Here is a 72,089-nt window from a genome sequence, read left to right on the forward strand (position 1 = left end):
TTGTTCGTGCCTTTCATGTGGCTCATCCTGGTCGGCCTGGGGGTTCTGGTGAGGGTTCGGTGACCCCTCCTCAAGGGGGGGGTACTGTTGTGAATTCTGTGGCTGAATTCACTCCTGTGGTCACAAGTGGTATTGCAGCCTCTGGGCTTCCTCCCTCAGGTGTTTTGGTGAGCTCGTTGGCTGCCTTGCTATTTAACTCCACCTGAGTCTGTCTTCTTTGCTCCTTGTCAATGTTCCAGTGTTGGATCTGAGCTACTGCATCTTTCCTGTGGCCTGCTGCTCTGCTAGATAAGTGTTACTTTGTTTTTGTTTCCGTTTTTTCTGTCCAGCTTTGCTATTCTCTTTTGCTGGAAGCTCTGAGACACAAAGGGTGCACCGCCGTGCCGTTAGTTCGGCACGGTGGGTCTTTTTGCCTCCCTTTGCGTGGTTTTGCTTTAGGGTTTTTTGTAGACTGCATAGTTCTCTTTGCTATCCTCGCTCTGTCTAGAATATCGGGCCTCACTTTGCTGAATCTATTTCATTCCTACGTTTTGTCTTTTCATCTTGCTAACAGTCATTATATGTGGGGGGCTGCCTATTCCTTTGGGGTATTTCTCTGAGGCAAGTCAGGCTTGTATTTCTATCTTCAGGCTAGTCAGCTCCTCAGGCAGTGCCGAGTTGCATAGGTAGTGTTAGGCGCAATCCACTGCTGCTTTTAGTTGTGTGAGGATAGGTTCAGGTATTGCAGTCTGCAGAGATTCCACGTCTCAGAGCTTGTTCTATTGTTTTTGGGTTATTGCCAGATCTCTGTATGTGCGCTGATTACTACACACTTTGTTACCTGATAGCACAGCATAACATAGATCCTGTTTGTGATGCCAAAAGATGGATCGCCCCCAAGGGCCAGGGGAACTCGGTATCAGGTCCTTCGGTTCTCAAGGGGATGTCACGAAGGCTGACCCAGTCTGTGGCCCTCGGGAGGTCCATTGAAAAGGGGAAAGGTCTTTAACCCCTTAGTGACGGAGCCAAATTTTTGAAATCTGACCAGTGTCACTTTATGTTGTAATAACTCTGCAACGCTTCAACAAATCCCAGTGATTTTGAGATTGTTTTTTCGTGACACATTATACTTTCTGATAATGGTAAAGTTGGGTCAATATGTTTTGTGTTTATTTATAAAAAATATCAAAAATTTGAGAAAAATGTTAAAAAATTAGCAATTTTCAAACTTTGAATGATTATCCCTTCAATCCAGATGGTCATACCACAGCAAACCATTAATAAATAACATTTCCCACATGTCGGCTTTACATCAGCACCATTTGTAAAATGTTATTTTATTTTGTTAGCATTTTAGGAGGATTAAAAATGTAGCAGCAATTTTTCATTTTTTCAAGGAAATTTACTACATTTATTTTTTTAGGGACTTATCCATGTTTGAAGTGACTTTAGGGGTGTTCTGTTTGATGAATCCTGTCACACTCTGTGAGTATCTCCAGGCTCTTTATTCACATCATGTGTCAACCTCCATTACATGAATTCCGAGTACAACAACATCCAACAAGTTCCAAACAAAGAATATAGAACACACATAAAAGTAGTGAGACCTCTAGAGGCCACATGAACATATAACATATTGCTACATCCTTTCTCTTTTAACTAGAGGAACAATAAAAGATACTAAACTAATGTATACTATGACAAAGTTAGAAATTAACCTAGTACGTCCAGTTAGATATAATCTTTGAGGTGCGCCGGCTTTTTGCTAATTCTGCCAGCTCTGGTAATATAAGATGTGTCACTTTCTACATCTGGTACATCTGGTAGTTCTTCTGATATTGTCTGTCTCTGGCCAGAGTCCTCACCCTGATGGTCAGCTGTCACTGTTGGTGCCTGACTTGTACTTGCTGCCTCGTTGTCTTGGGTGTCTGGATACTGTTCAAAAGGCCATGAATCATCTCTTTCTTGCGTTTTCCTCAAATATCTTCGATTCCTCCTTAGTCTTCTTCCGTCGTCTGTTAAAATTTCGTAAGACCGAGGTCCCTGTTTCTGGACAACCTTTGCCTTTTGCCAGTGTTTGTCAAATGTGGTGCTTGGCTGCAGCCGAATGTTGTCATTTCTCCGGAGCTCAGGCAGATCCTTTGCAGATTTATTGTAATAGAAAGCTTGCCTAGCTTGATTCTTCTGTAATTTAGCTTCGATGTTTCCCAGCAGCTTTGGCTCTAACAGATGACACGCAGTTGGTACTAGTGTCTTTGTACGCCTACTCATGAGCCTCTGTGCCGGACTGCTGTCTAGGCCTTGGGTGGGTGTGTTTCTATGATCCAGTATAGACAGATATACATCAGCACCCGCCTGGTTTGCTTTCTGCATGAGTCTTTTGGCCGTTTTTACTGCTGACTCTGCTTTCCCATTACTCTGAGGATATCTTGGAGAAGACGTCTGGTGTTCAAATTCCCATTTCTTACTGAAAGTTTTGAATTCTTCCGACGTAAACTGTGCCGCATTGTCAGAGAAAACTATATCTGGAATGCCATACCTGGCAAAATGGGCCTTGAGTTTTTTAATCACTGTTCTCGCCCTTGTGTCCTGCACCAAATCAACCTCCCAGAAGTTAGAGAAATAGTCCACTGTAATCAGGTATTCTTTGTCATTCCATGTGAACAAGTCTGTTCCTATTTTTGACCAAGGCCTATATGGAATTTCATGAGGTTGCAATGTCTCCTTTGGTTGCTTATCATTGCAGGATGCACATATTTCACATTGTGCTATGTAATTTTTTATGTGGTCATTCATTCCTGGCCAATAAACTGATTCTCGTGCAGGACGTAGGCATCCTTCCATGCCTAAGTGAGAAGAGTGCAATGTCTTCAATATGCCTCTTCTGAGAACTTCAGGTATAACAGCCCTGTCTCCTTTAAAGATAATTCCTTGCTGCACTGACAATTCATCTCTTATGTGGAAGAATGGTGAGTCTTCCCTCGGAGCATGCTGCTTGTATTTTGGCCAGCCCTGCAAGATGACAGTCTTTAAACTCTGGAGACTTTTATCCTTCTCTGTAAAAGATTGGATTTGCTTGACCTTTTCTTTTGACACTGCAAGGTAGTTACACATATTGATGGTTTCAATGTCTTTCTCCTCATCATTTGTGATAGGAAGGTAAGCTCTGCTTAGCGTATCTGCAATCAGTAAGTCTCTTCCTGGACAGTACCCGATGTCAACATCATATTTCTGAAGTCGCAACAGCATGCGCTGTAGTCTCTTTGGGGCATTTAGTAATGGTTTCTTTGTAATGCTCTCCAATGGTTTGTGATCCGACTGCCCTGTTACCCGTCGGCCATAGGTGTACTGGTGAAACTTCTCCATCCCAAATACCACAGCCAGTAGTTCCTTCTCAATCTGCGCATATCCCTGCTCTGTTATTGTAAGGGCTCTGCTTGCAAATTTAATTGGCTGTTTGTTCTGCATTAATGTGGCTCCAAGGCCTTTTTCCGAAGCATCACATTGTACCACCACTTCTCGATCTGGATCGAAATACTTTAGGGTTGCTGTATCTGCAATGGCATTCTTTACTGCTCGGAAAGCAGTCTCCTGGCCTTCTGTCCATTCCCAGCGCACATCTTTGTGGGTTAGCTGTCTCAGTGGCTCACACATGTCTGACAGATGGCTGCAAAATTTTGAGAGATTATTCACCATGCCCAAAAATCGTTGTACTCCAGAAACATCAGTAGGGGTAGGCAAATCTTGTATTGCTCTCACCTTTTCAGGATCCACTTTGACCCCAGTTGAAGTCAGTCGATGACCAATATAGGCCACTTCTGTCATTTTCAATTTGAATTTGTCCAAATTCAGCTTTATGTTTTTTTCTCTGCATCTGTCCAAAAATTGTATCATCTTCTGATCGTGATCCTTGATTGCAGATTCCATATTTTCACCTTCTCCCACTACTAGGATATCATCCCCTATTGTCTTCACTCCAGTAAGTCCTTCCAAAGCCTGCATCAATTTCTGCTGGAATATCTCTGGAGCAGGTTTTAGTCCCATGGGCATTTTCAGCCATTTAAAGCGTCCAAATGGTGAAGAAAATGTTGTCAATAAACTTGAATCTTCAGTCAGGGCCACATGCCAGAATCCATTTTTTACATCACATACAGAAAATATTTTAGCCTTTGATAAATCTGGTAGAACATCATCTAATGTTGGCATTGGGTAATGATTTCGTTTCAGCGCCTTGTTGAGTGGCTTAGGATCAATACATATTCTTAACTTGCCCGATGGTTTCTGCACTATGACCAAACTGCTGATCCAATCTGTGCTCTTATGGACTGGTGCTATCATGCCTCTTCTCTGTAGATCTTGCAGTTCTACTTTCAGCGGTTGCATTAACGCTACAGGCACTCTTCTTGTAGGTAATCTGGTGGGCTGCACTGTGTTGTCAATTTCTAGCCTATATTTACCTTCAAAGCATCCATCACCTTCAAATACATCAGCATACTCTGCTTTTATTTTCTGCATGTCCAAGTTGTGCTCTGCATTTAGTTTTGGATTTTGTATATCCTGGCCAACTTCAACAGACATAATGTTCTGAGACTGTACTTTTATTAAGTCCATTGCCTGAACTGCTTTTACTCCCAGTAATGGTACATGGTTACCACCCCGTAACACAGTAAATTCAACTCTATAACTCTTTCTGTTACATGGGTTTCGTATTTTTAGCTTACATGTCCCCATTGGTTTCAGAACACTTTTGTTGTACATCACCAGTACCTTGTCAGTTGGCTCAATAGAAACCTGTTTGTTTAGCAGATCAAATGAAATTACATTGCAGCTTGCTCCACAATCCAGCTGAAATCTAATGGGCTTCTCATCCAACAAGAATGTTGCATAAAGCTGCTTGGCATCCTTCACTACTGACTGCCCGACTACATTGACTTTCTCTGTTGTAGACTGCATTTGTAGCCATGTAATGTCCTCTGCACTGTCAGTGTCTGGTGTCACAGTGTGGAGCTGTCTGTACTGTTTGCCTCTTCCTTGCCTGCAGACAGCAGATGAATGATTCTTCTTGCCACATGACCTGCAGGTTTCCCCATATGCTGGACACTTGATTTTGTCTCCCTCATGTCTTTTCCCACAATACTTGCAGTGGACAGTGTTTATAGGGTAGTCTGGTCTTGTCTTTCCTTTCATAGATACTGCATGTACCTTGTCATCCTCATTCTCACTGGTGCCTGCCATCATCTTCAGGCTGTGCTTTGTGAGCTCAGCAGCCCTGCAGATTTGCATTCATTTCTCTAAAGTCATGCCTTCCTCTCTCAGTAATCTTTCTTTGAGATGACTGTCCTTTATGCCACACACCATTCTGTCCTTGATTAGACTGTCCCTGATCTCTCCAAAGCCACATGTTTCTGCAAGTCTCCTCGGCTCTGTCAGATATCTGTCCACATTTTCACCATCCTCCTGATGTCTTGTGAAAAACTTATGTCTTTCCACTGTCTCATTCTTCTTTGGGTCACATGAACATATAACATATTGCTACAAGGGGTCTCATATATTGGGAAACCCCCAAACGTGATACCATTTTAAAAACAGCACCCCCAGATATATTGAAAACTGCAGTCAGGAAGTTTATTAACTCTTCAGGTGCTTTACAGGAATTAATGCAAAGTGGCATGATAGGAATGAAAATGTGCATTTTTACCACCTAAATGTCTCTAACTTCTGAACAGATTACTACAGCAATCAGACTCTAAGGCCGCTATTTGGCCGTGAATTGCCATGGCAAACATCAGGACCACACAATCAAGATCTGAGGGCACCAATTTGGTTAAATAGGAAGCCCCCACACTCTGTTAACCATTTATAATGATGTAGTCACTATTGACAGCAGCATCTAAGGGGTTAAACAGAGTTGGACGGTGCAAACATTGATCGTGGCTGATGCAGCAAGTTGTCAGCTATAGTGTACAGCCGACAGCTACTGGATTGTCACCTGTATGGGGAGGCTAGTCTCTTATATCTCAGGTCAGTTAAAAGACGTATTGGCTGTCATTAAGGGGTTAAAGGGATAATGTTCATAATGCCACCTGTGGTATTCGGTCTGGGTGACCGACGCTGCTTAGGGGTCCGCTGGGGGTGATGTTATGGTAGCTAGATGGTATACCTTCCCACAGGTGAAGTGTGTCCCTAGGGCTTCCCAGAGTGTAGATGGTGGATGGTGTGAGGCGCAGTGAAGAACGAGGACACAAGGTTGCAGTCTCTTTACCTTTTTACTGTAGACTTCAGCATCCACAGTCCAGAGCACCAGATCACAGGGCAGGTAGAGTCCAGCCAGTTTGGAGGCAAATCCAGAGTCCCCTTATCCAGGTGGAAGTCAATAGCCTTCCTCTGGTGCCTGGGTGTTGTAGTACCTTACACCTGAGGCTCTCATAAGGTCCTCAAAACTGTTGTAGATGTTCTAGATGTTATGTCTCTCTCTGTCCCCCAGATGGATAAGACAACCCGTATGACCGGTGACCTGAGACTTTTTTCAGGGACTCTAGCACGCCCCGGCCTCTCATGGGTGCCACTTTGCCTCCTGGGTATGGGACGGATCAGTAACTTGCAATTAGTTGTCCTGCCGGTCTCTGGAGCAAGGCATAAAGGACTGTTGCTCCCTCGGTGTTCCGGCTACCGGATCCTGCGCCTCAGAAGGAGGCAGCCTGTGCAGGGCAGAACTCCTTCTGGTTTCCACTCCTTTTTCTATGACTTCTTCTCACTCTCTACAATACAGTTCTTGATTTGTGTCCTTCCTTAGGAACTGCCACACGTGGGGCAGGCGTAGCTCCGTGACCTTCTGTCAAGGCCTCTGACAGGATCCCACCCCTGTCAGTGACCAACTACCTGAGCCAAAGCTCAGCCAGCAACTGCCTAGCTTCCTCTCCAGGCAACCAGCTTTACCTAATTGTGAAGAGTGCCCTCTGTCTTCCTGGATTATCTGCTTGTTTTAAGAAGGGTTCTTATCTTCTCTGCTCTTAATAGTACACATATGCTAGCCCAGATATGTTACCTTTCAGTTTCTTTGGAGATCAGCTGTGTACATACCTCTGTTCCAGGATATCTCTGTTCCTTCTACCCCCATGGCCTCTTCCGGCATCAAAAGAAAAAGATGCAGCTATTGCCCTTCTACTTGTGACAACAAGACGAGTATAACATGTTCTGGCTGTAAAACATTTCTATGCAAAAATCATGTGTATTGTTTTTCATGCAAGAATCCGTAAATTTATATGATCATGTAAATATATTCACATTGTAATGTTTATTATCTTTAATTTTTTTATCACAAAATGTTTGATTTGATTGTTTTTTTTTTTTTTACAAAATATGTGTAGTTTTCTATTTTCGTTTTGCTCATTGATCTGTTTTTTCAGAATAAAAACAAAAAAAAGATTTCTAGTTCATTTTTCTTTTTTTTTACTACCAAACATGTTCACAAACAGTCTAGTAAGCAAAAAGTATACATAAAAATGGAGTTAGAGTGTCTAAAATCAAGGTTTAATAAGCCGGGTCATAGTGACCCGGAACACTACAAGTGTATAGTAAATGCGAACAAAACAGCAGGGTTAAGTTTGATTTACATTGATCATTTTTATGTTTTATTGTTCTCAACACATTCCACTATGTAATGAATAAAGAATTGCAGCTGAAACATTACATTCTGTGATGTCTAGGATGTGGCATTTTAGTGTTCCCTTTATTTTTTTTTGCAGTGTATACATGTATATATATATATATATATAGATACAGTATATATACATATATATATATATATATATATACATATTAAACATTTTTATTTAGAAATAACAATCACAGTTAGGTGAGTATAACAACCCATTCCATTGGAAACCATCATCAGCTGTAAAAAAGCAAAAAAAAACACCATATATCTGACTAGGGTTGAGCGACTTTTAGTCTTTTAGGGTTGAGTCGGGTTTCACGAAACCCGACTTTCTCAAAAGTCGGGTCAAGTGAAATCGGCCGATCCTATTGAAAAGTCGGGGTCGGGGATCGGCCGAAACTCAAAACCCAATGAAAGTCTATGGTTTTTTGTTTTTTTTTACATTTCCTTCAGGGCGATATAGCTTTAAAGCCGGTAATTCAATTACCGGCTTTTCATTTCTCCTGCCAAAACCCGACATGATATGAGACATGGTTTACATACAGTAAACCATGTCATATCCCCATTTTTTTGCATATTCCACACTACTAATGTTAGTAGTGTGTATATGCAAAATTTTGGCGCTCTAGCTCTTAAATTTAAGGGTTAAATCACGGAAAAAATTGGCGTGGGCTCAAGCGCAATTTTCTCCGCCAGAGTAGTAAAGCCAGTGACTGAGGGCAGATATTAATAGCCTAGAGAGGGTCCATGGTTTTTAGCCCCCCCCTGGCTAAAAAATCTGCCCCCAGCCACCCCAGAAAAGGCACATCTGGAAGATGCGCCTATTCTGGCACTTGGCCACTCCCTTCCCACTCCCGTGTAGCGGTGGGATATGGGGTAATGAAGGGTTAATGTCACCTTGCTATTGCAAGGTGACATTAAGCAAGACTAATAATGGAGAGGTGTCAATTCTGACACCTATCCATTATTAATCCATTTGCATTAAATGGTTAAAAAAACACACACACATTAATAAAAAGTATTTTAATGAAATAAAGACACAGGTTGTTTTAATATTTTATTGTACTGCCAATCCACCTGAAGACCCTCGCTCTGTAAAAAATTAAAAATAATAAACCAACAATATCCCATACCTTCCAATGATCTGTCATGTCCCACGATGTAAATCCATCTGAAGGTGTTAAATTATTTTACAGGCAGGAGCTCTGCTAATGCAGCTGTGCTCATGCCAGTAAAACCCCAGCAAATGAATGGAAAGTAGGTCAATGACCTGTAGTTACCTTCATTCGTGGTGATGCGCCCTCTGCTGGATGTCCTCATATGACCTCAAGGCTGGGAAAATATTCAGAAAAGTTCCCACGCTCGAGGTCATATGAGGACATCCAGCAGAGGGCGCATCACCACGACTGAAGGTAACTACAGGTCATTGACCTACATTATCTTCATTCCCCGGGGTTTTACAGGCACGAGCAGAGCTGCATTATAGCAGAGCTCCTGCCTGTAAAATAATTTAACCCCTTCAGATGGATTTACATTGTGGGAGAGATCGACGGAAGGTATGAGATATTGTTGGTTTATTATTTTTACTTTGTTACAGGTCGAGGGTCTTCAGGTGGATTGAGAGTGGAATAAAATATTACAACAACCTGTGTGTTTATTTCATTAAAATACTTTGCAATATTGTGTGTGTGTTTTTTTAACCATTTCATACTATTGGATTAATAATTGCCAGGTGTCATAATTGACGCCTCTCCATTATTAATCTGGCTTAATGTCACCTTACAATAGCAAGGTGACATTAACCCTTCATTACCCCATATCCCACCGCTACACTGGAGTGGGAAGAGAGTGGCCAAGTGCCAGAATAGGCGCATCTTCCAGATGTGCCTTTTCTGGGGTGGCTTGGGGCAGATGTTTTTAGCCAGGGGGAGGCCAATAACCGTGGACCCTCTCTAGGCTATTAATATCTGCCCTCAGTCACTGGCTTTACCACTCTGGCGGAGAAAATTGCGCCGGAGCCCACGCCAATTTTTTCCGCGATTTAACCCTTAAATTTAATAGCTACAGCGCCCAAATTTTGCACATACACACTACTAACATTAGTAGTGTGTAAGATGCAAAAAAATATGGGAATATGACATGGTTTACTGTATGTAAACCATGTCTCATATCATGTCGGATTTAGGAAGGAGAAATGAAAATCCGGCAATTGAATTACCGGCTTTTCTGCTATATTGCGCTGAAGTAAATATATATATATATATATATATATATATATATATATATATATATATATATTTGTCTCAATGATATATATATATATATATATATATATATACAGTACAGACCAAAAGTTTGGACACACCTTCTCATTTAAAGATTTTTCTGTATTTGTACTTTCACACTGAAGGCATCAAAACTATGAATTAACACATGTGGAATTATATACTTAACAAAAAAGTGTGAAACAACTGAAAATATGTCTTATATTCTAAGTTCTTTAAAGTAGCCACATTTTGCTTTGATGACTGCTTTGCATACTCTTGGCATTCTCTTGATGAGCTTCAAGAGGTAGTCACCAGGAATGGTCTTCCAACAATCTTGAAGGAGTTCCCAGAGATGCTTAGCACTTGTTGGTCCTTTTGCCTTCACCCTGCGGTCCAGCTTACCCCAAAACATCTCGATTGGGTTCAGGTCTGGCCAGGTCATCTGGCGTAGCACCCCATTACTCTCCTTCTTGGTCAAATAGCCCTTACACAGCCTGGAAGTGTGTTTGGGGTCATTGTCCTGTTGAAAAATAAATGATGGTCCAACTAAACGCAAACGGGATGGAATAGCATGCCGCTGCAAGATGCTTTGGTAGCCATTCTGGTTCAGTAGGCCTACAATTTTAAATAAATCCCCAACAGCAAAGCACCCCACACCATCACACCTCCTCCTCCATGCTTCACGGTAGGAACCAGGCATGTAGAGTCCATCCGTTCACCTTTTCTGTGTCGCACACGACATGGTGGTTGGAGCCAAAGATCTCAAATTTGGACTCATCAGACCAAAGCACAGATTTCCACTGGTCTAATGTCCATTCCTTGTATTCTTTAGCCCAAACATGTCTCTTTTGTTTGTTGCCTGTCCTTAGCAGTGGTTTCCTCACAGCTATTTTTACCATGAAGGCTGTTATGTTTGCTAATGACAGGTGTTATGAAGGCAATCCAGAAACACAGTGTGCTTAGCGATCAGAGCGCACACAGTGATCTGACAAATACCCAAAAATACAAGAACGAGCTCTGAGACGTGGAAACTCTGTAGACTGCACACCTGATCCTATCATAAACACAACTAAAAGCGGCTGTGGATTGCGCCTAACAACTACCTAGGCAACTCGGCACAGCCTAAGAAACTAGCTAGCCTGAAGATAGAAAAATAGGCCTGACTTGCCTCAGAGAAATTCCCCAAAGGAAAAGGCAGCCCCCCACATATAATGACTGTGAGTAAGATGAAAAGACAAAATGTAGGGATGAAATAGATTCAGCAAAGTGGGGCCCGATATTCTAGGACAGAGCGAGGACAGTAAAGCGAACTTTGCAGTCTACAAAATACCCTAAAGCAAAACCACGCAAAGGGGGCAAAAAAAACCACCGTGCCGAACTAACGGCACGGCGGTACACCCTTTGCGTCTCAGAGCTTCCAGCAAAACAAAAGACAAGCTGGACAGAAAAAAAGCAACAAAAAAGCAAAAAGCACTTAGCTATACAGAGCAGCAGGTCACAGGAACAATCAGGAGAAGCTCAGATCCAACACTGAAACATTGACAAGGAGCAAGAATAGCAGCATCAGGCGGAGTTAAGTAATGAAGCAGTTAACGAGCTCACCAGAACACCTGAGGGAGGAAGCTCAGAAGCTGCAGTACCACTTGTGACCACAGGAGTGAATTCAGCCACAGAATTCACAACAGTACCCCCCCCTTGAGGAGGGGTCACCGAACCCTCACCAGAGCCCCCAGGCCGACCAGGATGAGCCGCATGAAAGGCACGAACAAGATCGGAAGCATGAACATCAGAGGCAAAAACCCAGGAATTATCTTCCTGAGCATAACCCTTCCATTTAACCAGATACTGGAGATTCCGTCTAGAATCACGAGAATCCAAAATCTTCTCCACAATATACTCCAATTCCCCCTCCACCAAAACCGGGGCAGGAGGCTCAACAGATGGAACCATAGGTGCCACGTATCTCCGCAACAACGACCTATGGAATACATTATGTATGGAAAAGGAGTCTGGGAGGGTCAAACGAAAAGACACAGGATTGAGAACCTCAGAAATCCTATACGGACCAATAAAACGAGGTTTAAATTTAGGAGAGGAAACCTTCATAGGAATATGACGAGAAGATAACCAAACCAGATCCCCAACACGAAGTCGGGGACCCACACGGCGTCTGCGATTAGCGAAAAGTTGAGCTTTCTCCTGGGACAAGATCAAATTGTCCACTACCTGAGTCCAGATCTGCTGCAACCTATCCACCACAGAATCCACACCAGGACAGTCCGAAGACTCAACCTGTCCTGAAGAGAAACGAGGATGGAACCCAGAGTTGCAAAAAAATGGAGAAACCAAGGTAGCCGAGCTGGCCCGATTATTAAGGGCGAACTCAGCCAACGGCAAAAAGGACACCCAATCATCCTGGTCTGCAGAAACAAAACATCTCAGATATGTTTCCAAGGTCTGTTTGGTTCGTTCGGTCTGGCCATTTGTCTGAGGATGGAAAGCCGAGGAAAAGGATAGGTCAATGCCCATCCTACCACAAAAGGCTCGCCAAAACCTTGAAACAAACTGGGAACCTCTGTCAGAAACAATATTCTCAGGAATGCCATGCAACCGAACCACATGCTGAAAGAACAAAGGTACCAAATCAGAGGAGGAAGGCAATTTAGCCAAGGGCACCAGATGGACCATTTTAGAAAAGCGATCACAGACCACCCAAATGACTGACATCTTTTGAGAAACGGGAAGGTCAGAAATGAAATCCATCGAAATATGTGTCCAAGGCCTCTTTGGGACCGGCAAGGGCAAAAGCAACCCACTGGCACGAGAACAGCAGGGCTTAGCCCTAGCACAAATCCCACAGGACTGCACAAAAGTACGTACATCCCGTGACAGAGATGGCCACCAGAAGGATCTAGCCACTAACTCTCTGGTACCAAAGATTCCAGGATGACCAGCCAACACCGAACAATGAAGTTCAGAGATAAGTTTATTAGTCCACCTATCAGGGACGAACAGTTTCTCTGCTGGACAACGATCAGGTTTATTCGCCTGAAATTTTTGCAGCACCCGCCGCAAATCAGGGGAGATGGCAGACACAATGACTCCTTCCTTGAGGATACCCGCTGGCTCAGATAAACCCGGAGAGTCGGGCACAAAACTCCTAGACAGAGCATCCACCTTCACATTTTTAGAGCCCGGAAGGTACGAAATCACAAAGTCGAAGCGGGCAAAAAATAACGACCAACGGGCCTGTCTAGGATTCAAGCGCTTGGCAGACTCGAGATAAGTCAAGTTCTTATGATCAGTCAATACCACCACGCGATGCTTAGCTCCTTCAAGCCAATGACGCCACTCCTCGAATGCCCACTTCATGGCCAGCAACTCTCGATTGCCCACATCATAATTACGCTCAGCGGGCGAAAACTTCCTGGAAAAGAAAGCACATGGTTTCATCACTGAGCAATCAGAACCTCTCTGTGACAAAACCGCCCCTGCTCCAATCTCAGAAGCATCAACCTCGACCTGGAACGGAAGAGAAACATCTGGCTGACACAACACAGGGGCAGAACAAAAACGACGCTTCAACTCCTGAAAAGCTTCCACAGCAGCAGAAGACCAATTAACAAAATCAGCACCCTTCTTGGTCAAATCGGTCAATGGTTTGGCAATGCTAGAAAAATTACAGATGAAGCAACGATAAAAATTAGCAAAGCCCAGGAACTTTTGCAGACTTTTCAGAGATGTCGGCTGAATCCAATCCTGGATGGCTTGGACCTTAACTGGATCCATCTCGATAGTAGAAGGGGTAAAGATGAACCCCAAAAATGAAACTTTCTGCACACCGAAGAGACACTTTGATCCCTTCACAAACAAAGAGTTAGCACGCAGGACCTGAAAAACCATTCTGACCTGCTTCACATGAGACTCCCAATCATCTGAGAAGATCAAAATGTCATCCAAGTAAACAATCAGGAATTTATCCAGATACTCACGGAAGATGTCATGCATAAAAGACTGAAACACAGATGGAGCATTGGCAAGTCCGAACGGCATCACTAGATACTCAAAATGACCCTCGGGCGTATTGAATGCAGTTTTCCATTCATCTCCTTGCCTGATTCTCACCAGATTATACGCACCACGAAGATCTATCTTAGTGAACCAACTAGCTCCCTTAATCCGAGCAAACAAGTCAGATAACAATGGCAAGGGATACTGAAATTTAACAGTGATCTTATTAAGAAGGCGGTAATCAATACACGGTCTCAGCGAACCATCCTTCTTGGCTACAAAGAAGAACCCTGCTCCCAGTGGTGATGACGATGGGCGAATATGTCCCTTCTCCAGGGATTCCTTCACATAACTGCGCATAGCGGCGTGTTTGGGCACGGATAAATTAAATAATCGACCTTTAGGGAATTTACTACCAGGAATCAAATTGATAGCACAATCACAATCCCTATGCGGAGGTAGAGAGTCGGACTTGGGCTCTTCAAATACTTCCTGATAATCAGACAAGAACTCTGGGACCTCAGAAGGGGTGGATGACGAAATCGACAAAAATGGAACATCACCATGTACCCCTTGACAACCCCAGCTGGATACCGACATGGAATTCCAATCCAATACTGGATTATGGGTTTGTAGCCATGGCAACCCCAACACGACCACATCATGCAGATTATGCAACACCAGAAAGCGAATAACTTCCTGATGTGCAGGAGCCATGCACATGGTCAGCTGGGCCCAGTATTGAGGTTTATTCTTGGCCAAAGGTGTAGCATCAATTCCTCTCAATGGAATAGGACACCGCAAAGGCTCCAAGAAAAACCCACAACGTTTAGCATAATCCAAATCCATCAGATTCAGGGCAGCGCCCGAATCCACAAACGCCATGACAGAATACGATGACAAAGAGCATATCAAGGTAATGGACAGAAGGAATTTGGATTGTACAGTACCAATGACGGCAGACCTAGCGGACCGCTTAGTGCGCTTAGGACAATCAGAAATAGCATGAGTGGAATCACCACAGTAGAAACACAGACCATTCAGACGTCTGTATTCCTGCCGTTCAACTCTAGTCATAGTCCTATCGCACTGCATAGGCTCAGGTTTAACCTCAGGCAGTACCGCCAAATGGTGCACAGATTTACGCTCGCGCAAGCGTCGACCGATCTGAATGGCCAAAGACAAAGACTCATTCAAACCAGCAGGCATAGGAAATCCCACCATGACATCCTTAAGAGCCTCAGAGAGACCCTTTCTGAACAAAGCTGCCAGCGCAGATTCATTCCACTGAGTGAGTACTGACCATTTCCTAAATTTCTGACAATATACTTCTATATCATCCTGACCCTGGCACAAAGCCAGCAAATTTTTCTCAGCCTGATCCACTGAATTAGGCTCATCGTACAGCAATCCGAGCGCCAGGAAAAACGCATCGACACTACTCAATGCAGGGTCTCCTGGCGCAAGAGAAAATGCCCAGTCTTGAGGGTCGCCGCGCAAAAAAGAAATAATTATCAAAACCTGTTGAATAGGATTACCAGAAGAATGAGGTTTCAAGGCCAGAAATAGCTTACAATTATTTTTGAAACTTAGAAACTTAGTTCTATCTCCAAAAAACAAATCAGGAATAGGAATTCTTGGTTCTAACATAGATTTCTGATCAATAGTATCTTGAATTTTTTGTACATTTATAACGAGATTATCCATTGAAGAGCACAGACCCTGAATATCCATGTCCACACCTGTGTCCAGAATCACCCAAATGTCTAGGGGAAAAAAAAAAAAATGAACACAGAGCAGGAAAAAAAAAAAAAAAAAAAATGATGTCAGAACTTTTTCTTTCCCTCTATTGAGAATCATTAGTTTGGCTCCTTGTACTGTTATGTTTGCTAATGACAGGTGTTATGAAGGCAATCCAGAAACACAGTGTGCTTAGCGATCAGAGCGCACACAGTGATCTGACAAATACCCAAAAATACAAGAACGAGCTCTGAGACGTGGAAACTCTGTAGACTGCACACCTGATCCTATCCTAAACACAACTAAAAGCGGCTGTGGATTGCGCCTAACAACTACCTAGGCAACTCGGCACAGCCTAAGAAACTAGCTAGCCTGAAGATAGAAAAATAGGCCTGACTTGCCCCAGAGAAATTCCCCAAAGGAAAAGGCAGCCCCCCACATATAATGACTGTGAGTAAGATGAAAAGACAAAACGTAGGGATGAAATAGATTCAGCAAAGTGGGGCCCGATATTCTAGGATAGAGCGAGGACAGTAAAGCGAACTTTGCAGTCTACAAAAAACCCTAAAGCAAAACCACACAAAGGGGGCAAAAAAACCCACCGTGCCGAACTAACGGCACGGCGGTACACCCTTTGCGTCTCAGAGCTTCCAGCAAAACAAAAGACAAGCTGGACAGAAAAAAAGCAACAAAAAAGCAAAAAGCACTTAGCTATACAGAACAGCAGGTCACAGGAACAATCAGGAGAAGCTCAGATCCAACACTGAAACATTGACAAGGAGCAAGGATAGCAGCATCAGGCGGAGTTAAGTAATGAAGCAGTTAACGAGCTCACCAGAACACCTGAGGGAGGAAGCTCAGAAGCTGCAGTACCACTTGTGACCACAGGAGTGAATTCAGCCACAGAATTCACAACAGAAGGCCTGCTGCACAAAGTCTCCTCTTAACAGTTGTTGTACATATGTGTCTGCTGCTAGAACTCTGTGTGGCATTGACCTGGTCTCTAATCTGAGCTGCTGTTAACCTGCGATTTCTGAGGCTGGTGACTCAGATAAACTTATCCTCAGAAGCAGAGGTGACTCTTGGTCTTCCTTTCCTGGGGCGGTCCTCATTTGAGCCAGTTTCATTGTAGCGCTTGATGTTTTTTGCAACTGCATTTGGGGACACTTTCAAAGTTTTCCCAACTTTTTAGACTGACTGACCTTCATTTAATAAAGTAATGATGGCCACTCGTTTTTCTTAATTTAGCTGCTTTCTTCTAGCCATAATATGTATTCTAACAGTCTATTCAGTAGGACTATCAACTGTGTATCCACCAAACTTATGCTCAACACAACTGATGGTCCCAACCCCATTTATTAGTCAAGAAATCCCACTTATTAAACCTGAGAGGGCACACCTGTGAAGTGAAAACCATTTCCGGTGACTACCTCTTGAAACTCATCAAGAGAATGCCAAGAGTGTGCAAAGCAGTCATCAAAGCAAAAAGTGGCTACTTTGAAGAACCTAGAATGTAAGACATATTTTCAGCTGTTTCACACTTTTTTGCTAAGTATATAATTCCACATGTGTTAATTCATAGTTTTGATGCCTTCAGTGTGAATGTACAATTTTCATAGTCATGAAAATACAGAAAAATCTTTAAATGAGAAGGTGTGTCCAAACTTTTGGTCTGTACTGCATATATATATATATATATATATACAGTGCCTACAAGTAGTATTCAACCCCCTGCAGATTTAGCAGGTTTACACATTTGGAATTAACTTGGCATTGTGACATTTGGACTGTAGATCAGCCTGGAAGTGTGAAATGCACTGCAGCAAAAAAGAATGTTATTTCTTTGTTTATTTTTTTTTTAAATTGTGAAAAGTCTTTTCAGAGGGTCATTTATTATTCAACCCCTCAAACCACCAGAATTCTGTTTGGTTCCCCTAAAGTATTAAGAAGTAGTTCAGGCACAAAGAACAATGAGCTTCACATGTTTGGATTAATTATCTCTTTTTCCAGCCTTTTCTGACTATTTAAGACCCTCCCCAAACTTGTGAACAGCACTCATACATGGTCAACATGGGAAAGACAAAGGAGCATTCCAAGGCCATCAGAGACAAGATCGTGGAGGGTCACAAGGCTGGCAAGGGGTACAAAACCCTTTCCAAGGAGTTGGGACTACCTGTCTCCACTGTTGGAAGCATCATCCGGAAGTGGAAGGCTTATGGAACTACTGTTAGCCTTCCACGGCCTGGACAGCCTTTGAAAGTTTCCTCCCGTGCCGAGGCCAGGCTTGTCTGAAGAGTCAAGGCTAACCCAAGGACAACAAGGAAGGAGCTCCGGGAAGATCTCATGGCAGTGGGGACATTGGTTTCAGTCAATACCATAAGTAACGTACTCCACCGCAATGGTCTCCATTCCAGACGAGCCCGTAAGGTACCTTTACTTTCAAATCGTCATGTCAAGGCTCGTCTACAGTTTGCTCATGATCACTTGGAGGAATCTGAGACTGACTGGTTCAAGGTTCTCTGGTCTGATGAGACCAAGATCGAGATCTTTGGTGCCAACCACACACGTGACGTTTGGAGACTGGATGGCACTGCATACAACCCCAAGAATACCATCCCTACAGTCAAGCATGGTGGTGGCAGCATCATGCTGTGGGGCTGTTTCTCAGCCAAGGGGCCTGGCCATCTGGTCCGCATCCATGGGAAGATGGATAGCACGGCCTACCTGGAGATTTTGGCCAAGAACTCCGCTCCTCCATCAAGGATCTTAAGATGGGTCGTCATTTGATCTTCCAACAAGACAACGACCCAAAGCACACAGCCAAGAAAACCAAGGCCTGGTTCAAGAGGCAAAAAATCAAGGTGTTGCAGTGGCCTAGTCAGTCTCCTGACCTTAACCCAATTGAAAACTTGTGGAAGGAGCTCAAGATTAAAGTCCACATGAGACACCCAAAGAACCTAGATAACTTGGAGAAGATCTGCATGGAGGAGTGGGCCAAGATAACTCCAGAGACCTGTGACGGCCTGATCAGGTCTTATAAAAGACGATTATTAGCTGGAATTGCAAACAAAGGTTATTCCACAAAATATTAAACCTAGGGGTTGAATAATAATTGACCCACACTTTTATGTTTAAAATTTATAAAAATTTAACTGAGCAACAAAATTTTTGGTTTGTAAGATTTATGCATCTGTTAATAGATCCTGCTCTTGTTTGAAGTTTGAAGGCTCTAACTTATTTGCATCTTATTAAACCTGCTAAATCTGCAGGGGGTTGAATACTACTTGTAGGCACTGTATATATATATACACACACATATATATATATATATATATATATATATATATATATATATATATATATATATATACAGTGGGGCAAAAAAGTATTTAGTCAGTCAGCAATAGTGCAAGTTCCACCACTTAAAAAGATGAGAGGCGTCTGTAATTTATATCATAGGTAGACCTCAACTATGGGAGACAAACTGAGAAAAAAAAATCCAGAAAATCACATTGTCTGTTTTTTTAACATTTTATTTGCATATTATGGTGGAAAATAAGTATTTGGTCAGAAACAAAATTTCATCTCCATACTTTGTAATATATCCTTTGTTGGCAATGACAGAGGTCAAACGTTTTCTGTAAGTCTTCACAAGGTTGCCACACACTGTTGTTGGTATGTTGGCCCATTCCTCCATGCAGATCTCCTCTAGAGCAGTGATGTTTTTGGCTTTTCGCTTGGCAACACGGACTTTCAACTCCCTCCAAAGGATTTCTATAGGGTTGAGATCTGGAGACTGGCTAGGCCACTCCAGGACCTTGAAATGCTTCTTACGAAGCCACTCCTTCGTTGCCCTGGCGGTGAGCTTTGGATCATTGTCATGTTGAAAGACCCAGCCACGTTTCATCTTCAATGCCCTTGCTGATGGAAGGAGGTTTGCACTCAAAATCTCACGATACATGGCCCCATTCATTCTTTCATGTACCCGGATCAGTCGTCCTGGCCCCTTTGCAGAGAAACAGCCCCAAAGCATGATGTTTCCACCACCATGCTTTACAGTAGGTATGGTGTTTGATGGATGCAACTCAGTATTCTTTTTCCTCCAAACACGACAAGTTGTGTTTCTACCAAACAGTTCCAGTTTGGTTTCATCAGACCATAGGACATTCTCCCAAAACTCCTCTGGATCATCCAAATGCTCTCTAGCAAACTTCAGACGGGCCCGGACATGTACTGGCTTAAGCAGTGGGACACGTCTGGCACTGCAGGATCTGAGTCCATGGTGGCGTAGTGTGTTACTTATGGTAGGCCTTGTTACATTGGTCCCGGCTCTCTGCAGTTCATTCACTAGGTCCCCCCGCGTAGTTCTGGGATTTTTGCTCACCGTTCTTGTGATCATTCTGACCCCACGGGGTGGGATTTTGCGAGGAGCCCCAGATCGAGGGAGATTATCAGTGGTCTTGTATGTCTTCCATTTTCTAATTATTGCTCCCACTATTGATTTCTTCACTCCAAGCTGGTTGGCTATTGCAGATTCAGTCTTCCCAGCCTGGTGCAGGGCTACAATTTTGTTTCTGGTGTCCTTTGACAGCTCTTTGGTCTTCACCATAGTGGAGTTTGGAGTCAGACTGTTTGAGGGTGTGCACAGGTGTCTTTTTATACTGATAACAAGTTTAAACAGGTGCCATTACTACAGGTAATGAGTGGAGGAAAGAGGAGACTCTTAAAGAAGAAGTTACAGGTCTGTGAGAGCCAGAAATCTTGATTGTTTGTTTCTGACCAAATACTTATTTTCCACCATAATATGCAAAAAAAATGATAAAAAAAACAGACAATGTGATTTTCTGGATTTTTTTTTCTCAGTTTGTCTCCCATAGTGGAGGTCTACCTATGATGTAAATTACAGACGCCTCTCATCTTTTTAAGTGGTGGAACTTGCACTATTGCTGACTGACTAAATACTTTTTTGCCCCACTGTATATATATATATATATATATAGACAGTACATATGTTTTTATGATTTTTTGAGCACATGGATCCATTGTATGCCCGTATGTCGGTTTTGCAAGCCTGCGAGAAAATCTCGCAGTACGGAAGCCATACAGATTACATATTTCCCATTGACTTGCACTGGGTTTCGTGTTTCGGTCGATCCCCGACCCCGACTTTTCACGATAATCGGCCGATTTCACTCGACTCGACTTTTGAGAAAGTCGGGTTCCGCGAAACCCGACTCGACCTTAAAAAAGTAAAAGTCGCTCAACCCTAGAAATAGTATGAAAGGGAGCAATATCTATTCCAATGCAACCAACCCAGCAGATAGAGAGACCCGATGAGAACTCTTCACATTTGCAAAAATTAGTGGTAGACAGTACCAAAGTTGCATCAATTTCACCACAATACAAATTGTATAATAGTGACAGACACATCTTTCTCTACAGACAACCCAGCATATGGACACCTAACCAGTAGTTTTCAAACTTCAAAAAATGAGGGCCTGACACCACCGATGTGTCATCAATTTCAAGAGAGTAAAAATAGTATATAGGGATCAACACGTCTTCCACTACAGCCAAATCAGCAGTTGGAAACTTAATCAGGAGTCTTCAAATTTCAAAAAATGAGGGCCTGATACCACAGAAATAGCATAAATGTCACGAGAGTAGAAATAGTATAAAAGGGACCGTCACTTGTTCCACTTCAGCCAACCTAGCAGATGGAGACCAACCACGACTGTTCACATTTCCACAAATTTATGTTAACATCTGCAGCATCAGCAACAGCAGGCACATAAGCCACACTAAAGATATCACAGACTGCAATTACGCAAGATCAATGCAACACACCAAAAATTCAACATCGCCTAGTCTGTACAGTCTGAGATTGGGGTGCAAAAGTCCTTGGCGTTCATGGTGATCCATGCCTTGTTCATCTTGATGAAAGTTTCAGTCTATACTTTCAGTGGACAGCCAGCTGTGCCTTTATGTCAGGACACCACCAGCAGCATTGAAGACACGTTCTGAGAGAACGCTGGCTGTCGGGCATGATAAAACCTCCAAGGCATAGGATGCGAGCTCAGGCCACTCATCTATTTTTGAAGACCAAAATGTGAAATGGTCTAAATCCTCCCTGATGGTATTAATATTCGGTTTTAGACACTCCGGCACCAATTGATGTGCCGGAGGTTGGATGTCTATAGCTGCGATGTGCACTGTGTGCCTCACTGCTGCATTGGAGAAAACATCTCTTAAGGTTCTGTAAAAGCATGTTCGATACTCCTGCATTCACAGGTCCCTTTCCAGGACAGGAATCAACGGGCAAAATGTTGTCTTATAATGTTAATCTAACAGTGTGGCAATATTTCAAATCATAACTATACGGGGATCATGTTGCAAATAGTGCAGGAAAGCGGCACTCATATGTCATTGTATTCTATGAAGTCCAAGTTCATTCTGTGTTGTTGGCTGGTTATCACTGATGCTGGATTCCTCCATCCCCTCCCGCCAACCATGAACTACATAGAAGGGATGGTTATCCCTGGATGCTGGCTCAGCGGAAGCAGCCATAGCTCAAACTCAAAGACACAAAAACGCACAGAGAGGTAAAAAATACTCTGTTGTAAAAAAGTCACAGTAAATAAGCAAGTGCTAGTCAAAAAATAAAAAAAATACAGGGTATTTAGTTAATACGTTTTTTTGCAAAAAATGTATGTTAAGCTGCTCCACCAATCGCCAAGGTATACCCATAATAGAGCAGTCCTATCTAATGTATATAATCCCTATCTGATGTATTTAAAAACCTGATCATCTGCATAGTACCTGTATAAGCAGGGTTCAGAGAGAAAAATATATATATGGACATGCAGGATTGAACAGCTACAATGCAAATGACCCACAGAGGAGTGGTGGACTCCCCAGTCTTGTAGAAACAAGAGAACAATTATAGAACCAAAAACACATGGGCCACCTGCATAGTGAACAAGTCTGTAGAAACCTGTTCACACCACCAAAGAACTTGAAGACACAAAAACGCACAGAGAGGTCAAAAATACTCTGTTGTAAAAAAGTCACAGTAAATAAGCAAGTGCTAGTCAAAAAATGAAAAAAATACAGGACATTTAGTTAATACTTTTTTTTGCAAAAAAATTTATTTTAAGCTGCTCCACCAATCGCCAAGGTATACCCATAATAGAGCAGTCCTATCTAATGTATATAATCCCTATCTGATGTATTTAAAAACCTGATCATCTGTATAGTACCTGTATAAGCTGGGTTCAGAGAGAAAAAATATACATGTGGACATGCAGGATGGAACAGCTACAATGCAAATGACCCACAGAGGAGTGGTGGACTCCCCAGTCTTGTAGAAAAAAGAGAACAATTATAGTTCAGTTTAGTTAAAACGTATTAACTAAATACCCTGTATTTTTTCATTTTTTGACTAGCACTTGCTTATTTACTGTGACTTTTTTACAACAGAGTATTTTTGACCTCTCTGTGCGTTTTTGTGTCTTCAAGTTCTTTGGTGGTGTGAACAGGTTTCTAAAGACTTGTTCACTATGCAAGTAGCCCATGTGTTTTTGGTTCTATAGCTCAAACTCAGCCTGGAGAGATGTCCACAACTCTTCAACTGTATGACTGTGATCTGCAAGGCATATCAATTTTAACACTGCCTGATTGCAATGAGCCTTAGCTACGCAGTACAGAGGTGGTAGGGATTCACTCTCCACTGTTGGAACATGTTTCTCATTAAGGCAGAGGTTAACGGTGCAGGTGGAGGCCATAGAGGAAGTAGAGAAGGAGGCAGAAGCAGTGGAGGAAATGTTAAATGTAGAGGTTTGTCCTGCAAGCCTTGGGGATTCCAAGACTTGTGGAGCAGTACCTTCCCCGCCTACCCCCACAGCCTCCAGTGTCACCCAATGCCAAGTCAGCCAGATGTAACACCCTTGGCCATGCTTACTCCTCCAAGTGTCTGTTGTGAAATGCAGCCTGACAGACAAAGATTCAGTCAAAGAATCCAAGAAAGAAAAAAGGTTAGTTTATTTGCTGCTTCACTGCGACCCTCTATTCTTGTGCCATTCACTGCTGAGTGCTTATAATGCCTCAAAAACATTGGGAGATTTGGGTGCAACACCAATAGTCATATGCAAAGTTCAATAGAAAATGAAAAAACGGTATGCACTCACCAATCCCAGTAAAACAATCCTTTATTGGGACATGTGCGGTTTCAGACAGGTAGAACGTGAAAATGAATCGGACGACAGCTGTTTTGCACTAAATGCGCTTCCTGTCCGTTTCATTTTCACATTCTTCCTGTCTGAAACCGCACATGTCCCAATAAAGGATTGTTTTTACCGGGATTGGTGAGTGCATACCGTTTTTTCCTTTTCTATGTAAAGATTTAGTCAAAGAATGGGTGATATTGTCTGCTATATGCAGGGACATCTTTCATAGAGAAGTAAAAGCGACTGGGCAACTGGTACTGGGGGACTGCGATGACATCAGCTTTCGGAAGCCATCTCTATCTACTAGGAGGAAAGGCAGCATTTCTGTGGCCAACAGATTGGAGATGGTGGAGTTCAACCTCTTAGCTTTGTCATGTGTAGGAGGAAACAATCTTTTATGTGACCACAACTGTGGAACAGTGGGTTGGCTGCAGTGCTGTGAGAGGGTGGAGTACAGTGAACTAGAAAAACTGGTGCACCATGAGGGAGGTGGAGACGGTTATTTTACGGTGGATGGATAAAGTTCTGGCGTGCTCGTTCTCTGAGATTGGTCAAAAACAGCAGGCATGTCCGCTTCTGTTACAGCTGACGGGCCATGACTGCAGCAGGTAAAGAACCTGAGGTTCAAACAAAACAGGGGCAGATAATTGCATAAATCCCATCTCTGATTTTGCAGTTAATATATGATTTCAGTGGATGTTTCCTTGAGTTGAGGGGGTTCAGAAAGGCATACTCTAGCTCAACTCACTCTCCTCTATATGTATCTTCTGATATGTTTATGCTTTATCCATTTAACATCTCCCAAATTTTTCCACTTCTTGCATCATTATTTAGGGACTTTTATTCCCATCTCAGTTGTTTCTGTTCTCTCTCATGTTTCTAAGCTTATCCAGTTTTATTTATTTTTTGGCTCATATGGTTTTCCTAAGTCCAACTAATAGCTTGTATTTCTGGAGGTTCTTGATCTAATTGCCCATATGGCTTGTCTTCTCGTCATGTGCGATGTCCTGCCCGCAATGTTGCCTGGCTGGGCGCACTGTGGGCAAACCATGCCCACACTGTACCCATTCACATACCTGCGCACACGTGATCACAATCTTTATTCCATCCCACCACATTGCTACTTGCGCATGTGCGCTTGACATCAGGGTCGGCAGAGCTCTGTGGTACCAGTCTGTGTTTTGGCGCATGCACCTGTTACGCCACTTCTAGCATATGACACTGTTCATGGATTCCAACCGCATCCTGAGTGCCACTACATCAGGCCACCTCCAGTTCCTGACCAATCAGGCACGCGATCTACACCTGTAAATGTTTTAGCCTTTGATTGCATTGTACAGTATATATTCCCTAGGCATACTTCCCCTGGTGAAGCAGCCTTCAGCAGTGATACGCACAGGGTTTTCCCACAACCCTGCAATGTGAGGACTTTTCTGCCTATTTTGGCTTGCTGCCTGAGTTCCCCTTGAGCCGATCAGGTAGTCATGCATATGGACACCTTTTCATTTCTCCTGCATCTTATTCCTTAGCAGGTTGTATTATTCCTCCATCTTTCTGCCTCCATATTACCTCCTGTATTTCTACTTGGTTCTCCAGGCTAGACACTCTCCTCTATGATGTTTGCACTCTCCATGACGTCACACATGGCTGATGCCCTTCCTTCCTCCTAGCCATTTCAGCTCTACTGATTATTTTGCCCATTATTTCGCTCATGGGTTGTAAAATGATAACAATTTTTGAATGTTCTGGTTACAAGGTTGGAGGTATTTCCCAGCCTTCTGATGCTCTGGATAGAATTATTTATTTTAGGCAGTTTGCTATGTTGTTGTATTTATGTCCTTGCATGTCATACCTGTAACTCCAAAGTATGATTTTCATACAAATATTTGTCATGCCCGGCTCATTTATATACTAGTATTAGTTGTCCCATATGGTTATTGTTTGGGGGTGATGTGTATTGATTTTGTCGCACACTTGTTTTTAGATGTTTTTATGTATTTTTTTTATGTCCAAGGTTTCTAATAAAGATTGCATGCATATTTAAGATCCACTTTTATGTCAGGTGTGCACACCATTGTTTTGTGTGGTTTGTTTTCTCCCCAGCTTGTAGTCTTCTCCAATTCCAAGTGTTGCACCCTGCTACTTACCTGTGACATATTTATTGATAGATGGGGGTGCACCCTAAACTTATTCATATAGAACATTAATACATAATGAACTGCCAAATCCATTAGTATCATTAGCACAACACATGATTAGTACTTCATTGACTTCCTCTACTTTCTGCGTTTCTGGATAGAGATCTTGACAAAACAATCACTTACAAAAGCTTTCACTGCTCTCCAAATACCAACTGAGAAGCGTATAAATATCAACTCTTCCTTCAGCTCCAGTTTATTATCCAGTTTGTCAGATGATTCATCTGAAGCTGTCAACACTGTTTGTTTTGACTTTCCCTTGGCAACTGTAATTCAAGTAATGAAAACCCTTCCGAACTTCTCCGAGGACACTATGTGCCCTCTCACCACCAACTATTCTATCACAAAATTCTTCATCACATTTCCCTTCGTGGATGCCCAGCATTTTCTTCCATTGAAACTGGTAACGCAAACATAGGTTTTTTAGTGGCAACTTCATGGCCTGTATTTTTAGCCGGAGCATGCTTCGAAAACTAAGCGCTGGCAAATAAAAGATATTTAATTTCCTAAATAGAGACTTTTGTGTTTTCTCTGAAATTGAGCAATACTTTAAGAAAAGTCATGGACAAACAAAACCAGTTGTGTGTAATTAGCAAAGTTCAAAATGATTGACATAAAGGCATGATAACAAGTCACTCATGTGATAAAATAGGTATTTAGGTCGTAGAGATTCAGTTTAACTAATTTATGCTTTGGTTTTAGATTTAGTTCTTAATACTATTTAGCTATCACAAAAATCTATTTGAAAGCAACAATGGATGTAGAAAAAATAAGTACTAATAAAACAATAAACTCTAACTGCTCTTCAGTACTCAATATAATAACAACAAAGGATATTTTTGGTGGCATCTGTTATTAATTTAGACATCGTAAGTAGAGCAGAATGTTTAAAACACACCACTGTTTTAACCCCAAATCTGTGAAAAAACATGGACGTGTAGCACTCATTCCCAATATTTGAGTGTATGTATACCAGTCTTTTATGGCCAGCAACTATCCTGATTCCTATGCTTTGTATTTTGCCATTAACTCTACATTTTCTTTAGCAGCTTCTATTCATTAGCATTCTGCCAATACTATAGGTGCAAGAACTTTACTTCTCTCAGGCCGGGGTCACACTAGCGAGTTTTACGGCCGTATGAGAGGTGCAAAAGCTACGCATTGCACATGGACCAATGATTTTCTATGGGGCAGCTCCTATCTGCCGTATATTTCTCTGCCGTATTTTACAGGCGTAGAAAATTGCAGCATGCTGTGTTTGTCAGCGTATTGCGCCAAAAATCAGCCAATGAAAGTCAATGAGGGTGAGAAAAATACGGATTGCACACAGACCAACAGTGTGACTTGCGAGAAATACGCAATTCAGCGCGGTGTAAATCACACTGACATGTTAGAATAGAATAGCTAAAATAAATGTCTACACATAGAATAGGTACTGTACAACTGTATATATATATATATATATATATATATAATTATATATATATATATACTGTATATATATCTATATCAGTGAGACACATATAGGAAAAAAGTATTTTATTGAAATAAAGACACAGGGTGTTGTAATAGTTTATTATACTCTCAATCCAATTGAAGACCCTTGTCACCTGAAACAAAGTTAAAATAAAAAATCAGCAATATTCCATACCTTCCGTCGTTCAGTCTTGTCCCACGCTGTAAATCCATCTGAAGGGGTTAAATAATTTTACAAGCAGGAGCCTGCTAATGCAGCCGCCCTTGCCTGTAAAAACTGGGGAATGAATGGAAAGCAGGAGAACGTAGCTACCTAGACTAGCAGGGCTGCGCCCCCTGCTGGCATAACCTCAGATGAACTCTAGCGTGGGAATTATTCTGAATATTTTCTCACGCTCGAGTTCATCTAAGGTTATAAAAGCAGGGTGCGCAGCACCGCAAGTCTAGGTAGCTACGTTTCCCTGCTTTCCATTCATTCCCCAGTTTTTACAGGCAGGGGCAGCTGTATTAGCAGGCTCCTGCTTGTAAAATTATGTAACCCCTTCAGATGGATTTACAGCGTGGGACAAGACTGAACGATGGAAGGTATGGGATATTGCTGATTTTTTATTTCAACTTTGTTTCAGGTGACAAGGGTCTTCAATTGGATTGAGAGTATAATAAACTATTACAACACCCTGTGTCTTTATTTCAATAAAATACTTTTTTCCTAATGTGTGTGTGTTTTATTAACCTTTACTACTATTGGATTAACACCTTTAAAAAGGGAAAAAGCCAGCACTGCTTATGGTAAGAACGCTATAACTGAAGTGCAATTGCACATAAATTCTAACTGTATTTCAAATATGAGACATTTAGCAAACAATTGATCAATTCTTTGAGCTACCCCGCCACTTCACGGCAATCTCATAATGGGGCAGTCCTAATCTACGTATTTTATTTATGTTGTGCCATTATGGCCTCCTGAATGTATAAAGAGTATAAAAAAAAGGACCACATTACATGCGAACTGTACCTGGAGCATTTTCAGAATCACTCCCTTGGTGGCAGGAAAGGCAAGCGCAAGTAAAGGCCGATCAGGTCCAGTGCGGACATTTCAGATCTGGCTTCCACACTGCCAAACCCGCACCAAAGATGAAGAGTGAGACAGGCTGAGACACAGGTGCACAATTAACTGGAACCTGAGGCAGGGCAGGCCTGCTGTGTGTGTGCACAGCAGCCTATCAATCACAGTGAACACAGAAAGAATGGCGCACATAACCCAGCGTGCGCGGCAACAGTGGTGGTCAGCCACATACCAATGCAAAGCAAAAAAAAGGGAAAAAGCCAGCACTGCTTATGGTCAGAACGCAATAACTGAAGTGCAATTGCACATAAATTCTAACTGTATTTCAAATATGAGACATTTAGCACACAATTGATCAATTCTTTGAGCTACCCCACCACTTCACGGCAATCTCATAATGAGGCAGTCCTAATCTACGTATTTTATTTATGTTGTGCCATTATGGCCTCCTGAATGTATAAAGAGTATAAAAAAAAGGACCACATTACATGCGAACTGTACCTGGAGCATTTTCGGAATCACTCCCTTGGTGCCAGGAAAGGCAAGCGCAGGTAAAGGCCGATCAGTGCTGGCTTCTTCCCTTTTTTGATTAATCCCTTAACCCCCAAGGGTGGTTTGCATGTTTATGACCAGGCCAATTTTTACAATTCTGACCACTGTCCTTTTATCTATATATATAATTGTCTAAGGGTTTTTCCGTCTGTCTGTCTGTCTTTCTGTCTGTCTGCCCTGGAAATCCCGCGTCTCTGATTGGTCGAGGCTGCCAGGCCTCGACCAATCAGAGACGGGCACAGCATGGCGACGATGATGTCATAAAGGCTGCTGCCTCGACCAATCAGCGACGGGCACAGTCTGCCGCGAATTCACCTCAACCAATCAGCGACGGGCACAGTATCGACGTAGATGTCATAATGGTTGCCATGGCGACGATGATGTCATGAAGGTTGCCTCGACCAATCAGCGACGGGCACAGTCTGCCGCGAATTCTTGAATCATCATTGTCCATATACTACGGGGACATGCATATACTAGAATACCCGATGCGTTAGAATCGGTCCACGATCTAGTGAGGTTATAACTCTGGAACGCTTCAACCGATCCCAGTGATTCTGACACTGTTTTCTCGTGACATATTGTGCTTCATGATAGTGGTAAAATTTCTTTGATATTACCTGCATTTATTTATGAAAAAAAACGAAATTTGGCGAAAATTTTGAAAATTTCGCAATTTTCCAACTTTGAATTTTTATGCATTTAAATCACAGAGATATGTCACACAAAATACTTAATTAGTAACATTTCCCACATGTCTACTTTACATCAACATAATTTTGGAACCAAATTTTTTTTTCTTAGGGAGTTATAAGGGTTAAAAGTTGACCAGCAATTTCTCATTTTTACAACACAATTATTTTTTAGGGACCTCATCTCATTTGAAGTCATTTTGATAAAAAATAACCAAGTGTGACACCATTCTAAAAACTGCACCCCTCAAGGTGCTCAAAACCGCATTCAAGAAGTTTATTAACCCTTCAGGTGTTTCACAGGAATTTTTAGAATGTTTAAATAAAAATGAACATTTAACTTATTTTCACAAAAAATTTATTCAGCTCCAATTTGTTTTATTTTACCAAGGGTAACAGGAGAAAATATACCCCAAAGGTTTTTGTACAATTTGTCCTGAGTACGCTGATACCCTATATGTGGGTGTAAACCACTGTTTCGGCACATGGCAGAGCTCGGAAGGGAAGGAGCGCCATTTGACTTTTCAATGCAAAATTGACTGGAATTGAGATGGGACGCCATGTTGCGTTTGGAGAGCCCCTGATGTGCCTAAACATTGAACCCCCCCACAAGTGACACCATTTTGGAAAGTAGACCCCCTAGGAACTTATCTAGATGTGTGGTGAGCACTTTGACCCACCAAGTGCTTCACAGAAGTTTATAATGCAGAGCCGTAAAAATAAAAAATCATATTTTTTCACAAAAATGATATTTTCGCCCCCAATTTTTTATTTTCCCATGGGTAAGAGAAGAAATTGGACCCCAAACGTTGTTGTAAAATTTGTCCTGAGTTCACGGATACCCCATATGTGGGGGTAAACCACTGTTTGGGCGCATGGCAGAGCTTGGAAGGGAAGGAGCGCCATTTGACTTTTCAATGCAAAATTGACAGGAATTGAGATGGGACGCCATGTTGCGTTTGGAGAGCCACTGATGTGCCTAAACATTGAAACCCCCCACAAGTGACACCATTTTGGAAAGTAGACCCCCTAAGGAACTTATTTAGATGTGTGGTGAGCACTTTGACCCACCAAGTGCTTCACAGAAGTTTATAATGCAGAGCCGTAAAAATAAAAAATCATGTTTTTTCACAAAAATGTTATTTTTGCCCCCAATCTTTTATTTTCCCAAGGGTAAGAAAAGAAATTGGACCCCAAAAGTTGTTGTACAATTTGTCCTGACTACGCTGATACCCTATATGCGGGGGTAAACCACTGTTTGGGCGCATGGCAGAGCTCGGAAGGGAAGGAGCGCCATTTGACTTTTCAATGCAAAATTGACAGGAATTGAGATGGGACGCCATGTTGCGTTTAGAGAGCCACTGATGAGCCTAAACATTGAAACCCCCCACAAGTGACACCATTTTGGAAAGTAGACCCCCTAAGGAACTCATCTAGGTGTGTTGTGAGAGCTTTGAACCCTCAAGTGTTTCACTACAGTTTATAACGCAGAGCCGTGAAAATAAAAAATCTTTTTTTTCCCACAAATATTATTTTTTAGCCCCCAGTTTTGTATTTTGCCAAGGGTAACAGGAGAAATAGTGTTAGGTGTCGAGTTCCCGCCTCTGCACAGGGGGAATCTCGAACCATCTCTGCTGCAGTCTCCCATTCTTCTCCAGCCGCAGTGGAGTCAGCTCAGTGGAGACGTCGTTCCCAGCGTCTTGCTCAGTCTCACTCTGTGCATAGGATTACTGCTGCTTTGCCTGCTTCTGTCATTGAAGCCAGTGCTGGGCAGCGGCGAGCAGACGCTTTTGGGATCTAAGTCCTGCTTTTTCCCTTCTGAGCATGCCCAGGGTGAGATCTCCCATTGGAGATCGAGGGTCACATGCTCAGATGCTGCAGCGATTCCTATTGGTCCTTTATTGGAATGTCCTGAACGTGCTGCAGCTATATAAGCTGCGCATGACCGCACGGCCATGCGCTAGTGTAATTTTGTAAATGTGTGTGTGTTGTGAGTGAAAGTCGTTCATTAAAATCCCCTCCCTATTGGATGACTGTTCGCGGAAGGTGGGTGATTGCTATCTAGCGCCCGACTTAGCTACCAGCACGTTACACACCTTACAGCGTCTAATTGCTGTGACCGCCATTGCGGCGCCGTGCGCTTTCACAGCGCTTTCCTGACCCAAGCCTGGGTGGTTAGTGGCATCCGCCTGTGCGGCACCTCATGCACTCTCGTGCATCTTTTATTATTACTTTGGTTACGCTGACACCCCATTAGCGGTGTCGAGCGCAAGTAGTCTAGTCGGACTCGGATCCCAAGTCTTGGGACTAAGCTTGGTGACTCCTTGCTTGCGCTCTTGTGTGTGGTACCACGGCCCTGTGACTTAACAGGGTTCGCTTCCTTCACACAGGGTGAAGTTAACCCGTGTGTGTATTCACATTGTACCGCCATATAGTCCGTCATTACTTGGCAGCAGGTTCCATCTCTGCACGGTGGACTCCGGGCTGCGAACGCACCTTAATCTATCTTATTATTTGGTGCATTCCGCTAGCCCTAACAAATAGGACCCCAATAGTTGTTGTCCAATTTGTCCTGAGTACACAGATACCCCATATGTGGGGGGGAACCACTGTTTGGGCACATGGGAGAGCTCGGAAGGGAAGGAGCGCCATTTGGAATGCAGACTTAGATGGAATGGTCTGCAGGCGTCACATTGCGTTTGCAGAGCTGCTAATGTACCTAAACAGTAGAAACCCCCACAAGTGACCCCATATTGGAAACTAGACCCCCCAAGGAACTTATCTAGATGTGTTGTGAGAACTTTGAACCCCTGAGTGTTTCACTACAGTTTATAACGCAGAGTCGTGAAAAGAAAAAATCTTTTTTTTTTCCACAAAAATTATTTTTTAGCCCCCAGTTTTGTATTTTCCCAAGGGTAACAGGACAAATTGGACCCCAAAAGTTGTTTTCCAATGTGTCCTGAGTACGCTAATACCCCATATGTGGGGGGAAACCCCTGTGTGGGCACACGGGAGAGCTCGGAAGGGAAGGAGCACTGTTTTACTTTTTGAACGCAGAATTAGCTGGAATTGAGATCGGACGCCATGTCGCGTTTGGAGAGCCCCTGAAGTGCCTAAACAGTGGAAACCCCCCAATTATAACTGAAACCCTAATCTAAACACACCCCTAACCCTAATCTCAATGGTAACCCAAAACACACCCCTAACCCTGACACACCCCTAACCCTAATCCCAACCCTAGTCCGAACAGTAAAAGTAATCCAAACCCTAACCCTAACTTTAGCCCCAACCCTAGCCCTAACTTTAGCTCCAACCCTAACTTTAGCCCCAACCCTAACCCTAACTTTAGCCCCAACCCTAACTGTAGCCTTAACCCTAGCCCCAACCCAAATCCTAACCTTAGCCCTAACCCTAACCCTAGCCCTAACCCTAGCTCTAACCCTAATGGGAAAAAGGAAATAAATACATTTTTTAAAAAAATTTAATTTTTCCCTAACTAAGGGGGTGTTGAAGGGGGGTTTGATTTACTTTTATAGTGGGTTATTTAGCAGATTTTTATGATTGGCAGCCGTCACACACTGATAGACGCTTTTTATTGCAAAAAATATTTTTTTGCGATTTTTGTGAGGCAGAATGACCACAAACCAGCTGTTCATGAAATTCTTTTGGGGGAGGCGTTTATACCGTTCCGTGTTTGGTAAAATGGATAAAGCAGTTTTATTCTTTGGGTCAGTATGATTACAGCGATACCTCATTTATATTTTTTTTATGTTTTGGCGCTTTTATACGATAAAAACTATTTTATAGAAAAAATAATTATTTTTGCATCGCTTTATTCTGAGGACTAAAACTTTATTTTTTCGCTGATGATGCTGTATGGCAGCTCGTTTTTTGCTGGACAAGATGACGTTTTCAGCGGTACCATGGTTATTTATTTCCGTCTTTTTGATTGCGTGTTATTCCACTTTTTGTTTGGCAGTATGATAATAAACCATTATTTTTTGCCTCGTTTTTTATTTTTATTTTTTTACCGCGTTCACTGAAGGGGTTAACTAACGGGACAGTTTTATAGGTGGGGTCGTTACGGACGTGGCGATACTAAATATGTGTACTTTTATTGTTAGATATTTAGATAAAAAAAATGTATTTATAGGAACAATATTTTTTTTGGGGGGGGGATTTTTTTAAATTTTTTTTTACACATGTGAATATTTTCTTTTACACTATAACATTGCCCCAGGGGGGGGGCATCATGTTATAGTGTAAGATCGCTGATCTGACACTTTGCTGTGCAGTGTGTCAGATCAGCGATCTGACATGCACAGCTGCAGGCTTCACAGTGCCTGCTCTGAGCAGGCGCTGTGAAGCCACCTTCCTCCCTGCAGGACCCGGATGCCGTGGACATCTTGTATCCGGGCCTGCAAGATGCCAGCATTTGGGTCTCTATTAAAAAAATATATAAAAAAAATATTTTATGATGCGTATATGTGAATTATACATGCTGTATGTGTTTAATACCCCCGGGGGCTGAATGTGGCTTGTATGTTTATGAATGATAAATCTGGCTTTATGTGCTGGTGTATACATGGGTTAGGAATTGACAATTTGTCCCTTTTTCCCGGTTTCCTATTCACACTATCTTGCCTTTTCCCCCCATATATTTTCATCAGTGGGGGGGGTTTGCCCTTATGATTTAGACATTTTTCATGTCATTTGACTTCTTTTGCCCTATGTGTGTATTTTTTTTTTTTTTTCCCTTTGGGTTGATATTCTGTATATGCACCCCTGATTAGGCTGCACAAGCTTGCCCACATCCTGAGTCTTTCTGTGCTCCTTCAAATGACGGTAGCTTGTCATTTCTCTTTGACTTTATGTCCTCAGGCACAACAAGTACTGCATTTTACTATTGCCCGCTCCGTGCTCATTGGCGCCTCTTGCCACACTGCGCCTGCGCACTGTTATTGCCAGGCTCTCTCTCTGCTCTGCAGGGAGGTACGTCTGTTCTATATGCCGCATGTGCAATGGTGAACACAGCTTATTGCCGTCCACTCCATGCTCCTGCTCACCTGATCTTCATCAGGTCTGTATCATTAGTTGCTATATTAACAGGACTTGGTATCCACACCACATCTTCCCCTGACGAAGCCCTATTCAGAGGGCGATACGCGTGGGGTCGCGTTGCCTTGGTTCCGGTGTGCCTGCACATGGGGATTTTGTCCTCTGTTACTCCTCTGGGTAATACTGCACCTCTTGGCTCTATTATGAGTTATTTAACCCGCTAATCGTACTGGGCACTGTCTTACTGCCTGTTTCTTGTTTGGGGTTTTTCCCCCATGCGTCCGTTATGAGTGATCGCTTGTAGGTCACTATGTTATTGTGCAGTTAGCTACTGTTTTCCGCTCTTTTGCATGCACTTTTCCATCAGTTTGGTGGCTCAGGGAAGTCAGTATTTGTGTCCAGGTTTTGGGTATGTCCCCATTTTGACCTCATGAGCCAGGGGATAGGTTTTCCCTTTACATTGTTTTGCAGGCATATGATTGTATACTATAACACTATATGTTTATAATAACGGAGGGACCAAGTTGTTTATATGCATTGTTTTTAATTATGTTTTAAATTTTCTTTGTGTGGTTTGCCAATAGAATTCTTGTTACTTTATATGAGTTATTGTTGTTTCATATGTCCGTGGTGTGCATATATATATATATATAGTGGCTCCTTTTTCTCTTTTTTTTTTTTTTCTGGTCATACCGCACCTGGGACCGGAAGCTGCCGCGTGCACCGCACACAGGCGACAGGACTACAAGGGCCCTTCAGAACGTGAGTATGTTTATTTTTTATTTTTTAACCTGTTACATACGTGGCTGGGCAATATACTACGTAGCTGGGCAATATACTACGTGTCTGTGCTGTATACTACGTGGCTGGGCAATATACTACGTGGCTGGGCAATATACTACGTGGCTGGGCAATATACTACGTGGCTGGGCAATATACTACGTGGCTGGGCAATATACTACGTGGCTGGGCAATATACTACATGGCTGGGCAATATACTACGTCAATGGGCAATATACTACGTGACTATGCAATATGCTACATGACTGGGCAATATACTACGTAGCTCTGTGCTGTATACTACGTAGCTGGGCAATATACTACGTGGCTGGGCAATATACTACATCACTGGCCAATATACTACGTAGCTGGGCAATATACTACGTGTCTGTGCTGTATACTACGTGGCTCTGTGCTGTATACTATGTGGCCCTGTGCTGTATACTACGTGGCTGGGCAATATACTACGTGGCTGGGCAATATACTACGTGGCTGGGCAATATACTACGTGGCTGGGCAATATACTACGTGGCTGGGCAATATACTACGTGGCTGGGCAATATACTACGTGGCTGGGCAATATACTACGTGGCTGGGCAATATACTACGTGACTGGGCAATATACTACGTGGCTGGGCAATATACTACGTGGCTGGGCAATATACTACGTGGCTGGGCAATATACTACGTGGCTGGGCAATATACTACGTGGCTGGGCAATCTACTACATGGCTGGGCAATATACTACGTCAATGGGCAATATACTACGTGACTATGCAATATGCTACATGACTGGGCAATATACTACGTAGCTCTGTGCTGTATACTACGTAGCTGGGCAATATACTACGTGGCTGGGCAATATACTACATCACTGGCCAATATACTACGTAGCTGGGCAATATACTACGTAGCTGGGCAATATACTACGTGGCTGGGCAATATACTACGTGGACATACACATTCTAGAATACTCGATGCGTTAGAATCGGGCAACCATCTATATATATATATATTTATATATATATAGACTGTATATATGTTTTCATGAATATTTGAGCCCATGGATCCATTGTATGTCGGTTTTGCAAACCGGCAAGAAAATCTCGCTGTACGGATGCCATACAGATTACATACGGAGGTTTACATGCGCAAAATACGCTGACACACCCTGCCTACCGATGACATACGGATCACTATTTTGGGGATATTTCTGCGTATTATGCATGTAAAATACGGACCGTTTTTCCCTACGCTGAGTGTGACTCCGGCCTCATAGAGATAAGTGGATTGATCCACGGGACTCCGGTCCAACAGCCTTGGCTAATCAAAAGGTGCAGAAACACGGTATGACATCACAGTGATAGCTCTGCTACTCCTCATTCTGGCTTGGAGACGCAATGTCTCCAGAGCAGTTGCTGTGTCTTTTACTGCTGAAGTTCTGTACCTTGCGGTGCCGCAGACTTTTTGAAGCCTGCGCCATCACTACTTGGCTGCTGTTGATAGATGAAAAATGTTCCAAATCTGTTCCTGACCTGTTCCTGTCCCCTACTTTTTCTAATAGACTCTAGTCCTCCTCTGCATCCTTCCCCCTTTCCCAAATTCTCCCTCTTTCCCCAACTCATTCCCAACCCCCTTTAAGCCACTGAGCGCTGATTAGTTCTCGATCCCTGATCCGTACTTCTTCGCATGTTTTTTTGGCATTTTTTTTATTTTGTACCACCTCTGTGCATGCACCTGCAGCCACTGAGCCACTGATCAGTGATGCATCTCACTGATCAGTGTTCGAGCTTGTTTTTGTTGAGGACTTTTTTTCCTATCCATTATTTCTTCAGCTCCTTTGCACCACCTCCATGTGTGCATCCTGCAGCCGCTGAAGCACTAAAAAGTGATACACATGTGATCACGATCTGTGTGCTTGCTTTTGGCCAGTACTTTTTTCCTGTCCATCTTTTTCCTCCTTTTGCACCACATTCATGCATGCCACCTACAGCTGCTGAGCACTAATCAGTAACGCACACCACTGCTCAAAGTCCATGCTCGCTTTAGGCCAAGACTTTTTTTCTGTCCATTGTTCCCCCAGTTTAGCACCCCCTTTGTGCATGCAACCTACAGCCACCGAGCGCTGATCAGTGATGCACAGCACTAATCCGCATATGGTTGCTATTTTTAGTTTTTAGTGAAAAAAGAATCCAATAAAAATAATAATTTAGATTAGTTACAACAGGGTAGATTAGAGACAGTAAAAATAAACTGTAGTAATCAGCATCTACTACAGTATTTGTTAGTGTCAGACAGTAAAGAATAAAAAGAATAAAAAATAATAATTTAGATGAGTTCATAAGTCTAGATTATGCACAGAAAAATATACTGTGGTATTCAGAGACTACTAAAGTATTTTTTTTTTACTAAATATAATCAGGATTAGTGCCAGATAGTTGCGGGCTCTCAGTCATTTTTTTTAAAATTGACGTCCGTTTAGTAAGATTGTTTTTTTATTTTACCAAATTTTTATATTTTTCATTTTTATCTTTTTTGTTCTAGATTAATTTCTTCTTTTCTTTTTTAATTTCTTCATTTTAATAAACGTTTATACCAAGCACTTTCACACACACACCTGAACAAACGCACACACCTGAATAAAATTTGATTCTTCTAGACACACACCACACACGTGAAAAAAATATCCAATACATCTCAAACATTGTATTCATCCAAGAAGGCATATACCTTTCCTTCCCTCTGACACTCATAGTAAGGGAAAGGATACTACCTTCCTTATAGTTCCTCAGCCTCCACCTCTTCTTCTGCAAGTGATAATGAACCACCTTGGAGACGCCCCATGACAGAAAATTTGCTAGTGCCCACCATTAGTGACCCCATATGGATCTCATCCCCTGAAGACTATAAGCCACAGATTCATGATTTTGGTGCACAATCAAGAATCCAATTGACACTACCAGTCTCAAAGATATTGACTTTTTCAAAGTTTTTTTCTGTGAGGATTTTGTAAACTTCATGGAGGCCGAGACAAATTTATCTGCCCAAAAATTTTTCGCCCAAAACCCCACTTCATAATTTTCTAGGTGGACTTCCATAGATGCATTAAAAATTATTACGTTGTGAGGCCTTGTCCTTCACATGGGGATAGGGAAGAAGCCTTAACTTTGGCAATATTGGAGTGCTGATGTTTTATGTAACAGTCAAATGTTTCGCATGACCTGTAAATGTTTTCAGGCAATTCACAAATTTCTACATTACAATGATAATGCACAGTACCCTCCCCGAGATGACGCCACCTTTGAACTACTTTTCAAATTTTGGACTGTCAATGATCAGTTCAACAAGTGTGCTGAGGTATATTTACCAAAGGGACATCTGCGTGGGTGACTCTCTAATACATTTTAATAGGAGGCTCAAATTCCAACAATACTTGCCTAGTAAGAGGGCCAGGTATGGAATTAAACTTCACAAGCTGTGCGAGAGTACATTAGGGTAGACCCACAGATTTAGAGTTTATGAAGGAAAGGACACCAGGATTCAACCCCCTGAATGCCCCCTGTCATTGGAGTGAGTGGGAAAATTGAAAATTGAGTAGGATTTGGTGCACCCGCTGCTGGATAAAGATTCTGAACTCTATTTAGATAACTTTTAAAGCAGCATCCTACTCTTCAAGTACCTGTCAGCCAAAGTTATCGGGGCACGTGGTTCTGTGTGCAAAAATCACAGAGTACTCCCTTGGTCCCTAATTGGGCAGCTGCTCAGAAAGGGTGATAGCAGAGCCCAATGTAGCGACAACATGCTGGTGGTCAAGTACAAGGACAAGAGAGATGTATTTTTCTTGACATGGTGATGGCAGCACCCCCTTTACTGTATGAGGTACCTCTACACAGGTCCACAAACTGGACTGTGTCCTGAGGTACAATAAAAATATGGGGATAGTTGATATATCTGATACAGTCCTCCAGCCCAACAGTGTCATGTGGAAAGCTAAGTGTACAAGAAACTGGCCATGCACATCGTACAGATGTCATTTTATAGCTTGTGCATGGCCAGACCGACCCATTCCTTCAGTTCCAGGAAGTAGTGATCAAAGTCCTAATATTTAGAAATCAGGAAGGAGCTGACCCCAATACTTCTGGAACTGAAAATCCAAAGAAAAAGGCAGACGCACAATCAGCTCCGAAACACCTGTTATACTACCCTCAGACCAGTCAGCGTTATATTTAGCCACTACAGAATGCGGTGCTTGTAGAAGACAGGAAAAAGTTCTGTGATAACGAAGAAATATAAGAAAACGAGCACTCACCATTCGTGCAAAAAATGTCCTTCCTTTATTGAGGCTTCATTATAAAACAGCAGAACATAGCAGGGAGACCTGTGGTTCCAAATGACGACGGCCGTTTCACTCTTCTGAGCTTCTACTGGACTTCTGGAACTGAATATTCCCATATCGTGTCAAGGCAACATTTCCCAGGTGAGGTCCATCAAACTTCAAAAAATGGAAACTCGCAAAAATAGTGCCTAGTGTGTTACAGAAGGAGAATAAGAAAGGACAACACTTATCAATGCTACACCTACTCCAACAAACCTGGCAGTCTATAAATTAATACTTCAAACTGTACAACTCATCAATGGAATACTACATTTATTTCTGACTTACACAATTTACATATGTCTGATTTACTCTACACAGCTCACATAGGACAACCTGGTGTACTTTAAACAACTCTCAAATGCCAACTTGATACACTGTACACAACTCACTTATGCCAACCTGATGTACTCTACACAACTTACATATGCCAACCTTATTCACTCTTCAAAACTCACATATGCCAACCTAATGTATTTTACACAGCTCACATATGCCAACCTGATACACGCTACACAATTCATTTAGGCCAACCTGATGTACTTTACATAACTCACATAAGTCAATCTAATGCCCTCTGCACAATTCACGTATGCCACCACATTATCACATTCTAAAATTCACATACCAGGAAAACACTAGATCAATTCCAATATAGGGTCACCGGTGGTGGTTGTACACTGTTTAAGCACATTAGGGACTCTCCAAATGCAACATGATGCCCACAGACCATTCCATCCAAGTCTGGCTACAAAACATCACTCCTTCCTTTCTAAGCCCTGCCATGCGCCCAAACAGTAGTTTTCCACAACATATGATGTGTTGACATACTTATAAGAAAATGAACAACAAATATTGAGGACCATTTTCTCCTGCTATTTTTGTGAAAAATAAAACTTTTGAGACTAAAACAACATTTTTGTGGGAAACTTCTAATTTTTTCTTTTCTACAGTTCAAAGTTGTGAAATTCTGTGAAGCACCTGGGGGTTCAAGGTGCTCACCACATATCTAGATAAATTACTTGAGGGAAGTAGTTTTCAAAATGGGGTCACATCTGGGGGGTTTCCACTGTTCAGGCACATCAGTGGCTCTCCAAGTGCAACATGACGCCTACAGACCATTACATCAAATTCTGCATTTAAAAACATCACTTCTTCCTTTCCAAGCCCTGCCGAGAGCTCAAAAAGTAATTTTCCCAAAAATTTTGGGCACTATCATACTCAGGAGAAATTATTCAACAAATTTCATGGTCCATTATCTCCTGTTTCCCTTGTGAAAATAATAAAATTGGGGATAAAACAAATTTGTGCTGGAAAAATTAGATTTTTTTTTCTTTTATAGGCTCAATGTTATAATTTTCTGTGAAGCACCTGGGTATTCAAGGTGCCCAACAAACATTTATAAAAATTCCATGAAAGGTCTAGTTTCCAAAATGAGGTCAATTGTGGGGTATTTCCACTGTTTAGTACTTCAGGGGCTCTCCAAATGCAACATGGAGCCTGCTCTGGATTCTAGCTAATTTTATATTTAAAACTTCAAACGATTCTCCTTCCCTTCTGAGTCCTGCCATGCACCCAAACAGTAGTTTTCTCTCACATATGAGATATCAATGTACTCAGGAGAAATTTTACAACACATTTCATGGTACTTCTTCTACTCTTGTGAAAATAAAGGAATTATGGCTAAAACAACATTTTTGTGGGAAATATGTGATTTTTTTATGTTAACAGCTCAATGTTATAAACTTCTGTGAAGAACCTTGGGGTTCAAGGTGCACACCACATACAGTTAGGGCCAGACATATTTGGACAGTGACACAAGTTTTGTTATTTTAGCTGTTTACAATAACATGTTCAGAAATACAATTATATTTATAATATGGGCTGAAAGTGCACACTCCCAGCTGCAATATGATAGTTTCCACATCCAAATCGGAGAAAGGGTTTAGGAATCATAGCTCTGTAATGCATAGCGTCCTCTTTTTCAAGGGACCAAAAGTAATTGGACAATGGACTCTAAGGGCTGCAATTAACTCTGAAGGCGTCTCCCTCGTTAACCTGTAATCAATGAAGTAGTTAAAAGGTCAGGGGTGGATTCCAGGTGTGTGGTTTTGCATTTGGAAGCTGTTGCTGTGAGCAGACAACATGCGGTCAAAGGAACTCTCAATTGAGGTGAAGCAGAACATCCTGAGGCTGAAAAAAAAGAAAAAATCCATCAGAGAGATAGCAGACATGCTTGGAGTAGCAAAATCAACAGTTGGGTACATTCTGAGAAAAAAGGAATTGACTGGTGAGCTTGGGAACTCAAAAAGGCCTGGGCGTCCACGGATGACAACAGTGGTGGATGATCGCCGCATACTTAATTTGGTGAAGAAGAACCCGTTCACAACATCAACTGAAGTCCAGAACACTCTCAGTGAAGTAGGTGTATCTGTCTCTAAGTCAACAGTAAAGAGAAGACTCCATGACAGTAAATACAAAGGGTTCACATCTAGATGCAAACCATTCATCAATACCAAAAATAGACAGGCCAGAGTTAAATTTGCAGAAAAACACCTCAAGAAGCCAGCTCAGTTCTGGAAAAGTATTCTATGGACAGATGAGACAAAGTTCAACCTGTACCAGAATGATGGGAAGAAAAAAGTTTGGAGAAGAAAGGGAACGGCACATGATCCAAGGCACACCACATCCTCTGTAAAACATTGTGGAGGCAACGTGATGGCATGGGCATGCATGGCTTTCAATGGCACTGGGTCACTTGTGTTTATTGATTACATAAGAGCAGACAAGAGTAGCCGGATGAATTCTGAAGTGTACCGGGATATACTTTCAGCCCAGATTCAGCCAAATGCTGCAAAGTTGATTGGACGGCGCTTCATAGTACAGATGGACAATGACCCCAAGCATACATCCAAAGCTACCCAGGAGTTCATGAGTGCCAAAAAGTGGAACATTCTGCAATGGCCAAGTCAATCTCCAGATCTAAACCCAATTGAGCATGCATTTCACTTGCTCAAATCCAGACTTAAGACGGAAAGACCCACAAACAAGCAAGACCTGAAGGCTGCGGCTGTAAAGGCCTGGCAAAGCATTAAGAAGGAGGAAACCCAGCGTTTGGTGATGTCCATGGGTTCCAGACTTAAGGCAGTGATTGCCTCCAAAGGATTTGCAACAAAATATTGAAAATAAAAATATTTTGTTTGGGTTATGTTTATTTGTCCAATTACTTTTGACCTCCTAAAATGTGGAGTGTTTGTAAAGAAATGTGTACAGTTCCTACATTTTCTATCAGATATTTTTGTTCAACCCTTCAAATTAAACGTTACAATCTGCACTTGAATTCTGTTGTAGAGGTTTCATTTCATATCCAATGTGGTGGCATGCAGAGCCCAACTCGCGAAAATTGTGTCACTGTCCAAATATTTCTGGCCCTAACTGTATCTATAAAAATTCCTTGTGGAGTCTAACTTTCAAAATGGAGTTTCTTTTGGGAAGTTTCTTCTTTTTAGGCACATCAAGGGCTCTCCAAATGCAACATGGCGTCTGGACTTGATTCTAGCCATTTTTGGGTTCAAAAAGTAAAATGCTTCACTTTAGAGCCCTGCTATACACCAATGCTCACACATATTGGGTATCGGCATACTCAGGAGAAAATTCCCAACACATTTTGGGGTCCTTTTATCTCTGGTACCCTTGTGGAAGTAAATAATTGGCCTAAAATCAAAATTTTTGTGAGAAAAAGTAAAATTTTCATTTTTTCTTCCACGTTGCTTTAATTCCTGTAAAGCAACTGAAGGATTAAGAAACTTTTTGAATGTAGTTTTGAACACTTTGAGGGATGCAGTTTTTAGAATGTTGTCAATTTTGAGTATTTTCTGTCAAATATGTCCCTCAAAGCCACTTCAAATGTGATGCGGTCCTTAAAAAAAGTTTTTGTACTTTTTGTTGAAAAAATTTGAAATTGCTGATAAACATATATAACCCATTTAACTTCCTAACAAAAAAGTATATATATATATATATATTTAATACAGAGCTAGATAGCATAAAAGCTGGTAATTCAATTGCCGGCTTTTGCTATCTTCTTATCAAACCTGACAGGATATGAGACATGGTTTACATACAGTAAACCATTTCACGTCTGTTATATTTTTTACATATTCCTCACCAATAATGTTAGTAATGTGTGTGCAAAACTTGGGAGCTCTAGGTGTTAAAATAAAGGGTTAAGTCATGGAAAAACAGGCGTTTGCTCCCGCGCAATTTTCTTCGCCAGAGTGGTAAAGCCAGTGACTGAGGGCAGATATTAATAGCCTAGAGAGGAACCATGGTTATTGGCCCCCCAGCTAAAAACATCTGCCCCTAGCCACCCCAGAAATCTATTTTTTTCCGAAGATCGAGGGTCGTCAGTTGGATTGAGATTACAATAAAGATATTAAAACCCCACGTGTTTATTTATTTCATTAAAATACTTTTTTCCTAATGTGTATGTGTTTATTTAACCTTTTATTACTATTGGATTAATAATGGATAGGTGTCTTATTGACATCTCTCCATTATTAACCTGGCTTAATGTCACCTTACATTAGCAATGTCACCTTATTACACCATATCCCACTGCAACAAGGGAGTGAGAAGAGAGAGGCTAAGTGCCTGAATAGGCGCATCTTACAGATGCGCCTTTTCTGGGGTGGCTGGGGGCAGATGTTTTTAGCCAGGGGGGGCCAATAACAGTGGAAAATGGCCGCGGGATGCCGCGCGTGCGCAGATGGAGATCGCGGTGGCCATTTTCCTGCAGCCGAGATGCGAACTCGGCTTCAGGAAAATGGCCGTCGAAATCGCCATCTGCGCACCCGTGGCCATTTTCCTGAAGCCCCGTGAAGCCGAGAAGAACCATCTGCGCACGCGCGGCCTCACAAAGATGGCCGCACCCACAGATAAACGGCTGAATAGCGCAGATCGCGCTATTTTCCTTGAAGCTGCGCAGTGGATTCGCCACTTGGACATGCGCACACCACTACGCCATCAACGGACATCTGGGGGAGAAACAGCGCTGTCACCACGCCAATATGACCTGAACAGCGTGAGTGACAGCCCAAAACAGCGACTTTACAAAGGTATTTCGGCAGCATAGGTGGGGAATAAAGGCTCCAAAATACACTAATGTAATGCCCAGCTCTGCCCCTATTTAACGCTATTTTTAGCTCTTCTTGAAAAAACGGGGTGACAGGTTCCCTTTAATGTCTCCTCCACCTCCCCCAATACATCCTACATTATTCTTAGTTGTTTTCCTTCATGTAGAATTAACCTACAAGGAAAGAAAGGCTTTAATTTAATTCTGATATTTTTGTCCCATTGACTTGCATTGGATGTCGGTATCTGCAATATCTGATATTTTTTGAATATCGGCCAATCCAATCCGATACCGATATTTCCGAATATCGGAAGGTATCGCTCAACACTATTTGGCAGTGAAGAAAAAATAATTAACATTTTTACCACAAAAATTTGCTGTTAACCCCAATTTTTTTTCATTTGAATAGTGGAAAAACAGTAAAAATTAAACCACAATTTCTGCTGTATGTAAAAATACCCCATATGTGTCTGTACAGTACTGCTTAGCCATACGGAGAGACTTGGGAGGGACGGAGCAACATTTGCCAACTGGAGCGCAGATTTTCCTAGAATAGTTTACGGACTCCATATGCAGAACCTCTATGCACTAGAACAAAAGAATCCCCCCTCAAGTGACCCCATTTTGGAAATGATACCCCTTTGGTAATTTATCTACAGGTGCAGTGATGATTTTAACTCCATATGTGTTTTCCAGGAGCAAGCAGTAGTGGATGTTGTTCAGTGAAAATTGCAAACTGCTGTTGTAGTGACCATTATGCCCAGCTCATGCTTCTGGACACACGCACCTGTAAATTAGGCAGGCTTTCATCACTACAGAAATGTCAAACATGTTGGCACTAAATGTGGTTTAGACACACTGGGTCTCCGAAGGCAGGGGGGCATTTGGATTTGAGATTGCAGAATTTCCTTTGGCTCGTGAGGAGCCATTTTCCTTTTCCAGAGCATTTTTACTGCCATTAACGTGGAAGCCCCCTATATTTCCATTAACAGGAGAAAGACCTGAGTAGGGACTTGCTTTTTTTGCGGATTGAGTTGAAGCTTTTATTATGAACATTTTGCATAACATTTGTGATCACATTTATCCAGCTCTCTACGCTCTACACTGAGCATTTACTTTGTGGTTTCCATCTAAATCTCGAAGTGACTGGATTCAGAGGAAACGCACAAGAGATCCATTCACTGTAATGAGGCGCAGAGTTACTCTGAACTCCCTCCAGCTTCTGTTCAACGTTGTCCTTCTTTTCAGAAGTGCACAAAACCTTTTCCGACGGCACTTTATGCAATTCTAAAAAGACGGACCGACAGATCACAGGTCCTATGGCGTCCACAGTGCCTCCATCTGCCTCAGTATATGGAACTTTCTGCCAGGAGTTCTGTCTGAATCACATATTTCAGAGATTTACATGGAAACCCTGGTGTAAGCGTTCAACCCAGAGCGCAGGATAAATGTGCGCCGAGCCTTATTGCGATCTTTGGGAGGCAGAATGAAAAAAATCAACAGCATGTGAAGAATTAGTTTTATTTATTTTTTACGCCGTTCCTCATGTGGTATAAGTGATTAGGTGACTTTATTCTTCGGGCAATTACAGCGATACCAGATCAGGTTTTTATGTTTGGCAGCTGTCACACATTAAAAAACGCTTTTTATTGCAAAAACTAGTTTTCGCATCCACATATTTTGAGAACTATAATTTTTCCATATTTGGCCGACAGAGTAATGATAGGGCGTTTTTTTTCTGGGACAAGTTGACATTTTTCTTGGTACCATTTTTGGGCACATAACATTTTTTGATCGCTTTCTATTCTGATTTCTCATCCACAACTGGCTGCTATAGGTATGCTGAGTCTTACCAATGGCATCCATATAGCATAAAAAAAAAAAAATTTGATCTGGTGCTTTTTTGCAACTTACTCTCTTAGAAATTGCATATTCCTGTTATCGAACGTTTGAATGAACAAATTCCACGGGCTCTTTACTTCGTCTTCCTTTTTGATTTTGCCCTATTTTACCTTATTTAGATTCAATGGTTCTTATGGGAAAGGAGAAAAAAACTACATATTCAACTTTACAATTTTTATCCTTCTCCTCCCCTAATTGGCCACAAAACAAAGTTTAACCTCCCCTATCGCATTGTCATCTATTTCCATCAGCTTACACCTGTGACCAGAGGTAAGCTTTTTAGCGATGGTTTCAGCTGCTGGCTCACGGTGTCATCTGACAGCGTGGGAGCCGCATGGCGCTGACCAGTGGAAATAATCTTATCGCCGATCAGAGCCGCCAGTGTTTCTCATGCTGATGACAGCGTGATAAACACCCAATGTTCATGGTTCCAAACCAGAACGTAACACAGACTTCCTGGAGAAGTGTTCAGGGTACATGCTCAAACAATAATTGTTCGGTACGGACCCGGAACTTCACTGTTCGGGTTTGTCCATCTCTAGTTAGGTCTTCCTAATGTGAGTCCATATAATCAAAGAAAAAGGTACATCCGCACCACTGCTATTAGTTAGACCCTTATAACACTCCTATGGTGCAGCATTCTGCCTCATATAGCCTATATAGCAAAAAATCTCGCCGGGGTGCTGCTTGTGTGACAGTTCATGGAAAATACCAAAAAAATAGAAAAAGATGAAGCGCACTCTCAGGTGATGATTCGTCAGATTTATTCAGACATAAATACTGTGCTGCAGGGAGGGTTGTGAACACACACGGACGATGGCCGTTTCGTGCTTAATGGTCCTAATGCACTTGAGGACCAGTTGAAGTGCATTAAGCACGAAACGGCCGTCGTCCGTGTGTGTTCACAACCCTCCCTGCAGCACAGTATTTATGTCTGAATAAATCTGACGAATCATCACCGGTGAGTGCGCTTCATCTTTTTTCTATTTTTTTGGTATCTTCCTAATGTGAGACTTCTCAATCAGTTGATATAGTGTGAAATCCATTTCTGCTGCCATTGAATTTTAACTGAAATAAGCCATAAGTTTTAGCTAATTTAAAATTGCTTAAGTGTACTAAAAGGTTAATTGCTTCAATGAAGATCATGCTATGGTCATGTTATGCCATTAATGTCATTATAAGAAGCAAAAATAAGAATTTCTGTACATAACTATTAAAAAGGCTTTTCAATAATTACATTTTTAGTGCCTAAGTCTGCAATGGTTGAAATATCAAAATTTGATAGACAGTACTTATTCTCCACTGCTCCAGTGCTGGCTCTCTACCACTGTCACCAGTCATTGTTGACATGCTACTTGGCTGACATGCCCTGTTGTTGTGATGTCACAACCTCAGCCTTTCAACAAAAAACCAGGGCTGCACTTGGAAGCCAAGACAGAAGTTGCAGTGGGCAAGTGTACCCGAGCTTATTAATTTTATCCTCTAAGAGTCAATGCACTAAAATTTTCCTTTTTTGAAAACCCTTTCATGTCTCAGATATTTGTACTCATGGCTTTTGTAAGTACAAAAAAAATGAATATATGTGACTTTTCATAATGGGGATTATCAAACCCATGTTCTTTATTCTTGTCAGCCCCCCGACCGATTCAATTCAAATTCCTGCTGTGTAAAGGATTCTTAATCTGTTGAACTATGCAACGGCTTATCCAAGCCAAAATAACCTTCAGCCAAAGAACAAAACATTAGTAAAGAAACATCATTTTTGTATTTGATAAATGCACAAAAAGACAACAGAATTTCAAGAAAAATATATATTTGTCATGGGTTAGTGGAAAAATATAATAAATAGGGATAAGTGAATATATTCAATGACACTCGGTTATCACTCGAGTATCACGGTGCTCGGATGTACTCGTAAATCGGCAAGTAATGGGCGCTGCTTTATGTAAAATTAGAAACCTCGCTCCACATTTTTGGTGCCTGTTACAAAGCCAGTAAGCATGCGGGGATTGCCTGTGCATCACTGTAATGCCATATCTATCTTAGTTGTAGCATTATATTGATTGGCTGGCTGTGTGACAACATCATGGGTCATAAAAGATCAGGTGTTGCCCGTTTGTATCACATACAATCTGCATTTAGCCTATGGAGGCAGAGAGATTCGCAGGAGCAGGGAGAGTGGCTGAATACAATCAGTAGACACGGATTAGGGTTATGCAGTCTGTTGCCAAATATAATACTGCATTTTTGGGAGCTGGGTGAAAAAATTGAATATATTTTTGATCCATCGAGTATTACATCATTTCTTTATTTTATGTAACACTCCAAAAAATTTCCCTGGGTTAAATTTCTTACCCATACACTATTCTGTGAACTGGATTAATATATGTATATATATACTGTATATATATACTGTATATATATACTGTATATATATATATATATATATATATATATATATATATATATATATACAGTATATATATCACATTCAAAAAAATCATTAAAAATTTTTGCAAGAATAAATTTCTCAGCCATAGGGTTTCATGTATTCTATGTCACATTTCTGCACCCTATATCTCATCCCTCATCACTGTCTATCGCGCTACATGTTCCCTTTTTTCTGAAACCTTCTTAAGACTAACATCATCCATAATTTGAACCTTGCACTGCCATCTCCATGAATCCTCCCGTGCTGCATCAGTTTTCTGGAATGCACTACCCCAGACAATCAGACTGTTATAAAGCCCCCACGTTTTTAACATGCTTTTAAACACATCTCTATAAACAAGCCTATCACCTCAACTTACTAACCTAACTCTCCCCTGTTCCCTCCTTCTAAATATTATTCAAGATCTACTCCCTCCTATTCATTTATCTTCACACCCTCTATGCATATGATAACTGCACATGATAATTGCACTTAAACACAGTGGCTGATGACCGGAACATGTAGCTTTATATGAAAACCCATATTTATTACAATTGCTGGATCTGAAATAACAAGCACTTTTCACCTATTGTGTCCCCCCTATTTCCTATTTAGCTTGTAAGCTTGCGAGGAGGACTTTCACTCCTCATGTAACTGTCTAAACTGTCTTACCTTGTATTGAATTTATCGTCTGTATATGTCCCCTCTTAACTGTAAAGTGCTGAGGAATATGTTGGCGCTATATAAAATAAAACTATTATTATTATTTATTTCTGTGATATTTAGCACTCTAAAAAAGCGTTAACTGGATTAGATGCAGAGAAAATAGAGATACACAGGTGGTGTAGTTAGTTTTACATGCAGGCTACTCTACTGACGTGCAGACACTGCTCCTTGGCCAAAAACTAATAACTGGATTAGATGCAGTGAAAATTGAGATACACAGGCAGTATAGTTTGTTTCACAGGTGGGCTACTCTGCTGACGTGCAGACTTTGCTCCTAGGCCCAAAACTATTAACTGGATTAGATGCAGTGAAAATTGAGATACACAGGCGGTAAAGTTTGTTTCACAGGCGGGCTACTCTGCTGACATGCAGACACTGTTCCTTGGCCGAAAACTAATAACTGGATTAGATGCAGTGAAAATTGAGATACACAGGCAGTATAGTTTGTTTCACAGGTGGGCTACTCTGCTGACGTGCAGACTTTGCTCCTAGGCCCAAAACTATTAACTGGATTAGATGCAGTGAAAATTGAGATACACAGGCGGTAAAGTTTGTTTCACAGGTGGGCTACTCTGCTGACATGCAGACACTGTTCCTTGGCCCAAAACTAATAACTGGATTAGATGCAGTGAAAATTGAGATACACAAGCGGTATAGTTTGTTTCACAGGCGGGCTACTCTGCTGACGTGCAGACACTGCTCCTAGGCCCTAAACTATTAATTGGATTAGATGCAGTGAAAATTGAGATACACAGGTGGTGTAGTTAGTTTCACATGCAGGTTACTCTGCTGACGTGCAGACACTGCTCCTAGGCCCAAAACTATTAACTGGATTAGATGCAGTAAAAATAGAGATACACAGGCGGTGTAGTCAGTTTCACAGGCGGGCTACTCAGATGACTATCAGACAATGCTACTAGCCCAAAAGGATTGGCTGAGCTAGATTACACGAAATGCTGTGACAAACACTTGAACAAAAACAAAAAAAACACTTGACCTGAACAAAAACTAGTCCCGACTCCTCCCGAATCACTAAACCTATCTCTCTGACAATTTGCTCCAAAAAACACTCTTTGTCTGTATAGCGCCCACAGCAGCAGCGGTGCCATCTAACACTAAGCTGCAGCAGTGAGGAAATGGTGGCGACGGGGCAAATGGCTGGTTCTTATAGGGCAGGGAGGACATGTGACATACACAGCCAATGACACATGCCCTTGCACATTGCTGTGTGTGCGCACTGCTGATAGGCTGAGAGACTGTACCGCCCCACTGTAAATGAGGGAAAGAAAAAAATGGAGATTGGCGTTATTTCAGCACAGATCTATCCCCTGTCCCCCCACGCCCACTATACACTGAAACAGTCTATTAACAATGATAAACAGTTTTAATGTGCAAATCAAGCTAGGCTTTTTGTGAACGAACAGTTATCGAACAGAAACTCGAACAGACAAATTTTTAGCAAATTGTTCGGGTTCGTCGAATGACTCGAACACCGCCCAAAACAGCTCAAATTTGAAATTGGCGAACATTCCAATCGACCAGAACACCTCTCATCTCTACTAAGGACAGGCACCAAGCAGATCAGACTTGTTTGGGCTAAAAAACACAAGGAATGGACTTTAGACCAGTGGAAATTTGCTTTGGTCTGATGAATCCAAATTTGAGATCATTGGTTCCAACCACCGTGTCTTTGTGAGACGCAGAAAAGGTGAACGGATGGATTCTACATGCCTGCTTCCCACCGTAAAGCATGGAGGAGGAGGTGTGATGGTGTGGGGGTGCTTTGCTGGTGATACTGTTGGGGATTTATTCAAAAGTGAAGGCATACTGAACCAGCATGGCTACCACAGCATCTTGCAGCGGCATGCTATTCCATCCGGTTTGCATTTAGTTGGACTATTCTTTATTTTTCAACAGGACAATGACCCCAAACACACCTCCAGGCCTTGTAAGGGCTATTTGACCAAGAAGGAGAGTAATGGAGTGCTATGCCAGATGACCTGGCCTCCACAGTTACCAGACCTGAACCCAATCAAAATGGTTTGGGGTGAGCTGGACCACAGAGTAAAGGCAAAAGGGCCAACAAGTGCTAAGCATCTCTGGGAACTCCTTCAAGATTGTTGGAAGACCATTCCCAATGACTACACCTTGAAACTCATCAAGAGAATGCCAAGAGTGTGCAAAGCTTTCATCAAAGCAAGAGGTGGCTACTTGAAGAACCTAGAATATAAGACATATTTTCAGTTATTTCATACATTTTTGTTAAGTATATAATTTCACATGTGTTAATTCATAGTTTTGATACCTTCAGTGTGAATGTACAATTTTCATATTCATGAAAATACAGAAAAATCTATAAATGAGAAGGTGTGTCCAAACTTTTGGTCTGTACTGTACATTTCCACAGAATAGAAACAGTATAATAGGCCTCTGACACATCTTCCATTATAGGCAACCCACCAGATGGAGACTCAACTTGGAGTCTCCACATTTAAAAAAAAATATTGTGACACACAACTAAAGTGGCACACATTTCCACAGAGTAGAAACAGCATAATAGGCCTCTGACTCACCTTTTAATACAGGCAACCCACCAGATGGAGACCCAACTTTGAGTCTCCACATTTAAGTTTTTTTTGTAGCAGCAGTAGCCAAAGCAGACACATAAGCCACTACAAAGGTGTCACAGACTGCAATAACGCAAGATCAATGCATGACACTAAGAATGACACCTCACTTAGTCTGCCCATTCTGCGACTAGGGTGCAAAAGTCATTGGAAATCCATGACTTGTTCATTTTGATGAAAGTTAAGTGGTCTAGAGTCTAGACCTTTAGGAAACAGCCAGATGCTCTTATCTGTCAGGACATCACCAGCAGTGCTGAAGACACGTTCTTAGTAAGTGCTGGCTGCCAGGCATGACAAAACCTCCAAGGCGTGACAGGCGAGCTCAGGCCACTGCTTCATTTTTGAAGACCAAAATGCAAAAGGGTCCAAACTCCCCTGATGGCATTTATATTGAGCTTCTGATACTCCTGCACTATCCTCTTCAGTCTTTCACAATGTCTCAGACTTATACTCTGTTCTGCTGGTGCATGGGCTAGTCTAACACAATTTGTGAAACGACTCACAGAAATTGCATTGTGAAGCTGGTGGTGGCACTACGTTGGGGCAACCTCACACATGTGCCTTGCATGGCTCAAGTTCTCAACCTGGTGGTACAGTAATTTCTATGCCACTATCCCAATCTAGATGTTCTGATACAGAAAGCACAGTCACTCTGTCCTCATCTCTGTTCTCCACATCCTGCGCACCATTAACTTGCATTGTGAGGTCTTTCCGGCTACCGTTTAACCAGTTGATAAGTGCTGTGCTAACACGGTGGAATTCTACTCTGCACATGTTGCAGCAACTGTGGCAGCAGTGACGACCTCTGGTAAACTATGACATTTGGCATAGTTTGAACCAACGTAGTACGAACGTGTAGCAAATCAGGCTTATAGGGTAAGCACTAGTGTTGAGCATTCCGATACTGCAAATATCGGGTATTGGCTGATATTTGCTGTATCGGAATTCCGATACCGAGTTCAGATATTTTTGCGATATCGGAAATCGGAATCGGAAGTGTTCCGAGTCATCTTCGGCATGTGCGGTGCGTATCGTTCCCAGGGTCTGAAGGAGAGGAAACTCTCCTTCAGGCCCTGGGATCCATATTCATGTAAAAAATAAAGAATACAAATAAAAAATATGGATATACTCACCCCTCCGACGAACCTTGGCTGTCACCGCTGCAAGCGTCTGCCTCCGTTCCTAAGAGTGCAGAGAGTGAAAGACCTTCGATGACGTCGCGGTCACGTGAGCGGTCACCTGACCACGACATCATCGAAGGTCCTTCACTCTCTGCATTCTTAGGAACGGAGGCAGACGCTTGCAGCGGTGACAGCCAAGGTTCGTCGGAGGGGTGAGTATATCCATATTTTTTATTTTTATTCTTTATTTTTTACATTAATATGGATCCCAGGGCCTGAAAGAGAGTTTCCTCTCCTTCAGACCCTGGGAACCATCCTGGATAGCTTCCGATACTTGTGTCCCATTGACTTGCATTGGTATCGGGTATCGGTATCGGCGATATCCGATATTTTTTGGATATCGGCTGATCCCATCCAATACCGATACCTTTGAGTATCGGAAGGTATCGCTCAACACTAGTAGTGTAAGCACAGAAGAAGGACCTCTGCACTCTTCTGCACAGTTTCAAAATGGCTACTAAGATGGACAGTGTTGATGTTGCCAACATCAGCAACACTATTACGGTCATGTGCATGCTGGAGTACACTTTGAATAGTCTGCAGGAGGAGGAGATGGACTCAGAGGAAAAGGATGAAGTAGAGGAGGATGTGGAAGTGATAACAATATATCTAAGCTTTGAACTGTCATCGCACAGGCTAATGCCATGGTAGGGTGGATTACATCGATCGAGGGGGTCTCATGGTACCAGACAAACTGTTACTAAAGGAGTAGGAGCCGAGGAACAAATGGAGGAGGAAAGGGTGATGGGCGTGCAACAGTCAGGAGATGAAGAGAATAATTATCCCCTCTCTGTTGTCTGTGGTTGGTGGGAGGGGACATAGAAAGCAAGTAGTGATAAGCAATTTTATTCAAAAAATGATAGCCAAACATAAAATCGGCATGAATATGGCACAATCGGATGCGTGATCGTAAGCGCGAGCAAAATTCTATAAAATAGGGAAAACATACGGTAAAAAGTGCAGGAATATCTTTACGTTGCCACTTATGTATTTTGACCACTTTGGCTACGATAATGGTGGTGTCTGATGAGCGTGTGGCATGTGTTTGATGAAGGTATGGGGTGGGCAGAGCTCAGGGGAGCGGTGTACTTGTAAACATTTTTTTTCCTTTGCGGCTAGCGATTCATCGTGCAGGAAACATCCACAATGTCCTGACATACTGGCTTATGTCATTTACTGCTGAAATCACATGTCCCTTTCCACATAAAGAGCAGCATCTTGTTGTCCCATTTTGACAATGTAACAGAGCAGAAGGCTGCTCCTGATCCTGGTACTGTTTGCTAAAAGATTTTAGCTACTGTAGTAAGCTAGGCAGTTGTTTCTATGTCAGATAGTTTAGATAACTACTGTCCTGTGTGGCTGTAAAATTGACCTTACAGCATATTTTTTTGTGCCATTACTGAGGTTCACAGACACAGACAGCAGGGCTCATTTCACAGAAGTATGTAGTGTACTGCTTCTATGGTGCTCCATGCACAAATAGACCTTTCTAAATCTTATTTTTTCACTTGCTAAATGTGATACAGCAAGGTGTATGTCACCTTGTCATTTGTTGATATGGTGACATTGTCTTGTAATTTGAGACGGCCAGGAAAAAATAATCTTTTTGGCAGTTGCTACTGTGATTCAGCATGCCATATCTCACCTTGTTATTTAGTGGCAGTGAAATTCAACTGTCTGCATAGGTCATGCAGATTAAAAAAATAAATAAAAAATATGTTGCTAAACGTGATACAGACCGCCATATCACACCTTAACATTTTGTGGCAGTGAAATTAGGCTGTCTGCAGAGCTCATGCAGAGTAAAAAAATATTTTTTTCTGTTGTTAAATATGATACAGCCCATCATATCCCACATTGTAATTTTGTAGCGTTGAAATTAAGTTGTCTGCAGAGCTCATGCACATTAAAAAAAAAATTTTGATTGCTAAATATGATACAGCCTGACATAATCCACGTTGTAATTTTGTGGTGGTGAAAATGTTCTGTGTGTAGAGATGTTGCACAGTAAAAAAAAATAGTTGGGCTGTTGCTAAAATGATTCAGCTTTCCATATATCACCTTGTCATTTAGTGTGTGTGAAATTCAACTCTCTGCATAGCTAATGCAGAATAAAAAAACAAAAAAAAAATTGGCTGCTAAATGTGATGCAGCCCGCTACGACTCACCATGTCATTTAGTGGCGGTGAAAGAGTTGTGTGTGCAGAGCTGCAGCACATAAAAAAATTATTTGTTTTACAAACATGATATAGCAGGCTAGATCTAGTTTGGAGCATATCTTCTAGGTTATACAGGCCTCATCCATGCTAAAAACAAATTTGTACAGTTAGTATTGTGATACAGTAGGGGAGATCTCACTTTGAAATTGTTTGGAGCATCTAGTCTATGCTAAAAGGCCTCATCCACAGCCCCCCAAAAATTTATTCTGTTACTAACATCATACAGTAGAGTAAATCTCATTTTGAAATTGTTTGGAGAATCTAGCCTATTTTATACAGGCCACATACACAGCTAAAAAAAATCTTCTGCTACTAACGTTCTACAGTAGGATAGATCTCACTTTGAAATTGTTTGGAGAATCTAGTCTATGTTATATAGGCCTCATCCACAGGCAAACATTTTTTTCTTCAGTTACTAACATCATACAGTAGGGTAGATCTCACTTTGAAATTGTTTGGAGCATCTAGTCTAAGTTATACAGACCTCATCCACAGCCCCCCCAAAATTTCTCCAGTTGCTAATGTCATACAGTAGGGTAGGTCTCACTTTGAAATTGTTTGGAGCTTATAGTCAAAGTTATACAGGCCTCACCAACACAGAAAAATATTGTCTGTTGCAAACGTCATACAGTAGGGTAGATCTCACTTTGAAATTGGTTGGAGCATCTACTCTATATTACACCAGCCTCATCCACAGCCAAAATTAAAATGTATTTGGTTAGTAACGTAGTACAGTAGGGTAGATCTCACTTTGAAATTGTTTGGATCATCTAGTCAATGTTATACATGACTCATCCACACAAAAAATTGTCTGTTATTAATATCATACAGTAGAGGAGATCTCACTTTCAAATTGTTTGGAGCATATGTTCTTTGTCATACAGGCCTCATTCAAAATCAAACAAATCTTCCTTCTGTGACCAACCACTGGGCCGCTGAAAATAAGCTGTGTGCAAACCTGGTGCATAGTTCAAAATCTAATTGTTTTGTTGCTTATACTGTGCTACTACCACACTATCTGAGCAATATGACTGAGAAAAAATGAGGTCATTTTGGAAGGAGGATTAGGCTTGGTGTTCAAGGTGTACGTTGGGGAGATGTCACTTTGCCACCTGGGTGCATTCATGCACTATTATTCGTGTACATTTATTCAAAGTACTTTTTCTAAGTACACGCAGTTATAACATGGCAGAATATAACAAGCATCTCTTTTCTCTTCATACAGTTAAACTTATCATTCGTTCTCTGAACTGAAATACCCTGCATGTCTATTGCTCCAGTTCCTGACAGCAAGCAGCCTGAATGGTAAACTTATCATTCATTCTCTGAACTCAAATACCCTACATGTCTATTGCTCTAGTCCCTGACAGCAAGCAGCCTGAATGGTAAACTTATCATTCATTCTCTGAACTCAAATACCCTGCATGTCTATTGCTCCAGTCCCTGACAGCAAGCAGCCTGAATGGTATCTGAGTCATTCTATCTTTGGCATTGAATCCTGCATATATCTATATTTGTTAGCCATCTTAGTATGCAATTGTTTTTGTTTATAGATATTTAACTCACTTCTGCTTGTCCTCATGCAAAGGAATCACATAACTGTTTCAAAGCGGTTTATGATCCATGTAGACCTGGACATTTGTTTATCTGTTCACTACATTTATTGTGTTCTGCTGTCTCAACTGAGTTAGATTGATTGCTAACGAGAGGGAATTACAAAAAAAAGAGATCTAAGAGCTAGCCTTCTATAAATGTAGACATACTTTGGGGATGCATTCGTGCACTATTATTCGTGTACATTTATTCAAAGTACTTTTTGTAAGTACTCGCAGTTATAACATGGCAGTTAGACAGTGCAGGAGGCAGGTAAGACAATCTAAATCTATTCCCTGTTCATTTGGAGCAGAACAAATATTCACCATATGTATTTGTATATTCTATATCCTGGCTGCCACATTAACTCACATTCACCACCCTTGCATAAACTCTTTACACTCTATCCATATCAGCCCCTCTGTCCTTGCCTCTCCTATGTATAGCACTCATGCTCTGTTCACATTGCTCAAAAGCACAGATCCATTAAGTCCCACCATCCAACACAAGAGACGCTCTCACAAATCACTTAACCATGTGCTCACTCTTTCTATCCTCCTTCTCCTAGTCGCTGGAGACATCTCTCCCAACCCCGGCCCCCCATGTTATAGCCAGTCAAACCTCCCAACTCCTACACTCAGAAACCCCTCTAACCTTATTAATATTCCATGCATGCCTTCTGTCTTTTTCAATTGTGCCCTTTTGGAATTCTCGCTCTGTGTGTAATAAACTCTCCTTCATCCATGACTTCTTCCTTTCTAATTCTCTTAATCTCCTGGCACTTACTGAAACCTGGATCCAGCATTCAGACACCACCGCTGCTGCTGCTCTTTTCTCATACCCCAAGATCGGACAACAGAGCAGGTGGAGGCGTTGGTCTGCTCATTTCACCCAAATGTACCTTCCAAGTTATCTCCCAAGTACCCTCACTTGTCTTACCTTCCTTTGAAGTCCATGTTGTCAGACTCTACATCCCCTTCTCCATGTGAGTGGCGGTGGTGTATCGTCCTCCCGGCCGCTCTCATCAGTTCCTGGATCACTTTGTCACCTGGCTCCCACACTTTCTCTCCTGTGGCACCCCCACCTTCATCATGGGTAATTTCAACATCCCTATTGCTTCTCCCCTCTCCTCATCTGCTTCTCACTTTTTATCTCTAACCTCCTCTTTGAGCCTCTCTCAGCATACTAACTCTCCAATGCATGAAGATGGAAACTCCGTCTACTTGGTCTTCTACTGGCTTTGCCCAGTGAATGATTTCACAAACTCCCCTCTCCCGCTCTTTGACCGCAACCTTCTTTCATTCTCTATCAAGAACTGCCATCCTGCTCAGGTCACCCCCACTTTCCACACTTATAGAAACATACAGGCCATTAACACCCAGAAACTTATTAAGAACTTGCAGTCCTCATTGGCCCCAATCTTCTCCATCTCATGTCCTGATTCTGCTCTGAAGCATTACAGTGAAACCCTGCAAAGTGCCCTGGATGAAGCTGCACCTCCTATACATAAAACAACTCAGCACAGACGGCGACAACCGTGGCACACGCTGCAAACACGTTTGCTGCAGCGGTGCTCCAGGTGCGCCGAACGTCTGTGGAGAAAATCTAATCTACCCGAAGATTTTATCCATTATAAGTTCATGCTGAAAGCATACAACTCTGCCCTTCACCTCTCCAAACAAACCTATTTCAACACCCTCATCACCGCGCTGTCCAATAACCTTAAACGTCTCTTTGACACTTTCCAGTCCCTACTCAACCCAAGAGTGCAGGCCCCAACCACGGATCTCCAGGCTAACGATCTGGCCAATTACTTCAAAGAAAAAATTGACCACATTCAACAGGAAATCATCGCCCAATCTCTTCATACCATGCACTGTCCTCCCTCTCCCACTGCATCTAGTTCACTCTCTGACTTTGAACCAGTTACAGAAGAAGAAGTAATCAGGCTCCTTGCATCTTCTCGCCCAACCACTTGCACCAGTGACCCCATTCCGTCACATCTCCTCCAATCCCTTCCCCGGCTGTCACCTCTCAGCTATCAAAAATATTCAACCTTTCTCTCACTTCCGGTATTTTTCCATCCTCATTTAAGCATGCTAACATAATCCATTACTTAAAAAACCATCCCTCGATCAAAACTGTGCCGCTAATTATAGACCTGTCTCTAATCTTCCCTTCATCTCTAAACTCCTCGAACGCCTGCTTTACATGAACACCTGAGCCTTACACTATGGCTGGTCCGAATAACTAAAGCAATTGTTACCATCCACCTCTTGTGTCTCCCCTTTTCCTCATAGTTTGTAAGCTTGCGAGCAGGGCCCTCATTCCTCTTGGTATCTGTTTTGAACTGTGATTTCTGTTATGCTGTAATGTCTATTGTATGCTGTAATGTCTAGTCTCCTCTATAATTTGTAAAGCACTGCGGAATATGTTGGCGCTATATAAATAAAATTATTATTATTATTATGTTAATGTTTGTAAAAGCACTAGTAAACCAACAACGTTTACTAGTGTCTGCAAATTGAGATTGTGGTTTGGCTATTATCCTAAGTCATGTGACCAGGCTCGTTAAAGGGTCGACATTGACTGTTAGGATTGCAACCTCCAATAGGTGGCACTAGAGTTCTAGTCCTCTTCCTCTCTGAAAAGACAATTTGCATATTTCCCAGAGGAGCATGGTGGCTTTAAGTCTCCTCACCTCAACAGGCTTATCATGTCACTCTCCGCAAGGAGAAACAATACTTCTTGGATCCCGGTCAGATGCCTCTCAATCAGCCAAACCAGATCTCCACTTTGCACTGACGAGGGGCAGTACCCCGAAACATAGTGTCTGCAAATTGAGATTCTGGTTTGGCTATTATCCTAAGTCATGTGACAAGGCTCGTTAAAGGGTCGACATTGACTGTTAGGATTGCTACTTCCAATAGGTGGCACTAGAGTTCTAGTCCTCTTCCTCTCTAAAGAGACAATTTGCATATTTCCCAGAGGAGCATTGCGGCTTTAAGTCTCCTCACCTCGACATGCTTATCATGTCACTCTCTGCAAGGAGAAACGATACTTCTTGGATCCCAGTCTTTACTATACAATTTCTACTGTGGTGTGGTATCAGGGTTCCCAGCACAGCAGGCCTACACCGTTCCCTCACCAACCTTGTCTTAATTTGAAGTGCAATTCAAATCTGTACATGCTGGCTCACACCCTGATACCTCGTGCATGGCTGATTGCTGTCGGACCATTCTAAAATTTGTACTGTGGGTGAATTGAGACCATGTTCTTGGTGTCTGCCTCTAATTTGATGTGTTTTGGCAGCTTTTGGGAACGTTTGAGGGTGCTATGTATGCGTTTGTTTTTGCCTCCCATTGACTCCAATAGTTGGTGTAATTAGAACCAAACATTGAAATATTCACTCATCTCTGTTTATATAATCCTCAAAAAACTTGTTCAAAATGGTATTATTATTATATTGCTCACACATAAACAGTTCCATGGTCTGAAGTACATTACCATGGTATATAACCCTCAAAAGGGCATAGCCTTAATGAGTCTAGGAGTAGTAATATATAACAATTTGAACAGAATGTGTATGAGGCCTTCCATTATGTCTCATACTAATAATAGTATGGATCTGAGTCCCTCTGAGTCTCTAATTTTTGGCCGATCTTGCTTCCTTCATAAATGAAACTGAAATTTTCTGTTTTTAATTAAAAAAAAACTATCATGGTTTACTGAAATTACAATTTTTTAAATATTTTTAAAATTATGTCTAAGGCTACGTTCACACTAGCGTTATGCTAGTTTGCGTCGGGTTTGCGTCGGGCGACGCAGCGGCGACGCATGCGTCATGCGCCCCTATATTTAACATGGGGGACGCATGCGTTTTTGTTTGTTGCGTTGTGCGACGCATGCGTCTTTTTTGCCGCAAGCGTCGGACCAAGAAAACGCAACAAGTTGCATTTTTCTTGCGTCCAAATTTCGGCAAGAAACGACGCATGCGTCGCAAAACGCAGCGTTTTTGCGTGCGTTTTGGTGCATTTTTATTTGCGTTGTGCATTGCGTCGCCGACGCAGTGGCGCACAACGCAAATGTGAACGTAGCCTTAGACACTGCGTTATACACAAATCATTATACAGGAAAAAAAAGATTCTTAACATTTTTTTCCTGTAAAATGCAATTTCTCTTCGGTTTGTTATGTTTTATTGTCACTTCTTAAAATGGAGTAAAAGTGTGTCAGAGATGCTTCCTGGTGCTTTCCCCATGCTGTTCTTCCATTCAGCACTTTTTCCATCCATTTGGATATTTTCACTGCCCTCCCAGACCTCTTTGTAGGTTCTGCCAGAAATAAGCTTGGCTTTCAGACGGAATCACATTATTCTTATTACTCAAAATGAACATTCGAGTATTAGGAATTGCTCGGTTCGATCAAGGAGCACCAGAGCATTTTAGTGCTCGCTCATGTCTAATAAATTAAAATTCCTCAGTTCCCAATATTAGAAATAAGCATATTGATTTCATACAAATACTTTTCATGTCAAATTTCATTCAGCTTACAGCTTTCGGTGAATTTAGTTTGCGATTGGATTCATTGATGAAGACTGCATCAGCCAGAGAGGGAAAATATGACAACAGATGCTGGCTTCCCATAAGGACTTTGCATCATATGGTATAGCACAGCCAATCAGGAGGGACTGTCAGAGCCACTATGAAAGCTGAAGCAGGGAATGAAGAGCCATTCTTGGGTGTTACAAACTGTAGAGATGACCTTAGAGCTCACAGCTCAGCATTAGGTATAAGAAGAGAGAGGGCTAAAACAATTAACAACTACTCCATGGACAATTGCAGCTAAAAACAGAAAACCGAATTTGTAGTCTGTAAAGAGTACGTAGAATCTATGGATAGGGAGAGTGAGGTATAGTAGAGGTGCCAACTGGAGATAAGCCGATAGTCTAAATGTCGAGTTTGTGGTTCTCTAAAAAATGTAATCTGTGGCAAATCATTGCAACACTGAAAAGTCTTTGACTGCCAAGAAAATATTTGTGTAACACTTTGAGGTCACCTAGGTGTGTACTAAACCAGTTTTGTGCTTTGTTATGCCAACACAGCTTTTTTAATTTCCAAGTTACCGCAACCTTTCCGGCTAGAGAAAAATGGACGGTAACTGGTGGTAACCAGCAGTCTATTTAAACACACGCCTGTTTCAACACACTGTAGTTTAAGACTTTATAGGCTACTTTAATTGTACAACCAGTCCTAAAATCATCCTTTTTTGGTGGCAGATGCCAGTCTTGGTAATGTTAATGCACAAGCTGAGCAAACCGAAGAAGCTGTGGCTATTTCATACAGAGAATGTAAAAATGATCCCTGTTGGGGGAATTTCAAGAGCATTCTTCTTTGCTAAATTTAGAACTGAGTTTTTTCAGTCTGTCCAAAATTAGTCCTTTATTTATGGAGATAAAACAGGTTGTTGTTTTGAACGCAAAGTAATAATGGCTTCTCCACTACGATTGAATTAAAATATCCCATTTTTTGGATCTGCAAACTATAGAAGCAAATACTAATGCACGTAACAAAGTCGTTCAAAAATGATCCCTATTTTAAGGGAGCAGGAGCAGGTTGGCTGTTTTCAAAGTGAAGAAGCAATAGCTTGTTACCAAGCCTTGACCCACTGTGCCATGGAGCTGGGCTTGCTTAGGAGGGTTGTAGTTAAGCGGCTACCTGGAGATCCTGATGGTGGAGCCAGGCTTCAGCTGCAGGTAGCTTCTAGCGACCATTCCTAGGCAGTCCCCAGAACAAAGCTGCCGAACCCAAAGGTAGTGTTCGCTGACATGCACTGGACTCGGAGTCACATACAAGGGTGGATTCAGAACCAGTTCAGAAAAGTGCTGCTTCAGGGTTCAGATACCGCCGGAGCTGCTCCATTTTCAGGGTCTGCCAGTGAATCTATAGATTTCAGGCCCGGCAAGAGTGGCTTCAAAGTTCGGATACTACCACAGCGACTTAAGGGTTCAGGTACTGCCAGAGCATTTTCAGAATAACGTACACAGTATACAGGAATAAGGAGACAGAATCAGGATAATGAATAAACTACAATGGATATGGACAGGGGACCTGACAACATACAGTTGCACATAAAAAAATTGTAGGGAAACTACACTACACTAGGGATGGGGGGAGGGTATTCATTTTATAGGAGGGGAAGATAGTTCAGATAGTGACCTGGACACAAATAAAGAAATTGGGGGTGGCATGGGGGTGGGGTTAGAACAGTTAATAATTTAAGAAAGAATAGAGGTACAGAGAGATACATAAAGTCCATGTATACTAATGCCAGAAGCCTCACCAACAAAATGGAAGAATTACAACTAACTTTGTTGGAACATAATAATGACATGGTGGGGATAACTGAGACATGGCTGGACAAGAGCCATGACTGGGCTGTTAATTTAGACCTCTTTCACACTTCCATTTTTTACAATCAGTCACAATCTGTCAAAATGTTGAAAAGACGGATCCTGTGCAGATTGTAAAAAATTGATGCTCTGGGTCCATTTTTTTGTTGGATCTGTCGAGGCTATGTGCACATGTTGTGTATGCATCTTCGCCGCTTTTTTTCTGCTGCGAAAATGCATACACAACACAACCCAGGTTAAAAATAATAAAAAAAATAAAAAATTGTGATATTCTTACCTTCTGGCGTCCTCCGCAGCCTTCCCGCGGCCTTCCCGATACTCGCGATGCTGTAGGCAGCTCCCGTTCCCAGTAATGCCTTGCAAGACAATGACCTGTGATGACGTAGCGGTCTCGCGAGACCACTACGTCATCGGGTCATTTTGCAAGGCATTACTGGGAACAGGAGCTGCTGGCAGCATCACGACCATCGGGAGGGCTGCAGGGGACGCTTGAAAGTGAGAATATCATAAATTTTATTTTTTTAATTTTTTTTTAACATTATATCTTTTTACTATTGATGCTGCATAGGCAGCATCAATAGTAAAATGAGAGAGAGAGTGAGAGAGAATTTCCCTGATAGGAAATTCTTCCATGCATGCTCAGTTTCAAAAGACGACATCCGTCGCTGGATTCCTGCTTTTGACAGTCAGCGATGGATCCTGTGTCCATAGGTTTCCATTATAGCCAACGACGGGCAGCACAAGAATCGTCACTGAGCGATTTTCCGATGTACAGAAAAAACGTTCCTCTGTGCGTTCTCTCGGCCCGATGGACAGCAATTTTACAATGGATCCAGTGCACGACAGATGAAACGGAGGGCCACCCGTCACAATTTGGCACTAATACAAGTCTATGAGAATAAAACGCATCCAGCAGAAACATTTGCTGGTTCCTTTTTTCTCACAAAACGAGGCATTGTGACAGAAAAAGAAAGACGGATGTGTGAAAGAGGCCTTAGAGGGCTATAGTCTGTTCAGAAATGACCATATAAATAAGCGAGGGGGAGGTGTGTGTTTATATGTAAAATCATGCTTTAAACCCATCCTGTGTGATAATATAGGTGAATCTAATGAAAATGTAGAGTCCCTGTGGGTGGAGATAAGGGGAGGGGAAAAGATAACAAATTACTGTTATAAGTCTCCAAAAATAATGGAAGCAATGGAGAATATCCTCGTAAAGCAAATAGATGAAGCTGCGACTCAAGGAGAAGTCATTATTATGGGGGACTTCAACTACCCTGAAATAGATTGGGGAACAGAAACCTGCAGTTCCAGCAAAGGTAATCGATTTTTGACAACTATGAGAGACAATTACCTTTCACAACTGGTTTAGGACCCAACAAGAAGGGGGGCACTGCTAGACCTAATATTAACCAACAGGCCAGACCGCATATCAAATATAAGGGTTGGGGGTCACTTGGGAAATAGCGATCACAAAATAATAAGTTTTCATGTATCTTTTAATAAGATGTGTAGTAGAGGGGTTACAAGGACACAAAACTTCAGAAGGGTAAATTTCCAACGGATGAGAGAGGATCTTGGTGCAATTAACTGGGACGATATCCTGAGACACAAAAATACACAAAAAAAATGGGAGACATTTATTAGCATCCTGGATAGGACCTGTGCACAGTATATACCGTATGGGAATAAACATACTAGAAATAGGAGGAAACCAATATGGCTAAATAGAGCTGTAAGGGGCGCAATAAGTGACAAAAAGAAAGCATTTAGAGAATTAAAGGAAGTAGGTAGTGAGGAGGCATTAAATAAATACAAAAAATTAAATAAATTCTGTAAAAAGCAAATCAAGGCAGCAAAGATTGAGACAGAGAGACTCATTGCCAGAGAGAGTAAAAATAATCCCAAAATATTCTTTAACTACATAAATAGTAAGAAACTAAAAAAATGATAGTGCTGGCCCCCTTAAAAATAGTCTGGGTGAAATGGTGGATGAGGATGAGGAAAAAGCCAATATGCTAAATGACTTTTTATCATCAGTATTTACACAAGAAAATCCCATGGCGGACAATATGATCAGTGATAACAAAAATTCCTCATTAAGTGTCACCTGCTTAACCCAGCAGGAAGTACGGCGGCGTCTAAAAGTCACTAAAATTGACAAATCTCCGGGCCCGGATGGGATACACTCCCGAGTACTGCAGGAATTAAGTACAGTCATTGATAGACCATTACTTTTAATCTTTAAAGATTCCACAGGACTGGCTTATAGCAAATGTGGTGCCAATATTCAAAAAGGGGACAAAAACTGAACTTGGAAATTATAATGCCAGTAAGTCTAACCTCTACTGTCGGTAACATCCTGGAGGGTATTCTAAGAGGGGAAAAACCTCTTTTGAGAAAACTGGACCGCAAAACGCGCATCATGGGGCCGCTGGGCGAGCTTGGGGAACCATCTGTTTACACATGGTTAAGCGCGTAGGATTGACTATTTGATCAGGAGTAACTATGGGGTAATGCTCTCTTGCATTTATTTCTTGAGCTCCACTAGGATATAAGGATTTTCTGGTCACTTGTTTGTCTTTCTTACCTAGCTCACTCTGGATGCACTTAGTTTCTCCTGTGTAACCCAGCGTACCTACATGTCTCCTCCATAGTTCCGCTCTGTATGTTCTACAATAGTACTTTACCAAATCGATTTATATGTAACTTGGTGTTAATGCAAATCTTTCTAATTACTATTATGTTTTGTAGGATTTTTCGACTCAGCTTTTTTGTTCTATATGCATTTTGGAGTTGTCCGGTTGGTCCAGTGAACCTGGGCAGTAATGCTGGGGGATTGATAGTTATTTACTCTCGGCCACATTTCTATGGTATGCTTGATGATTATTGTTTTGGCTGAGAAATATAAGCCTACAAAATTTTAAAAAGCTTTTTATCAGTTTTATAGGTCACAAAAATTTACCCATACCATGTAATACTGTATGGCTGAGAAAAGTATCCCTAAAAAAATTAAAACACTTGTTCGCAGTTTTAGAGATCACAAAAATGTACCCTGACTACATAATACTGTGTGGCTGAGAAATGTAAGCTTGCAAAAAATGTTAACGCTTTTTTCCAGTTTTATGGATCACAGGAAATGTTTGATATCACAGACATGCACCATAGAACACATGAAACTGTATGGCTGAGAAATTTAGGACTGTAGCATTTTTGAACGCTTTTTTCAGTTTTATAGATCATGGGAAAATTCCCCCAGACCACAAGATAGTGTATGGATAAGAACTGTGATGCAGCCAATATTTTGAAACGTTTTTTGTAATGTTAGATAATATCACAGAATTTTTCACCAGACCATGGAATAGTGTATGAGTGAGAAAATATAATCCAGCTAAATTTTAACTCTTTTAGGGGTGTTAGATATCGCAGAAATATACCACAGAACACGTGAAAACGGTATGGCTGGGAAATTTAAGACTGCAACATTTTTTAACTCTTATTTTAGTTTTTGTAGCTCCCAGGAAATGTACCCCAGACCATAGAATAGTGTATGGATGAGAACTGCAATACAGCCAATATATTTTAAAGGTTGTTTTTTTGTAGTGTTAGATAATATCCCAGAAATGTACCCCTGACCCAGAATAGTGTATGGGTGAGAATTGTAATCCAGTTAATTTTTTAACATTGTTTGTTGACTATCACAAAAAATGTGCCACAGAACATGAAAAACTATATGGCTGTGCAATGGTGCCAGTGTGCTGAGACAGGTGGCACCTGTTTTTTTTATAACCCCTGATGATGTTACATGACAAGCCGATCACAGTAATGCCACAACCAAGACAGCTAAGTCATAATAGTGACAAGCAGGCAATCCCTGTATGCGTATTGGCTGTGTAATAGGCACCATTTTTGGGGGCAGGATTCAAGTTTTATGCAGAGCACCGCCCATTACTTGCCAATTAACGAGTATGGCTGAGTACCATGATACTTGAGTGATAATCGAATATCACCGAGCACATTCGCTTATCCCTACCTAACAGTCTAATTAAGGTCTGAAATCCTAATCAAAGTTATCTGAGCACACAAATCTGTAAGGGTGCCAAAACTTTAGCATCAACCTACTTTCCTTTTCGTAATTTTTAAATTGTAAAAAGTGACAATATATATATATTTTTTTTTCCTAAACTACAAAATAAATGTGTCATCTTTAACTTTAGCTGTTTTAGAGATAATTACATCTTTAATTTTCTTAATTGTTCACAACAACACCAGTAATTTTGATCAGGGGCGCCAAAACGTTTATGTGCTACTTTTCATGTATGCCCATGACCTGTAACAAACATGCAGCAGCAAGACCAGTATGGTCTTCAGATGTATGATATCTAGAGAAGACAATTAAATCAGGCATTTCAAGCGAAAAAGAGACCTCATTAATATTAAAGCTGATGAAAAAATTGGCCACGTGAATCTACAAAAGAGGATGGGACCAGGAAATCTAAGTATAATCACATCCCAACAACATGCAAATGCAACTGGCTGCTGTACTGAGGTGGCTTCTGGACGCCTCTAATATTAGACTGTTGGAGCAATAAAGCGTGTTCAAAATATTATTTTAAGCAAAGCGCTTACACTTTGTTTTTACAATTTGGATATAGTTGCAAAATCTTCAGTAAGTAGTTTAATGTTACCCTTGATTGATGGTACTGTGTAAAAAAAAACAGCTACTAAGATGCTGTTGCTTCAGTATGTCACAGATTTATAATTTACAGTCACGCTGGGGTAATGAGGAGATTGCTGCATAGGATGCTATTATATAGTTCACGAGATATACAGACGGCCGGTGCTGACTGCAATTCTCATCAGTGTCACTGATCGCAGGGAGATAAGACAACACTAATGAGACTTGTAGTCAGCACAGGCATTCTGTGTATCGTGCATGTTAGGCCAGTCTCAGATGTCCAGATAATTCCGGTAATGGAAAAATCGGTACCGGAATTATCCGTGTCCGTGTGTCCGTGTGCTTACGTTGAACATCAGTGTGGCACACGTGTGGCAGCCGTGTGCCGACTGAGGACCACACGGACCGTGCAGGAGACAGCGCTAGAGTTAAGCACTGTCCCCTGCGTGCGGTGCTGAAGCCGGTATTCATCCCTTCTTCCCAGCAGCGTTTGCTGGAAAGAAGGATTGAATAATCTTTTTTTTAATTTATTTTTGTTTTTAAAATAAAGTTGCCGGTAATCTCGGCGCTTACATCCCCTCAGCGTTGCTGCTTGTCCTGTATGAGCGGTCACATGGTGCTGCTTATTACAGTAATGAATATGCAGCTCCACCCCTATGGGAGGTGGAGCCGCATATTCATCACTGTAATATGCGGCACCACGTGACCACTCATACAGGAGAAGCAGCGACGCTGAGAGGATGTAAGCGCCGAGGGAGCTGGGTAAGTAATTTAATGCCAGCGGGGGGGGGCGCACACGGGGTGGGAGGGGGAAGATTACCGGCAACTTTATTTTAAAAACAAAAATAAATAAAAAAAAAAAGATTATTCATTCTTTCTTTCCAGTAAACACTGCTGGAGAGAAGAAATGAATGGGGCTTCAGCACCACCCGTGGGGGGGACAGCGCTTACAGTAGCGCTGTCTCCTGCACGGCACACGGACTGCACACGGACAACATCCGTGTGTGGTACGTGTTTTACACGGACCCATTGACTTTAATGGGTCCGTGTGATCCGTGCACTCCCACAAACACTGACATGTCTCCGTGTTTTCCAAATGGACACACGGTCCATGAAAACACGCTGACATGTGCAGAGACACATTGATTTTAATGTGTCTACGTGAGTCAGTGTAAACCGGCCTTATACGAATAATTACATTTAAAAAATGTTGTGGGGTCCCCCTTACTTTTCCTAACCAGCTGAGGGAAAGATGACAGCTGGGGGTTGTGTTTATATGAGCATAATATGAGCATTATGGGTTATCAGTGAAAAGAAGAGGATTACTTTAATTTTTTAATTCTTAATTTTACATTATTAAAAGGGTAAAAGAATGTAGGTGAGTGGTAATTTAAATTAAAGGACTTTTCTCTGTGTGTATCTTTATTAAATTTGACTATGGGGTTAGTAATAGGGGTGTCTGATATACACCTCTCCATTACTAATCTCTTGGCTTGATGTCAGCAGCCATAAAACAGCTGACACCAACCCCAAACTATTAACCATCTTGCCACCATACCAAGGCAAGTGGGAAGAGCTTAGACTAAGCACCATAATTGGCGCATCTCATAGATGCACCATTTTTGAGGTGGCTGAGGGCTGATATTCTTAGTCTGAGAGAGGGTCAATATCCATGGCTGTGCCCCAGCCTATTAATATCAGCACACAGCTAACCTTTCCTGCTTAGAAAATTTAGGGGGTACCCCACATCCTTTTTTGGGAGGTTCCCCCCTATAAAAAACAGTAAAGGCTCAAAGAGCGTGAGCTGGGAACCTCTATGGCTATTGGACCCTATGTACAATATTAACACCAGCCCCCAGCTGTTGGCTTTCCCTCAGCTGGTTAGTAAAATTAAAGGTGACCCCATGCTGTTTTTTTTAAATGTAGTTACTTATTTAATATGCTCGAAACACAGATGTCCGATGTTGACTACATGTCTCACCATTGTCGCCTAGTCTCATTAATTGAAGGGAGACCAGGCGACAATGTTGAGAGCTGCATTCTGCAACTGGTGCTTGGGAACAGCGCTAACTGTACAGCTTTTCCCAGGTATCAATACGTGTCACACTGATGACACATTGATGTCATCTGTGTATTATCAGTGTGCACGTGTGCAGAATGTATTGCAGACTGTGCTGCCAGAAAAATATGGACATGTCAACATGTTTTGCACACGGATATATGATCCATGGGAACACATTTGCATATGCGCAGAACCATAGATTTGAATTGGTCTATGTGGGTAAGTGTCTCTAGTGCGTGTGGAAACTGTCACCACCTGTACCTGAGACACTGATGTGTGCCTTAGTGTGCAGCACCGGAGATATTTTTTTGCCACTTCCTCACAAATTTAATTGCATATTATTTGCATGGAACTGCAAATTTCATGAAATTACGGTAAACTCAAATTCAAATCTGCTTGTCTTTAAATGTACTGATCTGGAGAATCATGTCTCAATTTAATTTCCACCATATAATAAGCGCTGTAAAAACAAAATCTAAAAAATGTATTACCCATTTTTACACGCTATTAACAAATGTGCCCTCTAAAATTGACATAAACTACAACTTGAAAATTTCTACTAAACTGCAAATTTCCTGCAGGCTGCTTAATGCCGTAAACTTTCAGAACACAAAACTGCAATATGTGAATGGGAAACTAATTCTTATTAAGAGTATTGCACATTCAGGCTATGTGCACACGTGAAGATTTCTTGCAGAAATTTCCTGAGCAAAACCGGACATTTTCTGCAAGAAATCTGCATGCGTTTTTTGTTCGTGTTTCTCTCGCGTTTTTTGCGGATTTTTTGCTTTTTTTTTCCGGAGATTTCCCAATGCAATAAAATAGTGGAAAATCCGCAAACAATCTGCAAAATTAATGAACATGCTGCGTTTTTTACCACGATGCGTTTTTTTTGCGGAAAAAAAACTCATCATGTGCACAAAAATTGTGGAATGCATTATAAATGATGGGATGCATATGTATGTGTTTTTTATCCATTTCTATAGCGAAAAAATATGAAAAAATGTGAAAAATCCACAACGTGTGCACACAGCCTGAGGGTTGACAATA

This window comes from Ranitomeya imitator, chromosome 10 (assembly GCF_032444005.1).
Source record: "Ranitomeya imitator isolate aRanImi1 chromosome 10, aRanImi1.pri, whole genome shotgun sequence".
Lineage (NCBI taxonomy): Eukaryota > Metazoa > Chordata > Amphibia > Anura > Dendrobatidae > Ranitomeya > Ranitomeya imitator.